This window comes from Mesoplodon mirus, assembly GCF_964341445.2.
Source record: "Mesoplodon mirus genome assembly, chromosome: 5".
Classification (NCBI taxonomy): Eukaryota; Metazoa; Chordata; class Mammalia; order Artiodactyla; family Ziphiidae; genus Mesoplodon; species Mesoplodon mirus.
In genome coordinates, this window is record NC_138980.1 from 56712551 (window position 1) to 56782980 (window position 70430).

The following is a 70430-nucleotide window of genomic DNA, read 5'->3' on the forward strand; positions in this document are numbered from 1 at the left end:
CTTCTGCAGGGGATAAATCTCAGTGTTAAAAAAAAAAAAAAAGGAAGTTCAGAGTGAGATGGAGAGCAGGGAGGAGAGCATTGTGTTAGACATTCAGAGGAGCAGGGAGGAACAGAGGAAGCCGGAGAGAGAGCTCTCAGCAGCCTCAGAGGATGTTTCCAATGTGGAAATCCTCTGAGATAATTGGGAGTTTCTCTGAGGTAAACAATCATGGGTTCATTATGATGTTTCGAGGCTTCCAATACCAATTGAAATAGTCTTCCCATTATTTGTTGTCTTGCATCCTTTTTCTAATTAACTGTGCAGAAAAACTAATTTAGAAATTTCAAGTGAGACCCAGTTTGGCCAATTTAATTGTAAATCATCCCAGGTAATCATAGTCCAGTAAGATCAATACTTGCAGGACTAGGATACATAGTTTTTACACATAAATCCAACAGGAGTTCCAGAAAGGGGCTGCTCTACAGCCTTACCCTTAGAGAGTGAATTTTCCATTTTTCTAAGAGTGATTAGTCACCAGACCAAAATGGGAAACAAAGTCCTGAAAACAGAAGCCAGCACAGAGGATAGCCAAATAGAGTAGAACTTCTGCTAAGGTGGGAGGTTCAGGTACAGAACTTACCACTATGAGCCAGGACCACGTAAGAAACAACAGAGCACAAAGGACTCTTGTAGGTACCTTATTCCCATCATAGTGATGCTGGAGTTAGGGAGGAGGCAGGTCACTCTGTACCCCATTTGTCTGACACCAGGTCAACCAAAGACATGCAGAAGGCTGCAGATAAGAAGAGAGTTTATTTGGTCTTCAGAACTGCAATTTGGGAGACACAGATTCCAGTATAACTGAAAGAGTGCTCCAAGGAAGGGAAAGAATCAGGGCTTATAAAGGCAAAAGCGGTGAGGCTGGGAATTCCCTGGCGGTCCAGTGGTTAGGACTCCACGCTTTCACTGCCAAGGGTGTGGGTTCAATCCCTGGTCAGAGAACTAAGATCCTGCAAGCCATGTGGTACGGCCAAAAAAAAAAGTAACGGAAAATTGTACTTGTATTTGGAAAAAAAAAAAAAAAAAAACAGCCATGAGGCTGGACTCTGACATAAGAAAGTAAATATTTGTCCTTAAGGGATGGCTATTATGAGTTGTTTTAGTTTAAGGGTCTGATGAGTACTTTGAGTACCAGGCTCTGGATGACCATAGATATTCTGGAGAACAATAAGTCAAAAGATCAGATTCTAACTAGGCTAAGACAAACATAAGTCACACTTCCTCAATGGCCTCCAGGCTCCATATTTAGAGAGCTCTCTTAACAATACCAATACCAAGTCCATTTTGATTTTCCTTTCACATTGCTCTGCCCAGAGAGCTAGGTAAAACATTATTTCTGAGTGTATCTGTGAGAATTAGCATTTGATTAGCTAAGAGATTAGCATTTGATTCAGTAGACTGAGTACAGATGCTTGCCCTCACCTATGGGGGGTGGGTATCATCCAGTCCACTGAGGGACCAAATGGAACAAAAGGCAAATGAAGGGCAAATTTCTCTGTCTCTTCTATAGCTGGGACATCTCTCTGTTCCTGCCTTTAGACCTCAGAGCTACGTCCTCTCATCCCCCTGCCCATCCCCATCCCCTCACTACCTTCCTGCCCCCTTACTCTCCCTCTGGCTCACTCCACTCCAGCCACACTGGCCTCCTTGCTGTTCCTTCGATATTCCAGGCTTGCTCCTGCCCTGGAACATTTGTTCCAGCTGTTTCCTCTGCCTAAAACACTCTTCCCACAGATCTCTCATCAGCTCTGCTACCTTCCTCACCTCCTGCATGTCTTTGTTCAAATCTCACCCTCTCATTGAGGCCTCTGCTGAACACCCTACATAATACTGCAACTTCCCCTATCATCCTGGGACACTTCATCTGCTTCTTCTTATTATTGTTCACACCACTTGTCACCTTCTAACATATTGTCATGTTTACTTATTGTGTGTCTATCTTCCCTCTTCTGGAATGCAGATTCCATGAGGGCAGAGATCTTCATTTTGTTTGTGATAAAACTCCTAAAATAGTGCCTGGCATGCAGTAGGTGCTGAATAAATATTTACTAATGAATTGTGAGGATTCAATGTGACATTGCAAGTAAAGCACTTACAACGGTGCCTGGCTCATACAAAATGCTCAATAAATAGCACATACTATTGTGATGCTTGAGGAGACCTCACCTCTATCCTTGTTGGGGCCAGCCTCCTCATATCCTGTCTCAGAAGGTGTTGCTTCTGAAGCCAAGCAGGACCCTGTGGGGCTCCCAGGTACAAGTCCTTTCTGTGTCCCCATTTCTTGTTTGTAGAAAATAGGCTTTATTTAGAAGCAGGTTCAAACAGTTGCTAATCAGGGAAGGGAGGGAATGCAGAAACAAGGGAGGAGCAGTGAAGAAACAGTGCAGCCTTGGGTCAGGGTCCTGGTTCTTCCTGAAGAAATATACATAACAATATCTTTTCTTTTTTTAAAATAAATGTACTTATTTATTTTTGGCTGCGTTGGGTCTTCATTGCTGCACACGGGCTTTCTCTAGCTGCAGAGAGCGGGGGCTGCTCTTTGTTGCAGTGTGTAGGCTTCTCATTGCAGTGGCTTTTCTTGTTGTGGAGCACCAGCTCTAGGCATGCAGGCTCCGTAGTTGTGGCTCACGGGCTCCGTAGTTGTGGCTCATGGGCTCTAGAGCGCAGGCTCAGTAGTTGTGGCGCACAGGCTTAGTTTCTCTGCGGCATGTAGGATCCTCCCAGACCAGGGCTCAAACCCGTGTCCCCTGCATTGGCAGGCGGATTCTTAACCACTGCGCCACCAGGGAAGTCCCTCATAACAATATCTTTGAGTTCTTCTGCAGGAACTAAGGCCCCCACCCAAGAGGAGGATGGTAACTTCAGCCTGAGCACAAGATTCCTGGAACCACCCTGTTACCTCACCACCAGCCAATCAGAAGAAAGTCACACACCTTGTAGCCCTCACCCCAAAATTTGCCTATTAAAAATTTTCCCCCCCAAACAATTGGGGAGTTTGGGGATTTTGAGCATGAGCCACCCGCTTTCCTTGCTTGGCCCTGCAATAAACCTTTCTCTGCTCCAACTCCAATGTTTCAGTGTGTTCGGTGTCACTCTACTTCGGACACATGAACTTGTGTTCGGTAACACGTCTATTGAATACTAACAGCAGATCTCATCTTAAGGTAATTACTTACTTAACTTACTTACTTTATTTATTTATTTATCTATTTTAATTTCTTCTTAGTCTCCTACTAGATTCCATTCATCTTTTGGTCACAACACTACTCTCATTCAAAGGTCTAGGTTAGGCAGTATCCATCTGCTGTGGCCATCATAGCACTTTATAGTTTCCAGATTACAACTGCCTAAACGTTATTGTAACAAAGACCTAACCCTCTGTCTTCCATAAGAGTGGAAGCTCCATGCGGGCAGGTCTAGGCAGCATTTCCCATTTGCTCACTTCGGTCTCCCAGCTCAGTGCCCAGCATGCAGCAGGTACTCAATAAATGTTGGGAGGATATATAGATGAAAGAACATACTAGGTCCCCTTGTTAAAAAGGCTTAGAGTTCTCTAACTAGTGAGAGGTTGAAGACAGCCTTTGGAAAGAGCTTTGATTATCCCTATCTTTTGGTTGAGCAAATTGAAAATCAGGGCATCTAAGAGTCTTGCCTATGAAGACTCAGCAGCCCAGGGTTGCCATCTTTCCATCAAAGCAGAATTTCTAAGGGGTGGGTGGATGGGAAGTACTACTGATTTCACTGCAGCATCACCTCCTCCAGGAAGTCTTTACAAATCCCCTGGGGGACAGTCATTCTCAGTTTCCTCTGGATTCCCAAAGAGGTTATCACTTTTTTATTATTCTATGGTTTTCGCCACAGCCCCGGATTATAACTGCTGGTCTGTCTCCCTTTCTTCTGGACTATGCACTCCCCTGAGCCAAGCTAGAGCAAGCGCCCCTCTGTAGTCACCTGGCCCAGGTTTGAATCCGGCTCCACAACTTACTAGCTGTGTGACCTTCGTTTAAAAACTGGGCTTCTCTGGCCTCTCCTCTGGAAAGTGGCTAAGTAATGTCACAGACCTGAAGGGGCTGTGGAGGGACAGAATCTGATCAGGCAGATTAAGTGCTTGGCCTTAATTTTGTCAAGCCTCAAGGTTCTGTTTCTCAACAAATCTTTGGTGAGCAGTAGGAATTTGGGGACACTGTCTAGAACTGGAGTCGGGAGCTTTGACTTCCAGACCTGAACGGCCGAGTGACCTTGGCCAAATCCTCCTCCCCTCTTCAGGTCGCAAGTCTGGGGTCTGAGCACAAACGGAGTTTTTCCTGGCGAGGCCCCTCCCGGCTGGTTACATTCTAAGATTCCAGGAGCGAATGAACTTGGTGGGGTGGGGGGTAGGGAGGAGGTGGGACGAGCCCGATTGGGCCCCGCGCGCCACGTGTCCGGCTCGGGAGCCGAGGACTGTTCTCCCGGCCCGCCCCTGCGCTGCGGCTGCTGCTGCTAACGGGCTCTGACCCAGCGAGCTCCGCGTCCGCGCGTCCGCCTGCTCGTCTGTCCGTCTGCTACAGGAGGCTTCCGCCGCGCGGTGAGTAGGTTGAGGTAGGAGACGGAATCGCTCCAATGGACCCCCACCCCTTCCGGCGGGCTGCAGGGATGCGGGGGGCGAGCCATAAATGCCCAGTCATCGCTGACCCACGCCTGCCACGGGCCCCGGAGAGGGGCGCGGGAGGTGGGGGCCGCGGGGACCGGGAACCCGAGGGCGCGGGAACCCGAGTGGGTCGCGGGCAGGGCGCGTCTGCGCAGCATAGTGGAGCAAATCCACTGCCGCAGGCGGGGAAGCGGAGGCGGACGGCGGGCGGGCTGCGGGAGGGAAGGGAAAAGAAAGGGGGGGAAGGGAAGGGAGGCGAGGGGAGGGCCGGCTCTGCAGAGGGTGTGGTGGAGGGGCGGGGGGCACCTGGGCCGGGGCCACGCAAGCTGCTGGCCGTGCTTTGCGGGACTAAAGAGACTCTGAAGGCCCGGGGTTGGAGGCAGCTGGACAGGGGACGGACCCGCAGGTAGGGTGTAGCTGAAGCCGAAGACTGAGGGCGTGAAGAGTCCGACCCTGCGCTGCACCTGAAATGGTGGTCGTTGGGGCAGGGCTCTTTGTGTGCAGACTGATGGGGGACCGGCTGTCCACATCTCAGGGCCCCAGTGGACCCTCCCGCCCTCTTGGGGCCACTCCTCGCCTCTAAAGGAGACTCCCAGCTGGGCTCCAGGGGCCTTGTGATGGGCCAGAGGCCCCACCCTTCTTCCTGCTCCCCCTCAGCCCAGTTTCGGCCTTTCCAAAGCTTGGGGGCTTCAGATGACTCCGCAGATGCGAGCATGGGCGTGAAATACCCTGAGTCCGAATCCCAGCTCCACCAGCAACGTGCAGTGTGACCTTGAATCCGTAGCTTTCCCTTTCTGAGCCTCAGTTTCCTTCCCCAAGTCCAGAGCTGATAAACCCAGCCTCTGAGAGGAAACAATGGCTGTGAAAATTGATTTATCTGTCAGCTGCAAGGAATGATTACAGGTTTGGGAAGTCTTGATTACAGGCCTGGGAAGTAGGCCGTGCAAGGGGATGGGGTGGGGGGATCCTTTTGGAGGATCCACCCTTTGCTTCCTCCCTCCCCGTCCTTTAATCTAAACTCTGGGGGTCTTCCCCAACAATTCCAAATTTGGACATACGGCTCCTGGGTTTGTAAAAGAACCCTGGTTTCCGTGGTCTTCCCTTTTCCCTCACTTCCCCTTCCTCCCCTCTACCCAAAGCACACCTTAAATCGCCCACCCCACTGACCTAAATGGGATATCGTGACCTGCTTAGCCCTCCCTTTGGAGGTGAATGACTGCCCGGCTTCAGCTGCCATGGACCCTGCCCCTCTGGCTGGCAGGCTCTGTGCCATGGCAGAGGGCACTGGCCTAGGGGCCAGTGGAAAGCTGGGTCACAGTTCCAGGTGCCTGGGGTCCTAGGGCAAGCCCCTTCTCTGTGCTTTAGTTACCATTCTGTGGCAAAGTCTGCTGAACTGGCTGCCCCTTACAGTGCTGGCGTTCCAGGATTCAATTGTTCTAAGGTTTAGGATTGTGGGAGTAGGGTGGGGCAGAGGCCTCTATCCCCCTATGCAGCTGTGACAATCACTCAGCCATCTTTCTTTGCCTTCCACTCCTTGTTCCCGAGGCGCGGGCTGCTGGGATACAGAAAATATTTGTGGTTTCTGGGTAAGGGTCGCAGCTGTTGCTGGGGCAGACTGTGGATGTGCATGTGCAGAGGAGGGGGCTGTCCCTGGGAAGTCAGGGACCTGGCCTCTTGGGGCTTGTTCCTGGGGGCAGGGTCGGGGAGCTCTGCAGTGTTGGGTAGCCGCCAGCGTCTGGAACATCTGCACTGCAGCACCCAGAGGGAGCCCTGGGCCACCAGGCTCTAGCCACACCCAGTCCCAGCCTCTGCCCTGCCACTAACCACCTGGAGCCCTGGGGACACGCCTACCCCTCTGAGCCTTAGTGCCTGCCTCTCCAGAGGGACAAGAGCTGTGCCCAGGGCACCCAGCTGGTAAAATGGCTTGGAGTTGCCTGGCTTTTCTTCATGGCCATTCTAGAATTTTTCAGGGAGGTCCAGTAGTGTCACCAGCCTCACCCCACCCAGCCCCCCCAAGATGCTTCCTGGGTGGGGACAAAGCACAGGATGTGGTCTCTACCCTGATTTTCGAGCAAGCATGTCCCTCTACCTCCCTCTCAAAAGAGGAGAGGAAGTCTTGGGTGAGGGTGCCTTTATTCATCCTTTTAAACTTCTTGGTTTGGAATCCAGCCATACTCCCTTTCCTCCTGGGGTTGAGAACCCTCCCCACTCACCCCACCCCCAGACTGGCTAAGGAGGAGTGCCTGTCCTTGGGTTCTTGGAGCCTCAGATCCCCTACCTGTAAAATGAGGATGAGGTTGATAGCCCCGTCATGAGATTATAAGATGGGAGATGTGAAAAAGTGCCTTGTAAACTGTAGAGTGCCCTGCCCAGAGAATCAAGTGCTCTGTGGTGTGGTGCCACAGAAGGGTGTGGTGCTTGAGAAAGCAGGTGACCCGAGCCTCAGGTTCCTCATCTGCAAAACAGGTGTCCTTGTAAATAATAGTAAAATAGTCACTTCTATTATTTATTGAACGCTTCTAACTTACCAGGCCTTGGCTGAACCCTATGTTAGATGCTGTTACCTTGCCCATTTTGCAGATGTGGAAACTCAGCCCTCAAAAGTTTAGGGTAGGGCTTCTCTGGTGGCGCAGCGGTTGAGAGTCCGCCTGCCGATGCAGGGGACACGGGTTCGTGCCCTGGTCTGGGAGGATCCCACATGCCGCGGAGCGGCTGGGCCCGTGAGCCATGGCCTCTGAGCCTGCACGTCCGGGGCCTGTGCTCCGCAACGGGAGAGGCCACAGCAGTGGGAGGCCCGCGTACCGCAAAAAAAAAAAAAGTTTAGGGTAGAAAGAATATTAACACTTACATAGGGTGTCCTGTGTGCCAGGGCATCTTCTAAGCACTAGATATGTCTTAATTCTTTTCACGCTCACCACAACTCTTCTGAGGTGAGCATAATTTTTATCCCCCTTTTTACATTTGAGGTTAAGTATGTGCCCAAGGCCACACAGCTCCTAAATAACAGGTCAGGCTCTGATCTCAGGCAATCTGGCTCCTGCCTCTGTACTGGGAGACACTATGCTTTGCTGTCTCTCACAAAAGTGACCTGAGCATTCCAACCCAGGCCAGTCCAACTCCAAACCCAGGGCCCCTGGATCATATCCTGGGGCCTTATCCTGCCTGAGGATCAATAATTCTGGGTCAGGAGAGGGAAAGACTCTGCTCTCTAAGAAACCCTAGTGCTGTGAGCTGGGGGGTGTGCCCGGGCACAGGGCCAGGAATGGCATTTACTCTGGCTTCATTAAAGGCAGGTCCTGGAGGGCGGAGGGGCTGGTCTTCGGTGTCTCCCTGCAGACTGGAGGAGGAGCCATCAGGCAAGGGGAAAGGGAAGGATCTGGATTTTGTAGGCCAGGGGCCTCCAAAGCGGGGTACATACAACCTGGGAGGCACTAAGATGATTTTCTGGGATGCCGGAAGAAACTGTTAGACTTCTTATTATATATGCTTTTAATCTTATGCTGAAAAAAGTATATGTTTGTTTATCATGATGAATGATCATTTTTTTTCTTTTGTTACTGGTGGTGTATAGGATCAAAAAAATTTGCAGATCACTGCACAAAAATTTGTCAGCTTCGTTGGGGTGGGAGATTCGTCTGTCTCATTATCTGTTCTACCCCCAACTCCTGCCAATGGGCATGCAGGAGACGCTCAATAAATAGGTTTTGAAAAGTGAGCCTCTGCTTAATCACTAATTTTCTTTATGAGCTGGGCAAGTTACTTAACCCCTCAAGTTATTTCCTCTCCTGGCTCTATAATGAGTCTGAAAACCAGTAGGCAAGGTGATTCCTTTTTATTCTGTGATTTTTCAAGGGAGTCACTAAAGAAAGCATGAAAACCACTCAGTACCTTTCACTCAACAATCCTTATGAACCACACTTAGTAGTAAGGGTACATTAAGGAAGCATATACAGTAATTTTAAAGAAAAGGTAAAATCATTCCTCAGATATAAAAATGATCATGTGCTAAAGATTTTATTCTACTCAATAATCAGTGACTGGCCCAGGCAGATGTTAGAACCAGCTCAGAAGAGGCTCAGCAGATGCCTTTATATTGAAAGGAATGTACAAATGGAGGCAAACTTGTTTTTCCACCGGAGGTGGGGGAAGGGAAGGGAAGTCCACTGAACCTTTATCAGATAGGACAGAAGGAGCATGTCTCTAAGAATTATCGTGCATTTTTACAGATTTTTTTTTTTCTCACAATACCTTGGAGACAGGCAGCCTCCATCTAATTGAGGAATGATAAATCCACAATGGTTGACCCAAGCCACTCACGAGTAGATGGTTTTAGAGTCACACTGTGGTTCAGAGGTGGGAGAAATCCCTCCTGGCTTCCTAGAAAAGTTAGCAGAATCACCTAGGAAAGTTTTCAAAAATTACCGAAGCCCAGTCTTCATCCCTGGCCTGTTGAATCTCTAGGGGTGGCCTTATGTGTTGGTAAGTTCAAAAAACTCCCCAGGTGGTATTAATAAAGCCAGAATTGAAAAAGCACTGGTTTTGATGCTAGAAGGCTGGTTAGAAAATGCCAGTGGAAGAGATTCCTGGTTTAGGGGGGAGAGGGTGTGGTAGTGGGTGAAGAGGAGGCAAGGCGAGGGCAGACAAATCAGGAAGGGTGTCAGCGGCCGTGAGTGCGGAGCTCAGAGGGCCTGCATCGAAGGGGGGCCGTTGGAGATGAGTGGGCAGAGTCCCTCCGGCACTCCTGGGGCGCAGAGGTCTGGGTGCTTTTTTTTTGCCTGATCTTCCAGGTTATAAAATTTTTCTCAATTTGCCCTTACCCTCCACACCTGATCTCACCCCCTAATACTCAACATCTCCTCTCTCCTCTCAAAAGTACACTCTATTCCACCAAAGCCCACAGGCTGCGTTTTGAGAACAGAAATGCCTTTTCTTATGCCGGTGTTTCTTCTCCCCTCTTTCTTCTGCTTCCTCTGCTTCATTCCATCGAGTCCAAACTTTTTTTTTTTTTTTTTTTTTTGGTTGTGGCAGGCGAAATCTTAGTTCTGGCATGCATGTGGGATCTAGTGTCCTGACCAGGGATCGAACCCGGGCCCCCTGCGTTGGGAGTGCGGAATCTTAACCCCTGTACCACCAGGGAAGTCCCGAGTTCAAACTCTTGATTGTGTACTTCTATCAGCCCTAATATGCATCTTTAACTTTATATATGTATAGCAAACATCAACAATGGAACATGAAAGGACAAGATCAATTTAGAAAGTTGTAATATTCTCATTCTGCACCCCAATGGGTTGTTGTGCCCAGTACCCCACTTCGGAGACCCCTGCTCTAATAACGGTGATTGTGATAACAGAAGCTACCACTTATTAAACATTTACTCTGAACCTGACCATGCTCAGTATTTTACCTGCCTTACTTCATTGAATTTTCACAAAAACCTTATGAGATTATCATTTCTGAGATGAAGAAACCGAGTCAGAGAGAAATGATGTAACTCACCCAAGGTCATGAGCAGTCAGGATTTGAACTCAGGCCATGACTGCAAAGCCCACGTTCTTTATTACAGTGCCACCCTGCCTCCTTTGTAAATGTTTGGGACTTCATATGCATCTTGTAGATGTGGAAATTGAGATTCATATTTAGGTAACTTACAAAATTACTAATTGGTGGGAAGCAGAGCTGTGACTCAGTCCTTTTGCGGGACTTGGACAAGACCTTCTGTCTGGCTCTCGGTTTCCCCAATGCTATAGTTAGGCAGTGGTGGTTGAGCCAGCCCTGGTATTCTCTACCCCAGAGTGTTCCTTCTGGAGCGAGTCCTGATTGCTTGCAGCCTGAAGGACTGAGGCAGGAGGTGGCCACAGCAGCACAAGGCCACCATCAGCTCTATCCTTGAATGGGTTTCTGGCAAATGGGTTTCTGGAATGATCTGCCATGATGAGCCTTCATGGAAATCCAGGTCCAAAGAGATTCAGGGTTCCTGAGAGGAGAGAGGCACTGGTGTAGAGCGGCCATACCTGCCAGTCTTGAGAAGCTATTTCAACCCAGATGGTGAAACTTGCCTATTGGGGGTGGGGTGGGGATAGAGAGGAGTCCTGTGGCCTTGGGGGAGACCTCTCCTAGGACTGATATTCTGAGATTTTGCTGTGAAAATCCCTGGTTGATACCTACAAAAGCCTCTCACATCCACTCTGGGTTTTCCCAAGGAGGGAGTGATATTATCCACGTTGTGCAGATGAAGAAACTGAGGTCTAAAGAGACACCCTGGCTTGTCTGAGGTTACAGAGGGGCAGGCTGGGAACCAGAACCTGGGTCTTTTCCTTCGGCCTCTTCCTAACGTCCCACCGTGTTATTAGCCGGGGGTGGGATGCAGGGATGTCAGCCATTGTCTGGGCCTGGCAAGTCACTTATCCTCCCTGAGATGCCTTTACTTCATCTAGAAAGTGAGGGGCTTGGAAGTAATTGTTAAGGGCCCTCTGGGGTTCTGAAACATTGGATATAAAACATTTATTCAGGCAACCTGAGAAGTGTGGTCTGGGTCGCCCTGGGAGGGATCAGAGCCCCTCGTAAAGCCAGGGTAGATGGCGCCTCTGTGATTAGCTCCAGAGCTTCCCTGAAACCTCAGAGGAGGGGCTGTGGGAGCTTGGCCCCCCTGAACTGCAATCAGAACATCTAGTTCTGGAAGTTTGCTTTCCATGTATACACAAGACGTGCACTCACAAGAGGCACATATAAACTGCTCTCAGAGCTGAGAGTATTTTCCCAAAGACTTGGAGGCCCCTCCTCTGAGCCGTCCAGATGAGCCTGGGCTGCCGCCAGCAGCTGAAGTTTCCAGCAACGAGGCCAAAGGAAAATGCTTCGAGGCTGGAGGTGCAGGTGACGGGCCTCAGCTGACTTCCTGGGCCTCATGCAGTCCCATTTTGTCTGCTGGCCTTGGAGCTCCCTCACCTTTTGCCCATACCATCCCCCAGACCTGGGGAAGCCCAGAGCTGGCTCCTGGCCAGACACTAGGGTAGATGTGGGTTCCTGCTCCCCCTCGGGGGAGTTTCTGTTTCCTGAGGAGAGCTCAAGTTTGTACCAAAGGGCCCCTGGTTGTCAGGGAAACAGCAGGGTTTCCTCAAGCTCTGCTCTCAGCTCGCTGCGGTTACAGGCAGATCACTGCCCTCTGCTCTTCACTCCCAAGCCCATCATCTCACGTCTGTCTGCTGACTGTAGTTTGGGGGACTTGTATTCAGGCAGTGGGGACACATGGGTAAACATGACCAATCCCTGTCCTCAGAATGTCCCCCTAGCACACTGAATGCCACCATTTACTGAGAACACATCTCTGGCCTGGCCTTGACATAAGTTGGGTCTCATCCTCCAACTCTCCAAGGCAGGAAGGGGAAAGCCCCAGTTCTGTACTTAAGATAACCTTGAATTCAGAGATGAGCAATGTGCCCAAGGTCCCATAGCTGGTAAGTGACAAAACGGACTTGAATCCAGGTCTGTCCGTCTGACTCCAAACCTATGTTCTCCCTGCTGTGTCACATGTCTCCTGTGGCCCCAGAGTGAGAGAGGAGGATTATGGGCTGAGATCAGGGGCTGATTTCCCCTCGGTGTTTTTTTTTTTTTTTGGTGGTGTTGGGGTGGGGTAGGGGTGATGGTATGTGAAGAACTGGAAAACATTGAGGTTACGCATCTCCTTTGTTTCTACCCTCTGTTCTGGTTCAGTTCCTTGTAGCTCTTACTGGATATAAGTCTGATAGAGTTTGTTATTTTTACTTTTAAAAAGTAATACGTAGTCATGGTTTAAAAAGATCAAACCGTGAAGTCCTGACTACAATGGACAACACTGGTCCTTCTTTCTCCTCATATCCCAAGAAGATTGTGGCTCTTCCATCTCTGCCCTCCTGCAGCGAGTGCTCAGTAGCCCACCCGCTCCCCCTTCTCTAACCCCTTTCCAAAGCAGCAATGTCCCTTTTTACCTTTCTTTTTAGATAAGATATCTTTGTTTCTTATTCCTTCACTGCAGACCCTGTGTCCTGACACCCCTTTCAGTGAGGTCGTTGTGTCCTGTTTGTTCAGTTCCCCACCCTCACCCATGATCTGTCCCAGCAGAGAAAAACCCAAGTCTTTACAGTGGCCTTAGGCACTGGTCCCTTGATGCCACGTCTTACCAATGTCCCCACCCCACTCCCTGCCGCCCTGTATCAGCCACACTGAGCTCCTTGACCTCACTGCCTTCAGGTAGCCACGTGGTTCATGAGGCCTCTGGCCGCTCCACCTGAGATCACACCCCTTGTCACTCTCTCCCAACCAAGCTTCATCTTTTCTCCTTAGTTTTTGTCATATGTTTGTTATCCTTCCCCATTATAGAGGAAGCTCCAGAAAAGCACATGTTTTTTTGTTTTTGTTTTTATTTTTTGCCGTACGTGGGCCTCTCACTGTTGTGGCCTCTCGCGTTGCGGAGCACAGGCTCCGGACACACAGGCTCACCAGCCATGGCTCACGGGCCCAGCCGCTCCGCGGCATGTGGGATCTTCCCGGACCGGGGCATGAACCCGCATCCCCTGCATCGGCAGGCAGACTCTCAACCACTGCGCTACCAGGGAAGCCCAAGCACGTGTTTTAGAAAGTCTCTTTTATTTACTGGTATATCCTCAGTGCCTAGAGCAGTGCCTAATAGGAGTAGATGCTAAAGAAACCATAGCCCGTCAGGTATTTGCAACAGGTGACCCAGAGCCCCTTGAGGGTGCCCATCTACAGACTGTTAAGCCCTGAATTCTGGAACAGTTCTCGGTGACTTGGAAAGAGAGCATGCATGGTGCAGATGGCATGGACCCTGGGATCTAGACTTTGTTGAATTCAGGGTCTTCTTTTAATTTAAGTATAGTTGATTTACAATGTTGTGTTAGTTTCAGGTGTACAGCAGAGTGATTCAGTTTTTTCAGATTCTTTTCCATTTTATGTTATCACAAGATATTGGATATAATTCCCTGTGCTATGCAGTAGGTCCTTGTTGTTTATTTCATACATAGTGAAGTCAGTTTTAAGCTGTATGATCTTGGGCAAATTATTTAACCTCCCTGAACCCCCATCCTCAGTCTCCTCCTCTATGAAAAAGGGGAATTTGACTCCAGGAAGGATTGCTGTGAGGATTAAGTGGGACAGCATCTGGGAAAGTGCCCTGCGTGGCCTGGAGGAACCGTGCTGGTCAGTGGTCGTGCCCTTTCCCTCTTTCAAGTTCTCCTGGTTCCAAGAGTCTTTCCCATCCTGCTGTGAGCATCTGGACACTGGCTAGTCCATCCATTATCCTCCAAAACCTGAGCCTGGCCCTGAGCTGGGTCTTTGGGTGTGATTTAACCTGAAGGGCTGGAGGCAGCTGGAAAACAGCAGCGGGAGCACACTCTCCCTTGAAAGGAATGAGGCTGAGGAAATTTAGGGAAAAGAATGGAGGGAATCAGAGTGCAGAGGAATCTCATGGCATTTCTTTTTTCTCCACAGTGTTTTCTGCTGCAGAACCTGAGACCATGGCCAAACTACCACAGGTAAGGAGACTTTCCCCTCCTATAGTCATTCCCCTGGGCCTGGGCTTCTCCTGTGCCTGCAGCACAGATCCCTGATGCCTTCAGTTACAAAGGAGCTGGAGAGGTTCTCAGGCTTTGCTTGCTCCTATTATAAGTCACGGCTCTTTCAGATGCAAGTGACCAATGCCAACACACAACATCCTAAGCAGAAAGGAGATGTATTGGCTCACATGACTGAGAAGCCCAGGGCTTCAGGTCTGGCTGGATCCAGGGACCCATGTGATATTGTCAGGATTCTGCCTCCGTGAACTGGGCCTCCTCTGGGTGGCTTCATTCTTGGACACATTCTTCCTTAATTGTTCATACTAGCCACCAGCAGCAGCTCTAGGCTTCCATTCTGCTTCCTGGGCAGCGTGCAGGATAGAACATAATTTATACCAAACGATTCCAGGGAAAGTCTTGGGTTTGGTTTTCATTGGCTGGGCCTGGGTAACTTGGATCCAGGCAGTAGAGCTGGTCCCACCTGAACTGCCTGGCTCAAGGGTGGTTCCCCCAGGAAGGGAGACGGATACTGGATAGGCAAAAGCATTAGAGAGGGTCCTCTCTGCTCTGGAGGTGGATTTGGGTCCTCTCTTTCACATGCATTTGGGATTAAGTTTCCCTGGCTTGGGAGACACCAGTCTTTCATGCTGTCTGAGCGCTTTGCTGGGCTGTGGAATTTGAGTTGTATCAGAGCTTTTACTCCTGTGTGTGGCCAGGATTAGGTTCCGTCCTTGGTCAGAGCTAGGTGTTGCTCTGGGCCATGGTTTGCCTGAGAGTGATCCCTGTTGGCTGGCCTTAGAGAAAAAGACGTGGTCACTGCAACAGTGGGGTTGAAAAGGGAGAATAAAACAAAGGGACCCCTGACTTGGCCCCTTTGGTCCCTCATGTCAATCATAGAGCTATTGGCCACAGACATAATACACGAGCTGTGTGATCTTGGGTGAGTTCTTTACCTTCTCTGCAGCCCCAGTTTCCATTATGAGGTGATTGAGCTCAGTGATAACTAAACTTTGTCCCCACCTTCATGACTTGCCACCCAGTGAACAAGGGCCTTAAGGATGTCTATTCACAATTTTTGAAGAGCACAGTGTGTTATATGATGTAGGATCAGTACTCAAAAAAGTCTTAGCCTTGGCCTCCCTGTCGGCCTCTGAGGAGCACACTTTGTACAAGTGGCCTCTCTGACCAGGAGAGAGTGCTAGTGGTTATAGACAAAGATCCAAGGCATAGTTGTTGTTGCTACCCATTTCCCATGAGTAATCATCCCAGAGTTACTTCCTGAGAGACATTCGAATTGCAGGGTTCTGGATGACCCAAGTGGACAGGTCAGGTCCTGGGAGACCAGGGTGGCCAGGACCAAAATCACACATCTTTGGACTCCTGGATCAGTGCTCCTAGACCCTGCTGTCTGCCTAGCTGACCTGTGCTTTCTTGTCGCCATGGACCAGCAGCCGTAGACATCCTACAAGCAAGAGTCCTAGGATGGCAGAGCCTTAGGGGGTCCCTTATCCTATGGGATGAGTTGGAGCCCCCATGCACAGTGCTAATGCTCTAGTGGGAGCAGTAAAGGAGCTCTGGGGGCACGCAGGTTGAGGAAATAGGAAAAGCTGCCTGGAGAGAGCTACTTGAGGAAGAACAAGGGAGCTGAGAGTGCTTTAGGTCGAGGGGGTGCTGGAACAGAGGGGAAGAGGGGAGAGAACGTAGTGTGTGCAGGGCAGTAAAAGCAATTTGGATGCTTGGAGTGCAAGGGTCGGGGGAAAGAAGAAGGGGGCTGAAGACAATACAGATCTTCCTTGACCTGCAGTGGGGTTACCTCCCAGTAAACCCATGGTTAGTTGAAAACATCATGAGTTGAAAATGCATTTAATCCACCTACGCCACTGAACATCAGAGCTTAGCCTCACCTACCTTAACTGTGCTCAGAGCTCTTATATGAGCCTACTGTTGGGCTAAATTATCTAACGCACAGCCTATTTCATAATAATGTGTTGAATGTCTCATGTAATGTATTGAAGACGGTACTTAAAGTGAAAACCAGAATGGTTGGGTACAGAATAGCCGTCAGTGTATTAGATGACCACCCTCGTGGTCGCGTGGCTGACTGGGAGCTGCGGCTTGCTCTTCTGCCCAGCATCGTGAGAGAGGACCCTACAGCATATCGCAAGCCCAGGAAAAGATCAAAATGTACAATTCGAGGGGCTTCCCCGGTGGCGCAGTGGTTGAGAGTCTGCCGGCCGGTGCAGGGGACACGGGTTCATGCCCCGGTCCAGGAAGGTCCCACGTGCCGCAGAGCAGCTGGGCCCGTGAGCTGTGACCGCTGAGCCTGCGCATCCGGAGCCTGTGCTCCACAACGGGAGAGACCACAACAGTGAGAGGCCCGGGTACCGCAAAAAAAAAAAAAGTACAATTCGAAGTACAGTTTCTACTGAAAGTGTATCACGTTTTGAAAAATCGAAGTTGAATCAGTCGGGTACTGCCGTGCTAGAGAAGAGTGAGAAAGGTCTTCCTTCCACTGAGCTGAAGTTTGTGTCTAATGCTCCCAATTACTAGCACCCCAACTCTGCTCCTGTGCACCCCTTCCCAATACACACATGTGTGCACACACGTGTACACACACACAGACACACACACAAAGAGGCACAGAACAAGCCACTCCCTCTTTTCTCTGGTCCGGGTCGCCCCCCGTTACTTTTACTGTGATCTCTGTGCCAGTTCTCCCTCTTTCCTTCCAGAAGGGGGGACCCTGAGGCCCAAAGTCATAAAGAAATAGTGTGGTATCATAGAAAGGCCCAGAAGCATGGCTCTGTGGCCTCCATTTCACAGGGATGTTCTGGGTTTGACGTGAAGGTGAGCATAAGAACGCTAGGGGACAGGGCGAGGGTGGCAGGTGTTGGTGCCTGCAGCTCCAGGAGCTGCAGAGGGGAGGCCTGGGTCAGGCCTGCTCAAGACGGCTCTCAGGTGGAGTCCTGGCTGGGCAGCCACCTCTCTGACTCATGTGGCTTAGGTTCCCGAGCGGCCTCCGGACTCCTGCTCTAGCAGCAGCCTGGGTGGAGCCTGGGGTGCAGGCTGCTCACCAGCTGGCACTGGGGCCTGCTGAATATTTCAGGGTAGAAAGTCCTTTCTCCTCTTCTCTCCCCTCCCCTCGTGGGTACTTGAGGCCAGGAACCTGTGTGCCAGAGGGGTGGCAGGCAGTCAGGGTGAGGTGGAGAAGTGGGGACAGCTGTGCAGGTGGCACTTGGAGATGCAAATTCACCAGGTTGGTGTGAGAATGACCAATGATGGGAAACCTGGGTGATTTGAAGGACTATCCCTGTGTCTCTAATGTTGCTAGGGTGACCCCTGGCATTTTTTTTTTTTTTTTTTTTTTTTTTTTTTTTTTTTTGCGGTACGCGGGCCTGTCACTGTTGTGGCCTCTCCCGTTGCGGAGCACAGGCTCTGGACGCGCAGGCTCAGCGGCCAGGGCTCACGGGCTCAGGCGCTCCACAGCATGTGGGATCCTCCCGGACCGGGGCACGAACCCGTGTCCCCTGCATCGGCAGGCGGACTCTTAACCACTGCGCCACCAGGGAAGCCCTAAGGGAGCGTTTTGATCGGGGTTTGTGTCAGCAGTTAGACTTCCTGTCCTCCAGCATGGCATGGCCTCATCTTTCAGCTGCAGCCTCTGCCCCAAATGCTGCCTCAACCACTGCACTGGGTGAGGAGGGAAGAGAGGGGAGAGCAGCAGCAGCAGGAGAGAAGGTGTCAGCTTACTGCTGGGACCTCTTCCCTTCTTCCTGGGGGCTCCGCTTCCATCCTTCCTCTCTCCTCCTCCCTCCTGGCCACTTACAATCCCACGATCTTGGCAACTTTGGGCATCCGCAAGAGCCCTGAAGAATCTGGGCTTGCTTTCCTGACTGTTCTTGTATGCTCTTGGCTCCAGGCCTTTGCCATGCTGTTTCTCTGTATGAAGCCTTTTCCTTCCCTCCCACACCCCTTGGGCCAGCTGTTGCTCATCCTTTAGGGCTCAGCTTAGCCTTCCCCTCCAGGAAGTCTTCTTTGATTGCTCAGGGTATGTTCACAGTCCTGTATCCGCCCGTACACCTATCCACCTAGGAAACAAATGGTGCCTAGTTGTGGCAAGCCTTGAGCTAGCAGCTGGGAATACATCAGTGAGCGAGACAGATACGCGTGGAGCTTTCTGAAGGGAGTATCTCTTTTCTGGTCTGGGTATCTAGCGTGTGTTACTCTTTCTTTCTCTGCCCAGCGGTGTGATCAGGTTGCAGGGGATTCACGGGTGGCGGGAAGAGGGCTGTGTCCCTTTCTGGTCATCCTCCCTGCCAGAACTTTAAATAGCAACCCTGCACCCACGCATGCATACCTTGGAGGAGCCAGCAGCGGCTGACATAAACCAACAGAGCATTCAAATGCCAGGCCAGGCTCTGCAGTGCAGGTGCCGGGAGACACAGGAGGTGGTCGGAGGCTCATTTGCTGCCGTGCACTTCTTACTCTCTAGGCACAGTTATGCGAGCCACCCTGCCCCTCCCATGAAGCCTGTCCTGGTTCCCTCATGCAGCTGGAATTGCCCTCCACTGTTTTCCCAAGTTGCTTTGCCTCTGTCATGGGGTATTTATTACGAGCTCTATGCTAATTTGTGTTCTAGTCTCTCTCCTCCACTGGGTCAGAAGCTCATGAAACTCAGGCTCGGGTCTTCTTTCTCCCTAAATCTTCAGCCCTTCGCATCGGACCTGGCACAGGCTAAGTGCCCTGTCACTGCACTGTGTGCTTAGTGCCCTGGGCTCTGGCATCCACGGCTACCCCAGCTCTCACTGCTCTCCGGGGCCCCATGGCTGACCCATATCTGACTTCTCTGTGAACCAGCCCATTGTGCATTCAGCTTCGATGTCTAAGATTCTCTGGCACTGCCTCTCCCCGCCTTTGTCCCAAGGACCCAGCCAGCTTGTCCTCAGATGCCAGTTCATGGCTCAGTTTACTGGGCCCAGAAGAGCAGCACCTCATCTGGGTGTTGATTCTGAGGGTGGCTCTGGGCCCCCCGACCTGGGCCAGGACCCCACCCTCAGAAGCTGGCAGCTGCAAGGTTTCTGGAGCTAGACAGCAAAGGGGAACTGGAGAGAGATGTGGGTTCTGTGTGACCCCAGCAAGTGGCTTCCCTTTGTGGGGCTTGGTTTCTTTGTTTCTGTGATAGAGATCATCTTAAGCGCTTCTACAAGACACTAAAAAAATCACACTCATGGAGGTGAAAAGGCTTTGTACACCGTAAAGTGCCATAGACATATGTGGGGCTCTGGTTACTTTTGCAGGAATCATTCCCACTCCCTGCACTCAGTCTGGCTTTTATCTCTCCCGGGTCCTGGGAAAGTGATGCAGAGCCGGGGGCTTGGCTGAGCTCTCCTCCCGTGGGGAAATGGCACCACCCTTGGGGCAGGCGGTGGCAGGAGGTACAGGGAGAGTCCTCCGTACCCTTGCCCGGGCTTTCTGTAGCCAGCGCTCCATTTTAGGGGCAGGGAATTCAGCCACGCTTCAGGTGAGCGACGATGGTGTCCGGGGTAGGACAGTGCAGGTGGGGATAGAGAGAAGTGGGCAGATTCCATCTCACTGTGTCCTGGGTCTCTTCAGAGAACTGTGAAAATACACCCCTGGGTCTTGCCGTGGCCATTATGGAGGCTGGGTTTGGGGATTTGTAACAAATATCTGATCATTTTAGGGACAGCGGGGACCTTTATCCTGTGACCAGGGCTGGGAACCCCGTTCAGGGCCAGCACCTCACCCTCTGCTCTTCTCTCCACAGGGTGCCAAGTACCGGGGCTCCATTCACGACTTCCCCAACTTTGACCCCAGCCAGGATGCCGAGACTCTGTACAATGCCATGAAGGGCTTCGGTGGGTGCTCGGCCACCAGGAGTGGGACCCTCAGGAAGAGAAGCGGGATTCAACTGGGCTTGAGGGTAGCCCTTTTGGTGGGCGGTGGGGTGGGATGGTGAGATGTACTTGGTCATTCTTTGGTCTCCTCTTTTTATTATTATAATTTTATAATGAACTATTCGAATAAAAAGATCTAAAGAGTAGGAGAAACTTTACCCATAGACCTGCCACCCAACTTGAGAAATAGCACTTGCTTCCTCATATAGTTGAAACCTCCATGGTAGGTCCCCCTCCTGCTAGCATCACTCTGTCTTTTCTCTTGGGGGTAAGCACTACCCTGAATTTGCTGCTTATTATTCTCTTTTCTTTTCCCTATCACTGAAAGAACCCTGTCCTGGGCATTAGGACACCTAGGTTTTTCTAAGCCAGGCTCATTGGGAGACCTTGGGTGAGTTGTTGCTCCTTTCTGGGCCTCAGTTTCCTTATCCATGTGATGAGGAGCTAGATCACGGGCCCTCTGAGCTCAGATACTGCATGTGCTAGGATCTCTCTCAGTGGTGGCTTGTCAGGTCCCCATAGATCCCCCCTCCAACGTCACTGCCTCACGTGAGCAGAAGGCTGATGCTGAGGACTTGCAGGGAGCAACCCTGGCGGGCTTCCTGGAGGCAGGTTGGGGTAGGGTGACGGGTGCCTCCCCTCTTCTAGGCAGTGACAAGGAGGCCATACTGGAGCTGATTACTTCCCGGAGCAACAGGCAGAGGCAGGAGATCTGCCAGAACTACAAGTCCCTCTATGGCAAGGTAACCATGGCAACCAGAGGGCGGGTGGGATGAGGGTGAATGATTTCATTCACCTGTGTGTTCAGGGCCTTTTCTGAGTATTTTACTCTAGGTCAGCCTCTGTGCTGGCACTTCTGCCCTCCTTTTTTCTTTTTCTTTTTTTTTGGCTGCGTTGGGTCTTCGTTGCTGTGCGTGGGCTTTCTCTAGTTGTGGCGAGCAGGGGCTACTCTTCATTGCGGTGCGTGGGCATCTCATTGCAGTGGCTTCTTGTTGCGGAGCAAGGGCTTCAGTAGTTTCGGGCGCATGGGCTCAGTAGTTGTGGCACTTAGTTGCTCCGTGGCAGGTGGGATCTTCCCAGACCAGGGCTCAAACCCGTGTCCCCTGCGTTGGCAGGCAGATTCTTAACCACTGCACCACCAGGGAAGTCCCCTCCTTTTTTCTTCTCTCAGGCAGGGACCATCCAGCCATGGGAACATCTAGAGCACCTGCTTCACGCTGGGCACTGTGTTAGGGGTTAGGGCTACACAGGTGAATAAGACCTGAGGTAACCCTACGGACTCACGGATGATGGGAGAGACACAAAGTGAACAAGTAAACAGGCAATGGCAGGGAAGAGGCACAGTGCTGTGGACTTGAATCCTGCCCTTTGCTAGCTGCGTGCCTCTGGGCAGGTTACCTGAGGTCTCTAAACCCATTTCTGAAGGCTGATGATAGTATTTACCTTCACCAATGAGGATTAAGTGAGATTCCTTAGCTCAGTGCCTGTACAGAGTAAGTGCTCATTAAATGTAATCCTTATCATTATAACTGCTCTTCTATCTCCTCCTCCCTCTGCCCCGCAACCAGGACCTCATTGCAGACTTGAAGTACGAGCTGACAGGGAAGTTTGAACGACTGATTGTGGGTCTCATGAAGCCACCTGCCTATAGCGATGCCAAAGAAATTAAAGACGCCATCTCGGTATGAAGCGTGGGTCTGCGCATGTGTGAGGGTTGGGGGCGTGGTTAATGGGAGATTCAAACCTCTCCAGCAAGCGTTCAGTGAGCCCTGCACCCACCCCGCGTGTGTGCCCTGCTTGGAGGCAGCTTGCTCAAATCCTACCCCAGAGGGGCGCCACGGTCTCCTCCAGATGGACAGAGGTGGGACAGGTGTCGGTGTGAGGCCCACCCTGTGAAATGGGGCCCTTGGCCCACAGGCCCACCCCAGCAACTTACAGTCCCGAGGAAGCAGGACACAGAGAAGCAGAGACAGATTGTGTCCAACACCCAAAGGCCAAGGGCATGTTAAAGGAGGTCATGAGGACAGGCCCTGGGCTCGGGGTGGCTGGAGAGGGCGTCACAGAAGATGAGAGGATCGAGCTGGGCCCAGAGCCTGGAGAGGATTTGGTTGATCAGAGTGGGCTGGAGAGGAAAGGGCAGGAGCGGCTGAGGAGGTGTGTTCAGGATCTGAGGGGCAGCCCAGGCTAGTGGAGATAGAAAGTCGCTCCCCACCAAGCGGGGAGAGACCAAATGCCCTCGAGTGTACTTAGCACTTTACAGTTTATAAAGTGCTATGATCTTTGCCTCAGATGAGCTAGTAAACATGAATTTGTTTCTAACTAATAAACTTAGCCATGTAAGAGGTTATCACCTTCTCATTCTTCCTGTGAGTTCAGTAGAGCAACTCGTATCATCTCCATTTTATAGATGAGAAAAGAGAGGTGCAGAAAGATAAAGTTGTTTTAATGAGCAATCACAAAGCAAGCTGCAGGCAGAGGTGGCACCAGAACCCCTGTCTCAGGGCCGCGGCTCCAGCTTGGTGCCTAAGAGCTGTGTTAGGGGCACCCTGAGTGCTGCGGGTTGCTTTGCTCTGACCACCCCAGGTTCCCACCTCGGGGCTGGTGGCCTCCCATCCCAACCCTTGACTCACATGCCCCTTCCCTTCTCCCAGGGCGTTGGTACCGATGAGAAGTGCCTCATTGAGATCTTGGCTTCGCGGACCAATGAGCAGATCCACCAGCTGGTGGCAGCGTACAAAGATGGTGAGAAGAGCAGGAGGGGCCGTGCAGGGTTTTTCAGATGTGTAATGAAGGTGATCACAAGAGTAGGGACCCTAAGACTCTACCCATTCACCTTTTTTTCCTCCTTCCCTCTGTTCTGTCCATCCATCCAATAGGTACCTGCTCTGTGCTGGGCAGTGTGCTAGGAGGTTCTTAGGATATGGCGGTGGGCATCCATATAGCTCCTGCCTGAGAACTTATAGATTAACGAGGTAATGAGGGATACAGATCATAAACAGGTAAACAAATAAACATGATGATGACTTGTGGTGGTGAAGTGTTATGAAAGAAACAAACAGAGAACAAGCATCCGACTTTAACTGGGGAGGACGTGCTTCAGACAGGTGGTCAGGGAAGCCTGTCTTGGGAGGAAATGAGAAGGATCCAGTTGTACACAGAGTGGGGAAGAAGACCCAGGAGAGGGGATGGCAAGACCAAAGGCCCTCGAGCAGAATAAGCCTGGTATCCAGTGCGAGGCTAGAGCAGTAGAGGGCAGGACAGGATTACACAGGGCCATGTAGGCCAAGAGAGAGAGACAATGTTTATTCCAAGCCCAGTGGGAAACAGGCACCCATGATGAATGTGGGCTTTAAGACAGTCACCCATGTTGCTGTGGATTGGAGAAGCAGAGAGAACAGTCAGAAGGCTGTAGCCACTCTCCAGGTGAGCAACGATGGTGTCTGGGGTAGGACAGCACAGGTGGGGATAGAGACGCTTGGGCAGATTCCATGTCATCACATCATGGGTCAGTACAGAGAACTGTGAAAATACACCCAGGGTCTTGCCATGGCTGTCTGGGTTTGGGACTAGGTTTGGGAATTTGTAACAAATACCTGATCATTTTAGGGGCAGCAGGGACTTTTATCCTGGTTTCCTGGGGTGTCCTGGGGATGGGACTAGAGCTTGTGTTCCTTCCCCGCAGCCTACGAGCGAGACCTGGAGGCTGACATCATTGGGGACACCTCTGGTCACTTCCAGAAGATGCTTGTGGTCCTGCTGCAGGTTGGTCCACCTTGGGGCCCTCCCTGAGCTCTCTGTCAGGGTGCAGGGGGCTGTGAGCACCTTCTCCCTGTTTTCCCAAACAGGGTGGCCCATGAGGGCCTCCTTGGTGGTTCTTCACATGTAAAGTCCTCCTTGGTGTTTTGTGGCCTCCCCCCCACCTCTGCCCATCTTATCCTCAAACTTGAGATGGTTTCTCTCTGGCTCACCTGGGTGTGGAATCTGAGCGTCCAGGGTCTATTCTGTCCCCCGTGGCTTGCACAGGCAGGTGACCTGCATTTCTTTTCACATACCCTGTCTCTCTTGTGCTCCTGTGTCCTCCTTCCTCTCTCCACACATACCCCTTCCGCCTCCTCTCCAGCCTCGTTCCTGCCATGGCTTCCCCAGCCACTGCACCTACCTGAGCTCACCAGCAGGGGCGCCAGCAGGGGCATAGCATCTCTGGAGCTGCCTGCGTGGCACTCCCCCATAGCCAAGCCCTGCTACTCCCTCCCACCCACGGATGACATAAAAAAGAGCATAAAGATGCTGCACACTGGTGTCCATGGCTGAGTTCTGCCTGCCCAAGTTGGGTTTCTTCCTTTGTTCATTTCCCCCCACATACTTTTTTTTTAAAAAAACACTTTGAGTTAGTTGCTAACATTTAAAACTAGGGAGATTTTGGTCCAAAACCAGATCTCTAGATTCTTTTGAATAATCGAAAGCTCTGGCAACAGCAGGCCTGCATTCCGCACGACTTCAGTGGCTGGAGTACACATCCCACCCTTCTGCTTCTCCTCTCCCTGCCCAGCCCCTTGGGAACAGGCATTGAGGTATCTCAAGTCCAGCTCCAAGGACCAAACTTCTAGGAAGGTTTATATATAAAGCCACCTCTTCGTTTCTTTCATTGCCCTCCCTCCCCCCATTTTACAGCAGCTGCTCCCAGTTCTCTTCCTCTTATTACCATAACTATCCTCATTCTGTATTAAGCAGCTGCGGAATTATCAGGAGATGATCTTCAAGAGTGGGAAAGCGTGGCCTTTGCCCCCATTTTCAAAGTGCATGTTCCGGACAGGAGCGTGCCAGCCTGTATCTTGGAGTCAAGGATGTGGCCTCCTCAATATCTAACATCTAGCAGGCGGTTACATAGCACGGATTGTAAGCGTACTGGCTCTGTCGCCTTAGGCTCACTCCCAAAGAGAACCAGGGGGTTTGAGATCCTGAAATGCACAGTTCAGGGGGAACAGGAGATAAACATAGGCTTGACCTCTGCCCACATAACTAGGAGCCCAGTATGGCTGGCCCCTGGCCCCTATGAGTATCCCCCTCTGTCTGATGGGGCATAGGGCGTGGGTGGAGTGACAGGAACACAAATAGGATTTGGTGCCTTCACAGCTTGTGAGCTCAGATCTCAGGCCCCCAGTCTCAAATCCTCATTGGTGAATTCCTTGGGTTAAGAGGGCCTGCCCCTAACAGAATGCAAATATGCAGACTTTTGACCCCTGTGATGTTGGATGGCCTCGTGGGCCATGCCAGGACTTGTGGCAGGAGTCCTATCCTCAGAGGTATTCTGAGTACAAGGCTTCCTCTGGGGTGGAGGCACCTAGGAAGACCTTGGGTATTCTCAGGACTCCCCTGTTTGGTCCAAGCTCCAAGGATGAGGGAGAAGCCAGTGGGAGGGGCCCTATGATTTGCTGCAAAATAGATGCTGTGGTCTTTTTTTTTTCTTTTTTTTTGGCTGCACTGCACGGTGTGTGGGATTTTAGTTCCTCGACCAGGGATTGAACCCAGGCCCTCAGCAGCGAGAGCTCGGATCATAACCACTGGACCACCAGGGAATTCCCAGGTGCTGTGGTCTTGATCCAGTGGCTGCTGTCAGTCTCTTCTCCTGGATACTCTGGGCCACCATGGTTTTCCCAGTCCTTCCTGTCTCCACCACTGGCATCCAGGCTTTGTCCTGGCTCTGGTATTTGAACCACGTGCTCCTTGTCTTTCTGCCCAGGGAACCAGGGAAGAGGATGATGTAGTGAGCGAGGACCTGGTACAGCAGGACGTCCAGGTAAATCGGCACCAGTGGAGGTCCCCGGGCACAGCGAGGCAGCCCTGAGAGAGGGGAGAGGTTGGGCATCCAGGGAAGGGCTGGAGGCAAAGTAATTTGCATCGGATACTAGAAATAACTGACTCACAGCCATCATTTATACAGCACTTTGTTGAAGAAAGGACTTAAGTTAGCTTTCAAAGGTACACAGTACGTAAAGTTGGTGAGATGTATTTTGGAGCTTTTCATCATTTGTTCATTTATTCATTCAGTTAATTAATATTTATTGAACACTTACTATGTGCCAGGCATTCTGCCAAGCACTGGGGAATCCTAAATGAACAAAGTCAGAAAGTACTGGGGAGACAGGCATATATTAATCACACAAACGCCCTCCCTGTGGATATACCATACATTCCAGGTGTTTTGAGCCCCCACTATGTGCCAGTAACACTGCAGCAGTAGATACAGAGAATGTAAGACATAATTCCTGTTCTTGAGGAGCCCGTGTCATAGTGGGAAGCAAGGCATATAAATATTATAATATACACTGGATCAAAGCTATAAAGAAACAGGAAGCCTAGAAGAGAGGGAAGGAAAAAGAACTCTGCCTAGGGACATCAGCAAGTGCTTTGAGAACAAATGGGACATTTAATCTGGGCCCTGAAGTTTGAGTAGGAGTTTCCCAGAAAGAAAGGGAGACAGCTGTACAGGTGTATGCAGATGTCCTGAGGCTACCAATTACTGGCATGTTCAGGGATCTGGCAGCAGTTCTGAGTGGCTTGGCTGGTGAGTTCTGTCTCCTGCGGTTTCCTCTTTTAGTTAAGTCCCACCTCTTCCCCTTCAGGACCTGTACGAGGCAGGGGAACTGAAATGGGGAACAGATGAAGCCCAGTTCATTTACATTTTGGGAAATCGCAGCAAGCAGCACCTTCGGTTGGGTAAGCTCCAGAGAAGACCTACAGCTGCCCCCATCGAGTTATGCCAAGATTTCCTTTCTCTTTTCCTTTCCTGCTAAGGGAGCATGATAGCTGCCTCATGCACAACCCAAACACTAGTCTTGATTTTATTAGACGGTGGTTTGTATAGGCCCTCGTGAGAGGCCTTAACAGGATGTTCAGCCCCTCCATCTCAGTACCAGTCCTGTCTTCATGTTGGAGCAGGAGGTGTACACGGTCCCTCACAGCAGACGCAGCGAGGCTGCATGGTGACTGGTGATGTGCACGACCTCCCTGACCCCTTCCTAGGTGCCAGCCCTACCTTCATGGTGGCACTCTGGTCCTGGCCACTATGCCTCCCCTTCTGAAGTCCCCATTCCTTCCAGTGTTATGGGGGTACTCTTGACACCCCTTTCTCTCTGTCGGACTCAGTGTTTGATGAGTATCTGAAGACCACGGGGAAGCCGATCGAAGCCAGCATCCGAGGGGAGCTGTCCGGGGACTTTGAGAAGCTGATGCTTTCTGTGGGTACGTCCTGACATTGCATTCCCGGGGCCTTTGAGGGATTCAGGGATTCTGACCCAGGAACAGGGGAATTGTATGGTATGGAGGTGGGAAGGAGAAAACCAGGTTGTCTGTTTGCAAGCCAGACATTTCAAGAGTCAGTATGTCTGAGCCTGGGGTAGGTTGTGTGTATGTGTTTCTTGGGGGAGAACTACGGCCCAGCCCTCATCTTGCCCAGAGCTATCCCCCACCAACCCTATTTAAAGTAGTCAGGTTCTAGCCCACTCTGCCAGCAAGGTCCAGAGGTTCAGCTGGTACCTTTCTGTTGAGGAACTACCTTTCCCAGCCCCATCCCAGATGCTTCCCCACCTGACCCAGTTCCCTATGAAACCCCGAAGGACTAGAAAGTAGAAGGGGGTCCTTGCAGTGCACTCCCCACATTACAACAGGCCCATTTTCTGATTTCTCTGTCCCCTGGATTTGTGATAAAAGTGGTGGGTCTGGGGTGCTCTAGGACTGCGGCTTATCAGGAACCAGGTTCTTCCCAGGCTTGAACTTGGTGACCCCCAAGGAACGGAAACAAAAAAGGGCTCGGGCCACCCCTTCGTCCTTCCGAGGCAGCCAGAGTAACTACCTCTTCCTCCCTCTTCCCAGTGAAGTGCATCCGGAGCACCCCAGAGTATTTTTCTGAAAGACTCTTCAAGGCCATGAAGGTGCGTGGTGGGGTTGATGTGAATGAGGTAGGGGGATGGGGACTCTGCACGCCTCCACAGGACTATTGGGAGTCTGGCAAATCCTTGGGGTCCACTGGCCAAAGAGAGTGTTCAAGGCATTGACCACAGGACAGCGTGATGGCACTTTGTCCCAGGTGAGCTCCAGAGCCTGGAGTGCTGCCTGGTCACACACCTGTCCACCCAATACCTGCCCTGTCCTCAAGATTGATCAGAGGGTACAGTGACAGCCTGCACCCGATCCAGCTAGCCAGCTAGGTTGGAAGCCCATGCTTTTTTAAAATTTTTATTGGAGTATAGTTGATTTACAATGTTGTGTTAGTTTCAGGTGTACAGCAAAGTGAATCAGTTATACATACATCTGCTCTTTTTTAGATTCTTTTCCCATATAGGCCATTACAGAGTATTGAGTAGAGTTCCCTGTGCTATACAGTAGGTCCTTATTAGTTATCTATTTTATACATAGTAGTGTGTATATGCCAATCCCGATTGGAAGCCCATGCTTTTTAAATACTATTAAACAAAATGTTTATATACAATGTACGTAAATAAGTGAAAAACAGTTCAGCATTTTCTGCCAAGATTCGTGATGTTCATCCCTGAGACCCGGGTACTGAGGATAGTGCTTCCCAGGACTTTACACACATGACACACAGAAAGTGGTGATATTTCCACAGTGCACCAGGCTGAATGAATCATTTGTTGCCAGAGGCCATAGGCCCAAAGTCCCTGCATGGCCATTCCACAAGGACAAGTGGCCTGTAGCCCATCCTCTGTCTTCCAGCGCCAGAGTGAGCTGGACAGCTGGGCCCCGCAGAGACGTTTGCCTGTATGATGTGTTCATAAGAACGTTCATAGCAGTGTTGTCCATATTATGAAAGAAATAGAAACAACCCAGTGTCCATCAGGAGCAGCATGGACAAATAAATGCATAGTGGTGTATTTACAGAGTTCCAAAATGTGCAAACCTCGGGCTTCCCTGGTGGCGCAGTGGTTGAGAGTCCGCCTGCCGATGCAGGGGACAGAGGTTCGTGCCCTGGTCTGGGAAGATCCCACATGCTGCAGAGCGGCTGGGCCCGTGAGCCATGGCCGCTGAGCCTGCACGTCCGGAGCCTGTGCTCCGCAACGGGAGAGGCCACAGCAGTGAGAGGCCCGCGTACTGGAAAAAAAAAAAAAAGGGCAAACCTAAACCATGTATTGCTTAGAGTTACAAAGTTAGGTAAAATTATGAGGGTATCGAGGATGGGAATGACATGAGGTGGGGGGAGGAAGGAGATAAAAGCAGGAGGGACACACAGAGAGCTTTGGAGGGATTGGCAATTTGCTTCTTTCATTCTTAATTTTAACATTTTATCTCAAAAAGTTGTATTTTCAGTTGAGCTGGGGGCTGTCAGCACTCCAGGCCCTCTCAACTCCCCGTCCGCCAAACCCGCTTGTCTTGCAGGGGCTGGGGACTCGGGACAACACCCTGATCCGCATCATGGTCTCCCGCAGTGAGCTGGACATGCTCGACATCCGGGAGATATTCCGGACGAAATATGAAAAGTCCCTGTACAGCATGATCAAGGTGAGGCATTCACGGGGGTACAGAGAGGGCTGGGGAACTCTCCCAAGGGAAAAGGCACTGTCCTGGAAAGCTGTGCATCTCATGGGGATTCCAGGAGCCTCAGCCTGTGGCACCTTCAGGGAATTTAAGGCAGCTCAACAGAGGAGCAAGTGTCCAGGGTGCTTGTAAGACATGAGGCACCTCTTTAGAGGAAGGCAGGGCGGGGCCATGAAGAGCATGAAGTTGAATCTAGGTTGAGGACTCCATCCCTAGGGCAGTGAGAGGTCAGCCTCCTGAAGGCAGCAGGAGGCACTGAAGAACACAAAGGAGGGTTTATTGGGGACCTGTTGGCCCTGGGCCAGGCGATGACTTTGGGCTGTCCAGCCCATGAGACTGGAGACAGGAGACGGATGCAGAGCTGGTTGGGTTCTCCTTGTTTCGGGTGAGTGGGATAAAGCTTTCTGAGTTCAAGCTGTGCTCCCCAAAGTGTGCTTCTTTTTTTTTCTTTATAAATTTATTTATTGATTTTTGGCTGCGTTGGGTCTTTGTTACTGCATGCAGGCTTTCTCTAGTTGCAGTGAGCGGGGCCTCCTCTTTGTTGCGGTGCTTGGGCTTCTCATTGTGGTGGCTTCTCTTGTTGCAGAGCACGGGCTCTAGGCATGCGGGCTTCAGTGGTTGTGGCTCACGGGCCCTAGAGCGCAGGCTCAGTAGTTGTGGCGCATGGGCTCAGTTGCTCCGCGGTATGTGGGGTCTTCCCGGACCAGGGATCGAACCCGTGTCTTCTGCATTGGCAGGTGGATTCTCAACCACTATGCCACCAGGGAAGCCCCCCAAAGTGTATTTCTAAATAGAAATTGTATAAGCATTGTGTGCAAAAATGTCCCATGGAAAACGTTTGGGAAAAAGTAGAATAAGCAAAGATAAGTCAGCTTCTTTACCTCAGAACTTCTCACAGCCTTCACTATAGTATGTCCATTATGAGGCTCCAAGAGGGATGTAGAATATGCCGTGTCTATCAAATGTACATTTGTTTGTTTGGTTTTGGCACTCCCAATGTTTTTGCTCAGGGAGCCCTATTTTATGGACTGTTTCATGTGGGAGAGTGCGGCTGGGGATTATCTGGTGGCAGGGGTGTGCTGAGGGCAGCTGTCTGGGGAAGGCGTCTCTTCTTAATTCCACGTTCACTAAAGGCATATCGGTAGCTTGGAATTGTCCATTGGAGGTATTTACACAATGGAAATTGGCAAACGCTACAAATCAGGGCTTTTTTTTCTTTTTTTCCCAGAGAGCCAGTTGTTAATACTTACCAGTACACCACTTTTTGGTCTCAGCCACCTCCAGACAGGAGGAGAGTCAGGGCTGCTGTGAATACGTGGTCAGCCTCCCCCTGTTTGGGGGAGAACCTCCCCTCCTTGTCTGAGAGGATCCCAGGGCTGAGTGAGAGGTAACCTTTCTCTGTCTTTCTCCCCAGAATGACACCTCTGGCGAGTACAAGAAGACTCTGCTGAAGCTGTGTGGGGGAGATGATGAGTAAGTGACCTCCTGGCCGAGGGCTGGAGGGCGTGGCTTCAGGCTTGGTTGGTCAGGATTCTCTTGGCCTCATCTGGATGGATGGGTGGATGGATGGATGCATGGATGGATGGATGATGGATTGGATGGGCTTGGGGTTTCCCCGAAGGTCAGAGCACCACACAGGTGAAAGTCTGCGTGTCCATGTTTGTGCACATGAGTGTGGTCTCCCATACATGGAGACATCTACTCCTGTGAACTTGGAAATCAGTCTGGGGGTGTGGACCAGGAATCAGAATATGAGGGTCTAGTCCCTGCTACCTTCTTCACAGGTGCTTCTCGGTTTCATCATCTGTTAAATGGAAAAAATACAGATGCCTGCTCTGACTACTTGTTTATTCAGCATCTCTGTATTAAGTACTCTCCATGTGCAGGCATTGAGGGGAAGCACAGTGATGATGCCTCCGGACTAGAAAAGCACACAGACCAGGGTGTACGTACATGATGGGGAAGTATATGAGCCTCTGAGAGCCCTCAGAGGGTGCACTATCCCAGACAGGGCGGGGAGGCTCCTGGAGATAATGAGGCTGAGATGCAAGGAGGAAGGTGAAGAGGTGAAGACAGGGCCTGGAGGGAGAGTGTTTGGGGTGGAGAGAGGGCCTAGAGAGGAGAAGGCACAGCCTGGTTCATTTATGTAACTGAGGTCGCACTTTTGTAGCATGCTGGAGAGAGATGAGGCTGAGAGGTGGGCAGGGTCTGGGGCCTCTTCCTGGCACATGAACCTCACCTAAGGGTAGCAGAGAGCCAGCCATTGGAGGCGTTAAATTGGGGCATGACTTGACCAGATTTGGGTGCTAGGAAAGGAACTATAGGTACTCTGATTTCCCTTCTCTGGGGCTTACAATGATCCAGTTAAGTAGGGAATACGAGAGCCTCCTGTTTACCTTTGTTAAGTGCCTTAGGGGCTGATTCAGTTCAGCAGATACTTACCTGGCAACTAATAAACCGGGGTGCTTGGCAGAAGGAGAGGTAGAGATGGCGTGGACCTAAGCTGGTCATGGACATGTCTGAGAGGGGAGACTTGGATAGAAGTCACTCAAATTATAAAGAGGAAAGGGGAGGTTGAGGGACTAGAGAAATCATCTCCTGCGTGGGGCCTGGCGCCGGGAAGGCTGCTGCTCAGAGTCAGCATGGTGGTGGGGGGTGGTCTCAAGAGAGGGTAGAAGGTTCTCAGAAGTGGAGGGAGGGCTGTGGTGAATGGGTGAGGCCCAGGCTGCAGAGAAGGGAAAGCCAGATGGATTTACTTGAAGTGTGTGTGCATGAGAGAGAGAGAGAGAGAGAGAGAGAGAGAGAGAGAGTGTGTGTGAGTGTGTGTGTGTGTGTGTGTGTGTGTGTGTGTGTGTGTGTTGCCCACGATGACCTTCCCTCCTGTCCTCTCCCTAACACCCTCCATTCCAGTGCTGCCGGCAAGTTCTTCCCGGAGGCAGCGCAGGTGGCCTATCAGATGTGGGAACTTAGTGCAGTGGCCCGAGTAGAGGTCAGACCCTCCCCCACTCCTGCTTGACCTCTTGACCGCAGCTTCTACTTTCTGCTCGCACCTTCCTGCTGCTCTGGTTGGCACCCAGCTGCCCCCTGGTGGCCAACCCGACACGTTTGAGTCTCGCGTCTTGAAGCTTCCTGTTCTCCGCGGAGTGATGGATGGGTGGGTGGGCACTCTGGTGTTGGCATCTGATTCCTGCGTTCACCTCTCACATGCTGGGAGGTGTTCTGCCCAACTAACTACTAACAGACCTTGCCAAATGGAGACCTGGTTGGTTCAGTAGCGGGGCCTATCCCATCCTGGGCCCGACAGTTGGGTTTTGGAGGCATGAAAGCTGAGAACAGCTGGGCACCCCTGGGTGCACTGGGGGATTCTTGGTCATCCTGACCATCCTCAGACCCAGGGTCCACACAGGGCAAGAAGGAAAGGTTTCACAGAAGTACTCAGGGCAAATGCATCCAGGGACTGGTAGCACTTGGCCCCTACGAAAATATTTGGAACCTAGGACTCCATTACTCACTCGCTAGCTACCTTTGGCGGGTCCCCACCTCTCTCTGTCTCCACCTCTCAGACGAGGCTGTTAGACATGGCAGTCTGGATGCCCTCCAAGGGCTCTTGTGCTCTGATGTTATAGGACAGCGTTTCCCAAATTATAAGGCAAGAGCTGTCATTGCAGATGATGTTAAGTCATATGAGAAATGAATTGAGTTTTTCTTCTGGGGAGGGGGACTTCCATGGCATTAAATAACACTGACTCCACATAGTGAGAAAGCTGCTCCACTTCACTTTCATCAACCTTATTGTTAATGTCAAAGAAGGAGTCTCAGTTTGGTGCCACATCTTTGCCATAGTCGCTAATTTCCCCTTTTCACAAAGAGCTGAGAGAGCTAACTTCAGGTTCACAGCTTTTGGCAAGCAACGGTGTCTTGTTAAATTTGGTGGTATTTGAAAATTTTTTTTTTTTTTGCTGTACTTGGGCCTCTCACTGTTGTGGCCTCTCCCGTTGTGGAGCACAGGCTCCGGACGCGCAGGCTCAGTGGCCATGGCTCACGGGCCCAGCTGCTCCGTGGCATGTGGGATCCTCCCGGACCGGGGCACGAACCCGTGTCCCCTGCATCGGCAGGCGGACTCTCAACCACTGCGCCACCAGGGAAGCCTGTGTTTTGTTTTTATGACATTTATTTTCATGGGTTATTATCAGTTTATGGCACGTGACACCAACTTTCTATTCATGATAGTGATATAAAATCATTTTCATTCATTAATTCACTGAGCAAATTTTTTTTGAGAGCTTACCCCTGTGTCAGGCACTGCTGCAGGCTCTGGGGGTATATCAAAGAACGAAATGGACCAAAATCCTTGCCCTTTAGGAATATTTAAGTGCACTTCAAAATGAATGCATTTAAATAAAACAGAAGCTGAATTAAGTTAAAATATTAAGAAATAACATGGGGTGTACACAAATATAGAAAACATTGTGAAGGTCATTCAGGAGTGACTGAAATTTGGGCAACTCTGTTCTGGTATTTCAGGACATTTCAGTTGCCTTTTCAGGGAGAGCATTTCTCTAAGAGGCAAGAAGACCTTGGCAACAGAGCAGGGTTCCGATGGACTGGGTTCCAGTGCAGCTGGGCCAGAGCTGACTCCTGGGGCAGGAGCCCAGCCTCTCTTCCCCTGACAACACTTGACCTGCTCCCAGGCCTGGGTCTGTCGCTCTCCTCCCTCTCTCAGCTCTAGGGCAGGGGTCTGTCTGCTGTGCCTTCACCCCCGCCTCTTTCCCCCCAAGCTGCTTGGTTTGGGGCTCATGGGGAAAGCCTCCCCTCCCTCGCATGCTCCTCTTTTGGCCTGGCCCCCGGGGGGCCTCCAGGCACCTGCTGAGTCACTTTCTGCTTCTTGCAGATGAAAGGAACTGTGCACCCAGCTGGTGACTTTAACCCTGACGCAGATGCCAAAGCCCTGCGGAAAGCCATGAAGGGACTTGGTAAGGGGCACGTGAAAGGGACCAGGTTGGCCTCTGGAGCAGCAGGGGTGGCAGGTCTGGCAATGGGCCTGGCAGGGGCAAGAGCTGAGGCCTCAGACTGGGGTCTGCAGGATGACGAGCACTTTATTTGCTTTGAGTCTCCATCACCCTGGAGCCTCCAGCTCCCTAGGTCTAGGGAGGAGGGGAGTGAGGGCGTTTGTAAGGAACATTCCCAGAGACCAAGGTGCTCCCAGGCCCTGGTATAGAAAAAAGTACTAGGTGATAAGGCTGGGTTTTTGCTCTGGCTTTGCTGCTGACTCACTGTGTGACTTTGGGCAAGTCCTGTAACCCACCTGGGGGTCTCAGTATCTCCATGCATAAAATAAGGGATGTAGACCCTGTAACCCAAGAGGCCAGTTCTGGCGTGGGAACACCCCCTGCTGGTTACCCATATCCAGGCCTCCATTTGGCTTAGGTGAGAAGAACCACCTGTGGGTGGGTGGCCTGTCCTCAGGAGGGCCAGCGGGGACAGAGCATCTGGGTTTGGCTTTCATTGCCCTTTCTCCCCCACCTGTCTAACAGCACCTCCCAGGGGACCTTGGGCTAAGTCTTTTACCTCTGGGCCTCATTTTCATTTGTCTCATGGGAATAATAATATCTACCAAGCATATCTAGGACTGTAAGATGACAGGGGTAAAAATGTTCTTGAAAGATAGAGTCCTTAAAAATTTAATAAATAAATAAATAAAGACAGAGTCCTGTGCCAGGTCTGAGGTTGATGGCATTGATCTGAGGGGCAGGAAATGGTACCCTGATGCCTTCCAGAGTCAACCTGCTGTGGTTAGAGGGACTTTGGGTCCAGCTTTCAGGGCGTTACAGAGAAAGGACACAGGGTCCCCAAAAGGACTTAGGTTGTCAGGTTGGAAGGATCCCTTAGTAACCCGTCCAGCTCTTCGTGAAACAGAAGGGGAGGGGACTTGTCCAAGGGGATAGCCATTGCCAGAGCTGGGACTAGAACTCAGAAGCCCTGGCTCTCAACCCAGTGCTCTCTGCTCTCCCAGGGGTCTTTTTTTCCTCAACTAGTGACACAGCAGAAAGAAGTGCAGAAGAAATCCAGGGGAAGTTAGTGGCTTGGGCCAGAAGCAAGGCTGCTGCAGGGACTTGGGGGCATAAGACTGCCTATCCTGGCCTCTACCCTGACAGAGGTGGATGGGGCCCATCACTGGGGGAGATGGGGGAGATGGGCCAAGGCCTTCCTCTGAACTGTGGCTTTGGGGACTCAGGAACTGATGAGGACACCATCATTGACATCATCACGCACCGCAGCAACGCCCAACGGCAGCAGATCCGCCAGACCTTCAAGTCTCACTTCGGCCGGGTAAGGGCCTCAGCCTGGGCCCTTGGCCCCCCCTCCATGCTCCTCCTTGGAGGGAGCTCGGCCTGTCACAGCCAGCTCTGCACCTGGGTCTTCATGGCAGTGGGACCCCTTGTGGCCACGTGTTCTTGGAGTGTCTCCAGCACTGGATTTGGGCTGCCTGCACACACACCTCTCCCTCCCACTGCACCCCGGGTTCCTTGTGGTCAGCAACACGTGTGTGACTGGCTCCACTTAGAGCTTCGATCAGGGATATGAGTTGTGTTAGTGGCATCTAGTTTTGGCTGACCAGTTTCCCCAGGAATGAAATGGCACTGCCCCCTTTCCTTCCCTGTCTCCTGCCTCCAAGGAGAACAAGCAGGTCTTCCTCCAGCTTGGTTTTTGTCCCCCACCCTCTTTGGCTTCCTCAAAACAGTGAACCCAACATCAGCCAAGACAGACACAGGCTCCCATGATCCCTGCATCTACGTGGAGCCCCCATTTCCTCCTTCCATGTCTCCTTCCTGTCCCAAGTCACATGTGGGCAAGTGCTGATGTTGGCATGACCTTGGCTCTGCCCTCTGTAGGACTTGATGGCTGACCTGAAGTCTGAGCTCTCTGGAGACCTGGCGAGGCTGATTCTGGGGCTCATGATGCCACCGGCCCATTATGATGCCAAGCAGTTGAAGAAAGCCATGGAGGTAAGGTGTGGGCACCAAGGGAGTGGGGTCCAGTCTCTGTGGGTGCTCGGGGGGACACAGGCACTCTTCCCAAGCCCAGGTGTGTTGGGTGTAACTCCTTGGTAGACCCCCTCCCACACCTATCCTGGGCTCAGTGTCTTAGCTCAGTTCCCTGTCTCATCAACCCACAAGGCAAGGCTTCTCTTTTGTCCCCATTTTACAGATGAGGAAGCTGAGGCTCAGAGCTTAAGTTACTTGGTTAAAGTCATAGCACTAGGAAGTAGCAGAGCTGGAATTCAGATCAAGTCTGTCTGATTAGAGTGCCTGATTGACAACCACATGAAACCACTAGAGTTTCGGCTCCTTAAGGACTAAGAGGAGAACAGACATTCCCTGGGCAAAGCAAATTGAGATTATTGTCCTTTTAAAATTCCTGGACAAAAAAATGAATGACTTAAAAACATGGAATTAGGAGAAGGATGGGGCTAGACCATGGATCTCAGAACACTCTGAGGATAAGGCTGTCCTCATCACACACCAGCTTTTAATAAAGAGACTGTTGAAGCTTTCCTTCAGGTCAGAGAACCCAGAGACCAGTTGACCACTGGGCAGTAACCTCCCAGGACAGAGACACGTCTTACCTTATTTTATAGCCGTTGCCCCAGCAGCTTGCACAGTGACTGGCACATAATGGGTGTTTAACAGATATTTGAATGCAACAGTCAACCAGTCTTGTCTGCCTCCCTTCCCTCCCCCAAAGTGGGGACCTTAGAATAATGGGTTCCTCAGCTGCCTCAGTCCATGTATCATTCATCAAATCCAAATGTAAACAAATGTAGCTTGTTGTTTTCCTTAAAGCACTGAACTTTTTTTTTTCTTCTGACAAATATGTGTTCACCATGAAAGCTTGGGAAAACATACACAGAGCAAAAAAGAAGAAAATAAAAATCATCTGTGATCCCTCACCCACCCGGAGACCACAATCACTGTTACACTGTGGTGCACGTCCTCTGTCCTTTTTATGTACTTAGATATAAATATTTATATTCAGATATATATGCATATAAGCATTTTTATACACACACCCCCATATCCTGTATATTCTTTTCTTTTTAAAATTTTTGGTCCAAAGCACTTCTCATAGGAGGTTCTGGAAATCTTTACAAGCTAGTGTGGTCCCTTGATCGTGCCAAGGTCTGGTCTGGGGGCCACATCTGAGGGTAAAAAGAAAATTAGGGAAGGCTTGGTCTGAGCGTTGACCTCCTGCATGGTTTCTTGGAGCAGGGGTCTCTTTGACCTGGGCCCCTCGGGCCTCTGCACAGGGGTCAGGGCTGTGGTTCAGATCCTCTTTGCCTTGACCTTCTAGGGAGCCGGCACAGATGAAAAGGCTCTCATCGAAATCCTGGCCACTCGGACCAACGCCGAAATCCGGGCCATCAATGAGGCCTATAAGGAGGGTGAGTGCGGGAGGCCTGGGGCCAGTGCCGCTGGGAGGTGCGGGGGGGGAGAGCAGGTCCCCCAGCTCCTGGCCTCACCCTACAGCCCTGCCCCATCTCCCTCCTCTCAGGCCACGAGGCTTTGATAAGCCCGTTGGGTGTGCCCAGCCCTGTGTCTGGGGAAAGGGTGCCCCAGACGGAGTCCCAGCAGGACAGAGGTCTGGAGGTAGAAGAGGGTTTGGCTGGGAGTGGGAGAGAGAGCACCCAGGCCACTGGAGAAAGAGGGTGGCTTCATGGGCGTTTGGCCTGTGCAGTCACACAGGGCCCCGCATTCAGAAAGCCCCGTGCCTGGTTACATGCTTTGCTGTCACCGTCTTGAAATTTTTAATAAATTTTTAACAAATGATCCCATATTATCCTGAAGAACCTTGCATGTCAGTCAAAAACGTTTTAAGCGTTTTCTCTTCTGAGCAGCTTTAAAATGGTAGAATCTTTGAGCAGGGAAGTGACATGATCAGAGCTGTGCTTTTGGGTCCAGCAACTGCCATGCAGAAGCGAAGGTAGGAAAGAGAGTGAAGACAGAGGGGCTGTTGTATGGGAGAGGGGAGAGGCACTGAGCCCTCAGCAGAGACAGGAGCAGAGGGAGATGATGGACGGATGGGCACATCACTGTCAAAATCAACAGGAGGGTAGCTGGATGCCCCCAAGAGCCAACTACAAACTCCTTCATCTCCACCACCCCGCCAGCACTGCTCTGACTTCAGTCTGCCCTTCTAGGACCCCTTCCCCATCCCATGTCCTTCTTGGCCAGCAGGTGCCCACACCTCCTTTCTCTGTCTCAGACTATCACAAGTCCCTGGAAGATGCTCTGAGCTCAGACACGTCCGGCCATTTCAAGAGGATCCTCATCTCTCTGGCCACGGTGTGTGAATTCACGGCCCCAGGCCAGCTTGGCCCTCTGGGGCCCTGGGAGTGGGGGAAGGGTTGCTGCAGGGAAGGGCAGGGAGTTAGGAGTCCACTCCTGATGAGGAGAGGATGTCTTCCCCCACTGCCTCCTCAGAGTCTTACCACTGAGGCAGTTACTACTTGTGCAATGCCTTCTCCATTGTTCACTTTTCAAAGCTGGCTTGGTGCCCCCTTCTCCAGGCAGCCTTCCCTGATTGCCCTCAACCTGGCTTTTTGGGCCCCCAGCTGACAGGACAAAGCCACGTAGGTGACCTTTCCCTGTGTCATCATCCAAGAGCTTCTGTTACCATCTCTTGAATTCTTGCAACCCAGGCGCCAGCCCCTGATGCACAGTTATGGCAAGCCCAGTGTGTCTGAGTCAGGCATTGGGCTAAGTGCCCTCCCAATGTTTGTGTTAATGCTTACGACTGCCTGCCTTACGAAGGCAGGTTTACTGTCCCCATGTTACACATGAGGGAGAGGGTTCAGAGAGGTGAGTGGCTGAGCAAAGTCCTGTGGCTACTGAGGGACAGAGAGGGTGGATGTTTGGAGGCTGAACTTTCTTACTGGTCCTGCTGCAGGGGAACCGTGAGGAGGGAGGAGAAGATCGGGACCGGGCGCGGGAAGATGCCCAGGTGAGACTCCCCACCCCATGCCCTGCCCAGTGACTCCAGCTGACATCTGTCCATGCCAGGCCCCGGCTGTCTGGGAGTGGGGAAGGCATCTGGCAGGACATGGCTGGTGTGACCGGCTACACTTAGACTCTTGGCCTCTGCACCTCTCCACCCTTAGATGTGAGACTAGGACACTTTTCCAGAACTTTCAGAGAGAGGCTTGGGAGGGTGGTGCTGATGCTACTGACATTTCCTGTGTGAAGAGTATAGCACGAGCCCTAGACCCTCAGAGCTAGAAGGAACCTATGGATTGCCCAGGTCAGGCCCCTCATGTTACAGTTGGAAAATGGAGGCCCTGAGAGTGTGAATGGCTTCTGAAAGTCACACAGCAAATCAGGGGCCCAGGTGGAATTGACCCAGAGGGCGCTGGTCTGGGAGCTTGCTGGGAAGGGGGCCTGAGTGCTAAAGGTCTCAGTTTATTATCTATAAAATGTGACCAAGTCAAAGGGAATGTCCTGGGAGACCTAGAAAGGAAGTTCATTGAGGGCTGGGGTCTTTGTTTTGCTCACTGATGTATCCAAAGTGGCACATGGTTGGTACTCAGTATATATGTGTTGTTGAGTGAATAGGGGGGCAGGGGGTTCTCTAGGGTCTTCTGGCTGCTCTGCTGCTACCCTGCTTCTAAGGCTGATGAGCTTGAGGTCTGGAGATGGCTTCTCATGGAGGCTGGACAACTCCAAATCCATTGTCCCTCTGGGTCCCCATGGATGGGGAGTCCCTGTTGAGGCCATCTGCACTGTCCCCACTCACCTGTGCCTTGTTCCCGGCATCCTCTGGCCCGGCCCAGGTCCAGGGGTCGGGCATAGATACCACAGCCAGTGTTTCCAGCCCCCTTCTTTTACAGTGGGTAGGTTGAAAAGAGCCCTGATAGACTGGGAGTCAGGGCAGCAGCCCTGTTCTGAATTCTACCAACAGAGGTGTGAAATGTTACAGCACCATCTGAGCTGAAGAATCTGTAGGTGTAACCCGACAACTACAAAACTATTACAGTGTGTACTGAGTATGATGCTGAGGCTATTTCATACTTTGATATGACCCCATTTTCTTACTGGAGGAAAAATGAAGCCCCTTACCTATCCAAGGATACAGTTTCTAAGTGGCCACGGTGTGATTTTAAGCCAGGCCTGCCTGACTCCAAAACCTGCACTTAATGCCATTTAATATCCTCCAGGACCCAGTTTAGTAATTTCCCTGCAGCTTCCAAACCAGGTAGCTGCTGGTGTCTAGTTGTCCTGCCCCTTGTTTGGAATACAGTTGTCAGAAGCTACAGGGTTCCATTCAGATAAGGTATTCCAAATGTGTTATAGATATGTTTATGGGGGCTAGCCTGGGAACCCAGTCTAGGGAAGCCCCCCTCTAGACTGGCTTGCTGAGACCACATTTCATCCCTGCATTCAGCAAGTATTTATTAAGTACTGCTGTGAGCAGCCCCATTGTGCCGTTAAGGGTCTTTGAACCTGGCTTCCTCCTGAAAGCTCAACCCAAATCCATCCATCACCCCGAAATTCATCCTCTGGGGAATTCTGCTTGGTGCGTGGTCCGCCTAGGAGGCTATGCTTCTAGTTGCTGCCAGCAGGGGGCAATGGTGGGCCTTGCTGACAGCCACTTTTCAGGAGAGAAGCCGGGAGAGAGAACCTGGGTGGAGTCAACCAAGGGAGCCAGAGCCAGACCCCGCCCAACTCAGCTGCTTCTCCAGATCACAGTTGCTAGACCCTGATCTTAGTGTGAACTCATTTCCTTATAGCTAGAAATATTTTGTTTCTCAAGTAATACATATTCTTTTGTAGAAACTTTAGAAAATAAACAAGCAAAACCAAAAACAAAACCCCATAACCTACTACTAATAATAGCTATTGTTAATATTTTAGAATATATTATTCTAGTTGTCTTTTTATGTATTTATAAAAATGGATTCCCGATTTATAACAGTTAAAAATGAGTATTCTGTGAATACGGTAACATATCATTTTTTAAAAATCAATAGCATCATTTAATGGCTAAATACTTAAGCATCTACCAAACTTCTTTTAAAAAGCCCTCTCCCTGGTAACCAACTCTCATCACATTCATAATTTTTTTCCTTAGAATAGATTTCTCGAGGTGAATTGGGAATGCTGGAGGAAAATGTATACAAAAATTGAAGGCATTTCATATGCAGAGCCAAGGTCCCCCAGAAAAATAATGACATTAGTGCTTGACGGTGTGTGCTTGCTGGTTTTACACCTCCTCCTTCCCAGGCTCTCACTCTGAGCATCGAGAACAACCTCAAAATCTGGGTCTGTTATGATCAGGTGACATATGGCCAGTGTTTACCTGTTGCCCCAGTGTATTGCAAATAGCTTGCCCTTTACTCTCAGTGTTCCAGTGTGAGCAGTAAATCATGTAAATGATCTAATTATTATAGATCCAGAGTGAAATGAAGAATTGTGGCCATTTTTAGATAATTCAATCTCCAGGTTATTTTTTAATATAACAGCTTTATTGAAATATAATTTGCATACTATCTATTGACCCATTTAAAGAATACAATTTGGTGGTTGCTAGTGTCTTCACAGACTTGTGCAACCATCACCACAGTAATTTTAGAACATTTCATCACCCTAAAAAGAAACCCTGTACATATTGCAGTTCCTCTCATTTCCTCCCAACCCCCCAGCCCTAGGCAACCACTAATCTACTTTCTGTCTATATAAGATTTACCTATTCTGGACATTTCATATAAATGGAATCCTACAATAATTGGCCTTTTGTGGCTACTTTCTTTCATTTTATTATAGTATTTTCACAGTTTGTCCATATCATAGTATATATCAGTACTTTATTCCTTTCCATTGCCAAATAATATTTCATTGTATGGATATATTACTTTTTTTTTAACCTCCATTCATCAGCTAATAGACATTAGGGTTGTTTCTACTTTTTAGCTATTATGAATAATGCTACCATAAACATTTGTGTACAAGTTTTTATGTGCACATATGTTTTCATTTCTCTTGGGTGTATGTCTACGAGTAGAATTGCTGGGTCATGTGATAACTCTAACTTTCGGAGATTAATTTTGGCATGAAGTAGCTCAGCTAATAAGGAAAAGCTTTTGTGTTGAATATATGGAAAATTATTGTAGTTACCCACTGCATTTTTCATATTACAAATATGATGGTCTTAAAGTGCTTTGAAAAAACAAATATATCTGGGGGTTCTTCTCATCCAAATAAGTAAAGAATCTTTGACAGTTTAGATTCCATTTTGTTTAATTTTTTAAACATCTCCCTCTTTTTAATAGCAATACTAGACTTTTTAGCATAACTTTTAAAAAAAACCTGTGGTAAAATACACATAACACATTGTACAATTTACCATCTTAACCTTTCTGAAGTGTACAGTTCATTGGCATTAAGTACATTCACACTGTTGTGCAGCCATCTCCACCATGCATCCACTGATCTCTTCATCTTGCAAAACTGAAACTCTGTACCCATTAAACAGCAACTACCTACTCCCCCTCCCCCCAGCCCCCGGCAACCACCATTCTGCTTTTTGTCTCCATGAAGTTGACTACTCTAGGGACCTCATATATTTGAAATCATACAGTATTTGTCCGTTTGTAACTGGCTTATTTCACTTAGCATAACGTCCTCAAGGTGCAACCAGGTTGTTTTTAATATGGAAAAGTGTAAATAAAAACCAGAAGCATCCCATAATCCTAGTAGCTCTGATAACTCCTATTTGACTTAAAAAAAAAATTAACGTATTTGCATGTTGAGGAAATGTAAACATAAAATTTCAGGAAAAATAAAACAAAATGCAAAAGCTCTTCCCCCCAGTCCTTCTCCTTGAAGGTATCCACTGTCAACAGTATCTTGACTACCCCTCTAGCACGACTTCCCAGTAAATATGTAAGAGTGAGCATACATTTATCTTTTCTCATCTAGATAAAGGAACACTTATACACAGCATGCTGTACTTTACTTTTCTGCTTAATTTAAATGTAAACTCTCTCCTTATCAGCCCTGTAGACCAGTTTGATTCTTTTTACTAGCTGCATGGATTTCCATTACTAAATGAACCATTGCCTATTTAACAAGTGATCTAGTGATGGTTTCCAGTTTTTCTCTATTACAGTGAACAATATCTCCAAAGACTTCTGCTGGTTTATTTGTAAGAGAAATTCCTAGCAACGTGTAGTTGCTTGATCAAGCGGTGTGTGCATTTTGAATTTTGATAGACATTACAAATTTATTTAATGAAAGGGTTTCTAAAGCCTAAGGCTATTGAGATGTTTATAAAGAGGATGATTTCAGTCTGCCCAATAGAATAAAGTAGTTGGCAGAGTTTCGGAAAAAAAAGAAAAGGCAAAACTCAGTCTGAGGTACACAGGACTGGCTATATTCTGTTCCCAGGCCCTGCGAGTCACAGCTATTTGCCTAACAAAATAGTGTCCTAACCTCAGAATTTTGTGTTCAGCATAACGTGATGATGAAAATTCACCCTTGTAAGATGACTTGAACAGCTGGCATCTTCCCACCTGATCGGCTGCACGTCCCCTCCAGGCCTCAGCTTTCCTGTCTCCTATCTGTAACATGAGGGGGTAAATGACAGGTCTCCTAAGGACCCTTCAACTCCAAATGTGGTAAAAGGTGTAGGAAACAGGGCACGTCTCATGTCGAACTTCTCGGTGGCTCTGAGGAGTCGCCCTAGGTTGCCAGGCGTGAGGGGTAGAGTGTCCCATCCTGTGCCCTCTTACCCCTCCCGTAAACACTTTCATCGTGAATTCCCAGACCTGTCCTCATTTTGAGCTCCAGCCCAGCCCAAAGGTCAGGGGAAGGTGCCTCCTCCCAGCCCCTTCCCTGCCCCCCACTGTGGGACCTCTGCCACCCTGAGCCAGGCTTTCTCACCTGCACCCCAGGGCCCTCTCTCCGGGCCTCCGCTGACTCTTGCCTTCCCCCCTCTCTCTCCTGTCTCCTCCTTGCTCTCAGGTGGCTGCTGAGATCTTGGTGAGTGCCCTGTTCTTCACGTGGATTTTAAAGGACTGAGTCTGGCTGTGCCTCTGGGTGGAGCTGAGGGGCAGAGTCAGGCAGTGATTTGGGGGTGTGCCCCCCAGGTTCTCTCTCTCCCCTTCAGGGCCTCCAAAGAACCCCGGTGGGTGACATATGGGCCAGGCAAATGTTTCCCAAAACTTCACCACTCACCATCCGCCTGATTTGTGCTACATACCACTAGATGTGAATAATTTTCTTTAAATGGACTCTTTTTATTTTAACCCGAAATGAGTTATTTTAAAGGAAATTTCATATCGATGTAAATAGAACTGATAGCTGGCTAGAAGATCACTGTGGAAGCCTACTTATGTGGTGTGTAAAAATATGTTTGCCTGTTTACCCCACTTGGGGAAACACTGGCTAGGCCATTTTTCCTTGCACACGTGCACAGACACACTTCCCCAGAGGGGCTTTCAGAGGGGTTTAAAGATGGAAGGAGAACTCTGAGTCTCCATGCCCAGTGCCTGTTTGCCCCTCCCCTGGGCCCAGTCCCGTGACCCTGAGGCCAGGGTGGAAGTGCTCTGTGCTCAGCTCCTCTGGGTGAGTCCACGGGGTCTCTGGGAACTGGAGCGGGGATGTGGAGTCCGAGGAAGAAGGAAGGGGCCAACGTCAGCCTCCTTGGGTGGCTGAGTTAGCCCAGCTTCTAACTGCCCTCGGCCCAGGCAGACATGAAAGTGAATAACAAACGAGGCTTTCTCGTGTCTTCCCTCTCAAATTCTCGCCTCGACCCGGGCTCTGCAGGAAATAGCAGACACGTCCAGTGGAGACAAATCTTCCCTGGAGACACGTTTCATGATGATCCTCTGCACGCGTAGCTATCAGCACCTCCGGAGAGGTGAGGCCTGACTCCCTCCCCGTCCCAAGTCAGCAGGAAGATCCCCTAGTCTTGACAATAGGAGCCAGTTGCCTACCCACCCACTCCTTACCCCAGCAAGGGAGTGTGGTGGCCGATGGGGACCGGGAGCCAGGTCTAGTCCTGGCTCTGCTGCTAACGGCATCATTCAGCCTCAGACCAACTCTCTTCACCTCCTTTGGGAAGCATGTGGGATGCCTGGGATAAGAGATGGCAGGTGGCTTTTCCCTCCAAGGCCAACTCCAGTGGATTGGTAGTGGCTGCCTAGAATGCTGTGTTGAGAAGGATTCGAAGGTTCTGTGTCATGATTCTTTGGTGATGTCTGCCAGGAGCAAGGCGGTGAGGGGTGATAATGACACAAGGACCATGTACACACACAGGCGGCCACGTGCACAGGGCACACCCATATGTGGTGGCCCTGACATTAGGTGATGATGAAGTGCCCTTACCACTAAGACGTGGACATTTTGACATGCATATGCCTGGCACTTGCCAGTAAAAGTGCTTTAGCACAGTGACTAAAAGAACGGACTTGGGAGCTGGAATGCCTTCATTCAGATCTCCCACTTATCAGTTGTGTGACCCTGGGCAAGTGACTAAATATCTATGCCTTAATTCCCTTACCTATAAATTTAGGATTTTAATTCTACCTCACATGACTGTTGTAAGGGTACAAAAAATAAATACACAAAAAGCACTTAGCACCTGGTAACTTCCTTAGTGTTATCATTGTGATTACTTACGTTAGTCTCTATCCCGACTTCCCTGGTGGTCCAGTGGTAAAGACTCCACGCTTCCACTGCAGGGGACACGGGTTCGATCCCTGGTCAGGGAACTGAGATCCCGCATGCCTCAGCACAGCAAACAAGCAAACAAACAAACAAAACAAAACAAACCTCTATCCAGGAGGAAGGGGAGGCCCAGAAAGCGGGAGGGTTTCACCCCGGGTCAACTTGGTCAGCTTGTGGCAGAGCTGTGAATAAGACGCATGCTCCTTCTACTACCCATGCCTGGGTTCCTGGAACTTGTCCAAAGCTCTGGGGCAGTGTCTGACTTGATAGAGATTTGACTCTGAGCTCAAGGCAGCCCTGAGGTCAGAACATCCCTTCCACAACAATCCTGACCAATGCATTTAGGCCTGGGCTGCAACCATACCTGCTGCTGCTGCTGGGTTGGTTGGGGAGGGGTGATCTTCCCCCTTTCCTCTGAGTCAAAGCTCACCTCCCACCTCCGGGGCTTCTCTTGGGGCCAGTCTTCCAGGAGTTCGTCAAGATGACCAACTATGACGTGGAGCACACCATCAAGAAGGAGATGTCCGGGGATGTCAGAGATGTGTTTGTGGCCATTGGTAACTGGTGGGGACCAAGGGAGCGGGCTGGGGGGCACAGGGAACATGGCCAGATTCACTGGATGAGTGTGGCCTCTATAGTTTCCTAAGCTACTAGTACTGGAAAATAAGCACTGCCATTTTTTGGGCTCTGCCTATGTGTGATTGGCAGGATAACACAATGGCAGGCTGGGTAGGGAGTGCAGTGTCGTGTAGGACTTGGGCGTGTGTACACACACACACACACACACACACACACACACACACACACACACACACACACACACACACACACACACACACACACACACACACACACACACACACACACACACACACACACACACACACACACACACACACACACACCCCCTCCCCCCAGCACCTGGATCTCTTTGGTTACTCTCTTATTGTGTAAGTTCTTGCCTTTGAAAATGTCTTTCCCCTTTTGGATCTCAATTTCTCCATGTGTATAAGCGGATGAGTAGATATGAGCTAAGGTCGAACTTGTTTTTATTAGTATTAGCGATTAGCAATATCTTATTTATGACTACCAAATGCATTGTATTGATGCACATTTTTTTTCGTCTTACCTGGAGGTGTCAGTGGAAGGTTTTCACATAATTGCCGTCAGTTACAGGGTGCATCTTGATTTCAGGGACTTCAGGTTCGAGGACAAGGTGTTTTAGAACAGATGGAGCAGAGGTGTTATTGTTGTGATGTTATTATTTAACTTTCAGTGGGTCTTTACCACCTGGGAACAATACCTAGGAGGCAGAGGAGCCTAGTGAATCCAGGTAGAGTCCCAGCGGTGCCACTTACTATCTGTACAGTTATATCCACGGGCAAGTCACAGGAACCCTGTGCCTCAGTTTTCCTCCTCTGTAAAGTGGGTGTGATACTAGTACACAGATTTAAATGAGTTAATTATACAACACTTAAAAACATTGCATGGCCTCCCTGGTGGCGCAGTGGTTGAGAGTCCGCCTGCCAATGCAGGGGACACGGGTTTGTGCCCCGGTCCGGGAAGATCCCACATGCAGCGGAGTGGCTGGGCCCGTGAGCCATGGCCGCTGAGCCTGCGCGTCCAGAGCCTGTGCTCCGCAACGGGAGAGGCCACAACAGTGAGAGGCCCGCGAACCGCAAAAAAAAAAACAAAAAACATTGCCCCCTGGCACATAGAATGCACTGGCTGAATGTTAGCTTCTCTTATTATTTCCTGCCAGGCACTGTGTGAAGCCAGTTGCACACAGCTTTGGTTGAATCCTTACGAGGTGCTTTTATCGGCTTATTTTACAAAGTGAGACCCTGAGGTTCGGAAAGGTTACATATCAGTAGTGGAGGCCGGAGTCACACCAGAGGCCGCGCGAGCCCAAAGCTCACGCTCGGATTAATCACCAGAGTAATTGGTCTATGGAGACACGTCTAGACCTCGCTTTCCTCGTGTTTCTCCCTCTGTCCTCTCTCCCACCTAGACCATGTGTATGCGCGTGCGCACGAGTGTGCATACCGACACACCACTCCACCTCATTCCATCCCACGGCAGGCCCCGGGGTCCTCTGAGGCAGGTGGCGGGCTTCAGGTGTTGGGGAAGGTTTTCAGGGTCGGTTGCAGAGGATGGAAGTTCCTGCCCAGTCTGCTCCTTAACCACACTGAGCCCCAGCCTCCGAGTCAGGGCAGGCTCCTTGGGGGAGGTGATGGGACTGGGGATGTGGATTCGGGAGGTAAAGTAGTGGAAGGCAGACAGCAGACTTCTCCTTACCAGGAGGACAGAGGCACAAAAGAATTCACAGAATGTTCAGAGAATGGGGAACAGAGGCAATGAGAGAGCAGAGGCAGGCAGGAGCTTTGATTTTCAGGCCAAGGAGACTAGGGTTTGTTTGGGAGGTGGTAGGGAGCTACATAAGGACCTGGGAAGGTCGGTATGTAATGTGATCTTTCCCACGGTTCCTGAGCCTGCTGCAGGGGACGGTACAGGCCTGTCTCCTGCGTGACTGTGCCCTTGGGATGCACAGCTCCAGCCTCTCGCCCCCTGCCTTCCTGATAGAGACACTTTTATATCCAGAGTCATTCTGGCTTTCTGGTCCTGGCATCTGAGTCCTCCTCCTTAAGCTATCTGAGACACCCTCCTGCCCCCGTGAGCTCTGGAGCCTTGAAATCCAGCAGCTGCTGAGCACTAGAGACCCCCAGGCCTTGCGAAAGTGTGGGAGGTTGTTAGGCAGGCAGTATCTGGGGTAGGGATGGGTGGGCAGCAGGGGCTGCCAATGGGGCAAGAGTGGGCAACACTCAGCCCTAGGGATTGGCACCGTGCCCTAAATTATACTGGCAGACGTGCTTTGGCACAGTATTTCAATCAGTAGTTCTCAAACATTAGGCTGCACCAGGATGGAGTGACCAACCATCTGGGTTTGTGCTAAAACCAGGAATGTCCCAGGAAAAGTGGGATGAGTTGGTCACCCACCTTCTGAGTTGCAGATTCAGCACATCTCGGATGGGGCATGAGAATGTGCATTTCTACCAAGCTCCCAGATGATGCTGATGCCTTCCAGGAACTATACTTTGAGAACTTCTGCTCGAAATATTTCTTGAATCTGGGTCTCTAGGGTAGAGCCCAAAACCTGAGTTTTAAACAAGTTCTTCTTTGATTCTGATGCCCTTACAAGTTTGAGGCCCTGTACCTTGGGTTCACGAGTGGTTTCTTCCCTTTGAGTCCTCTACTAGCCTTAGTTAGCTGGAAGCACCTTAGCAGGAAGCGAGTTGCAACCCAGTGAGAGCCAGGTCTAGGGATGAGACAGAGGAGACGGTATCAGGAAGAGGGAGTGAAAGCGTCAGGCCCTGGATATGACCCTGGCTTTGGCAACGATCCTGGGCCCAGGTTGCGGATAGAGGAGATGCTACTTCTCTATCAGCAGTAGCAGCCCATGGTCTGGGCACATCTCCTCTGACCAAGTTCCCTGCGTCTCTTTCCTCCTCCTACCAGTTCAAAGTGTCAAGAATAAGCCTCTCTTCTTTGCCGACAAACTTTACAAATCTATGAAGGTAAGAAGACTTACTTGTCTGTTCCTTTCCCTTCGAGCACTTCTGCCCCCACAAACACAGATATGCGCCATCCCCTGGATCAGGAATTCTGTTTGTTTCCACCCATTTGATATGTATCAGCATCTGCCTCATGCCTGGTTCTAGGAGAGTAGTTCTCAACCAGGGTTTACGTTGCCCCCCGGGAAACATGTGACAATGTCCAGACTCATTTTGGTTGTCACAACTTGGGGAGTGTGGCTTTTTGCATCTGGTGGGTAGAGAGCAGGGATGCTGCTAAACATCCTACAACGTACAGGACAGATCCCTGCAACAAAAAATGATCTGGTCCCAGGCACCAAGATTGAGAAACTTATTCTGGGGACTCAGGGCTGAAAAGGACAGTCTCTGCCCCTTGGAGCTCACATTCTAGCAGATGATGCAGTGTCTCCTATGGCCAACGATCACGAAAGGAAGCAAGTGCTCAGCTCTGGGACTAGCCCTGGCTTCCTGAAAACCCAAGCCACTCTGGCCACCCTCTCAGCCCCGCAAGTGGAGTCTCAGCTGCTGACAGAGCCTGCTCAGGCAGTTTGGTAGGAGTGGGCCTGAGAGTCCCATGTTGGTGGGACAGCCTGCTGTCCACAAACATGACAGCCATCTCTTGAGCCCCCACCATATGCCGGCTCTGATTCCTCAACTGGTGTTCAGAGCTCCTTGGGGAGCAGAGGTGGGCCTTGGCTGCCCATGTATTCCGTGTCCTGTGTCTGCTCCTTGGGCCCTGTATTAGTTTCCCAGAGCTGCTGTCCCAAATTAAGTGACAACAGAAATGTATTCTTTCACGATTCTAGAGGCCAGAAGTCCAAAATGAAGGTGTTGGTAGGACTGGTTCCTTTTGGAGGCCCTGAGGGAGAAACTCTCCCATGCCTTTCTCCTAGCTTCGGGTGGGCATCTGGAATCCTGGTGTTTCCTGACTTAAGCATGAGTCTCTCCAGTCTCTGCCTTTATCTGTGTGTATGTCCATGTGTCCTCTTCCTGTAAGGACACCAGTCATTGGATCTAGGGCTCACCCAAATGCGGTATAACCTCAACTAATTACATGTGCTAAGACCCTATATCCATATTAGATCACCTTGTTAGGTTCTAGGTGGACATGAATTTGGGGGGCACACTATTCAACTCATACAGGCTGTTCTTGCCTCTGTCTGGCCAGTCCTGGCACAGGGGAGTTTGAGTCAGGACTGTTTGTGGAAGACAGAGGCAGGATGTCCCATGCTGGTTTTGGAGGAAAAAGGGAGAGAGGCAGAGGGACACCCATGAGTTCCTGCCTGACCTAACCCTGTTTCTCCTCCTGCCCTGTGTTTCTCCCTGTCGCCTGGCTCCACCAGGGTGCTGGCACAGAGGAGAAGACCCTCACCAGGATCATGGTCTCCCGGAGTGAGATCGACCTGCTCAACATCCGGCGGGAGTTCATTGAGAAATATGACAAGTCTCTCCACCAAGCCATTGAGGTGAGTTGCGGGGTGAGAGGTCAGTGGGGGAGCGGTGAGTGTCAGATGCTTGAACATAGATTAGAAGTCCTTTTTATTCCCAAAATGTTACCTCGTAGAACAGCCAAGACATTGCTAAATGAGAGGAGACCTGCCTCACTCTTGATACCAAAATAGATTTCAGATGGATGGATCAAAGGCTTATAAAGATTTCCAAATAAAACAAGAGCCTTGGGGCTTCCCTGGTGGCGCAGTGGTTGAGAGTCCGCCTGCCGATGCAGGGGACACGGGTTCGTGCCCCAGTCTGGGAAGATCCCACATGCCGCAGAGTGGCTGGGCCCGTGAGCCATGGCCGCTGAGCCTGCACGTCTGGAGCCTGTGCTCCGCAATGGGAGAGGCCACAACAGTGAGAGGCCACAACAGTGAGAGGCCTGCGTACCGCAAAAAAAACCCCAAAAAACAAGAGCTTTTTTTTTTTGGCTTTTTAAAAGCAGTTTTATTGAAGTGTAATTTAAGTATCATAAATTTTATGATATTTACTCGTTTAAGGGCATCAGTAGTTTTTAGTAAAGTTAACGAGTTGTACAGCCTTCACCACAATCCAGTGTTAGAACATTTTCATCACCCCACTGATGTCCCTTGTACCTGTTTACCTATTTCCACCCCCAGCCCTAGGCAACCTACAAGTGACTTTCTGTCTCTATGGATTTGCCTTTTCTGATTATTTCATGTAAGTGGAATCATGTAATATGTGATGTTTTGCATCTGACTTTTTTCATTTATGAAGCCCATTTCTTTGATTTTGGGGACTGACCAAAATCTTAAAGTTTGATGCTATACTTGGTTGACAAGACCATGAGGAAGCTCACAGGCAGTCCCATACAGACTTGGTGTAAATGTAACTTGGTAGCACATCTTCATTATTTTTTTCTTCCAGTTTTATTGAGATATAGTTGACATATAGCATTATATAAGTTTAAGGTGTACAGCATGATGATTTGACTTAGATACATCATGAAGTGCTTATCACAATAGCTTTAGTGAACATCCATCATCTTGTATAGATGCAAAATTAAAGAAATAGTAAATTTTTTTGTGTGTGTGATGAGAACTCTTAGGATTTACTCTCTTAACTTTTATATATAACATACAGCAGTGTTAATTATATTTATCATGTTGTACATTACATTCCTAATACTTAGTTGTCTTATAGTTTGTACCTTTTGACTGCCTTCATCCAGTTGCCCCTCCCCCATCCCCTACCTCTGGTAAACACAAATCTGATCTCTGTTTCTATGAGTTTGTATGTTTGTTTGTTTGTTTTTGAAGTATAATTGACCTACAACACCCAGTTAGTTCCTGTTATACAACATAGTGATTTTTTTCTATGCATTTCAAAATGATCACCATGATAAGTCTAGTTACAATGTGTCACCATACAAAGATATTAGTTATTGACTTTACTCCCCACACTGTACATTTCATACACATGAGCCATTTATTTTGCAACTGGAAGTTTGTGCCTCTAATCTCCCTCACCTTTTTCTTTCCTCCCCCTACCAGCTCTCCTCTGGCCACCACCTATTTGCTCTCTGTATCTATGACTCTGTTTCTTTTTTTGTTATGTTTGTTCATTTATTTTGTTTGTTAGATTCTGAGTATAAGTGAAACCATACAGTACTTTCTCTTTCTTACTTATTTCACTTAGCATATGTTCTAAGTGAACATATGGCAAATATTTCTTTTTTTATGGCTGAGTAATATTCCATTGTATGTATATACCACATCTTCTTTATCCATTCATCAATTGATGGGCACTTGGGTTGCTTCCATATCTTAGCTATTGTAAATAATGCTGCTATGAACATAGGAATGCATATATCTTTTCTAATTAATATTTTTGTTTTCTTTGGATAAATACCCAGGATTGAAATTGCTGAGTCATATGGCAGTTCTATTTTTAATTTTTTTTTCACATGACAATTAAAAATATGGTGACTTTATTTCTATCTTCTTACAGTCCCCAGTATCACACCTGGTAAGAATCTTCATATTTATAACACAAAAATATCTCAAGAAAGCATGTTACAAGACAGTATATATAAGCAACAGTTTGGCAGAATTCTAGTTCATATCCCCCCCAAAAAAATTTTTTTTTAATTCAAAAATGACAGTTAACTTTATCTAACATATGTTATACTTACTACTTAAAATACCATGCTCTAGTTAAATAATTCATCAATAACACTGTATACAAATAAAATATTACACAAAATGTATTTAAGAAAATGTTTTGGTATTTGATCTGAACAATAAATAAAAACACAGGCACTTCTACACTGAGACAGGAAAGCAGTCACTACTCAGGATAATAATTTTGTATAAGCAACACATAACCATATGGCAAGAATAGAATTCTGCAGTTTTAAACTGACAAACCACTGATAAAAAGGTCTGCCACGGGCCTCCCTGGTGGCGCGGTGGTTGAGAGTCTGCCTGCCGATGCAGGGGATGCGGGTTCGTGCCCCGGTCCGGGAGGATCCCACATGCCGCGGAGCGGCTGGGCCCGTGAGCCATGGCCGCTGAGCCTGCGTGTCCGGAGCCTGTGCTCCACGACGGGAGAGGCCACAGCAGTGAGAGGCCCGCATACCGCAAAAAAAAAAAAAAAAAAAAAAAAAAGTCTGCCACTTTAATCTTTTCACTTAAAGTTCAAAAGTTACATACGCTTTCCTGGTTCACAATGAAAAATCATAAACACAGTATGGTTGCCAGGGTCAATTCAATCTTCAGTTTGAAGATTATGGAATCATTCTCATTATTTTCAAATACTGAAAAAGAGAGAACTATCACAACACCACACAGCAAACCAAATACAAGATAGTTAAGCTTTCTCCTTATTATGACCATAAGACCATAACAAGATAGACTGGATGAATGTCACACAGTGATTCCCATTTTGCAAAATTGATTGATTAGATTAACATAAGGAAATGTTGCGGCGGCAGGAAATTTTGAAAGAGGTCAATTTTTCTAGGCAATTTTAAAAATTCATCCAAATTTCATGAAAATGTTATTCCATTTCACAGAAAGCACTGAGTCATATATAACAGTGTCTTTGTAGCCAATAGGTTTATGAATACCTAAATCACAGATAGTTCACTCATTATAATGGGAAATAGGGTTATCATTGTATGAGAGCAAAACAAAAATAAAACAAAAATAACACGATCAAATTCCAGAAACATGATTTCAGATGACAAGGGGGACAAGTTAGAAAACAATGACCACTAGCCAGCCAGCAGGAAGGGTCAGAACCATTCGTCCTGTCATATCCTACATAAAATTAGGATCTTCTGCTTTCCCTCTTCAGAAAATACTACACTGAAAGGTTTAGAGACCCTCATATGGATACTACTCATAAAGGCAATTTTGATGGTTTTACATAGAAATTACCTCTAATGTGAGAGAACATAACATGGGAACTATTCGAGATACATCTTTCTATGCAAAATTCAGTTTGTACATAATTTAGCAACTTAAATAAGCATTTTGCAACCGAGACCAAATATCAATCATCTCTTGAGGTTTTCTGCTAGGTACCAACATCAAACCTACATAGGAACAAATGTTATTCCTGTTTTCCTCTTCTATATCAAATGTCCTGAAGCCTTTGTGTTTCTCTGGAAACAGGCCAAGTTTCTGAAGGCACATTCCAGTATAAACATCATCGAGGGGGTAGAGAAGGACCTGGTCAGTTATATTGTGTAGCCTCAGAGCCAGGTGGCTGGAGTAGAGGAATCCACCTCCCCCTGCATATAAGGCGGGTAGACGCCAGTGTAAAGAACTTCCGGGACGTAGTACTTCAGTTTCTTATCCTGACGAGGTCCAGCATTGGGAATCACATCAACTATAAACAAATCTTTGGCTTTGTTCTTCGATAAGCTATTCAAGTGATTCAGGATGTGACGGGTGTTCACAAAAACATCATCGTCACCCTTGAACATGAACTCAGCATTTGGGCAGGGAGTGCTCACCCACCTGAGAAAGAGTACTTCTTTCAGAGATAAATTGAACAAGGTGTCTCTGTAGTTCCACATAAGAATGTCTTGGTGCTTCTCACTCTCAAATTTCAGCACATCTCAAAGGTCAGGATGGTTGTCCTCTGCAGGGGTCTGGCCCAGTAAGAAGACTCGCACCACTGTTTGGTTCCCCACATTGGTTTCTTTGCCCCAAGATTCCCAAATCGCTTGCCTTCTGTCGAAATGTGAAGTAAGGGACTTAATCGCCAGCAATAAGAAGGGCTGCTTTGCACACTTATCTGGTTGATCTATAAGCAGTGAATAATTTCAACATCTCAAATACAACAGAAAGTCTTTAAATCTGTCTGGCAAACTGTCGAAACCTGAAACTACTGATATGACCCTCAGGTCAGGTTCGCCATAATTCAGATGGCTTATGTTGGAAAATCCTTACGCTTCCCCTGTCTGGTTGGCTAACATGTTCAAAATGGGATTGTACCTCCTGTTCAGCTTTTCTTGTTCCCTGTTCCAATATGCCTTGGGAGGGTCAGATATCTTCCAGAACTTTTCTTTGGGTATTATTACTTCCCCTTTTCCATTTTTTTCTTGGCTACTGCTTTTGGAGACTGCCACAGTCAAATAAATGAAGACATTTACCATCATCAGGATTCCCAACAACTTTATTCTTCGACTTCCAACACTCATTTCTCATATCTTGTCCGGGAACAGCTCTTGCTCAGCGGGGCTGGAGCGGACCATCACAGCTGCATCCGCGTCCAGGCAGCTCCACGGGGCTCAGCCCTGGGACTGCCGCCGCTGCTCTGGCTCCATGCGTTGCACCCGCGATGGGCGGCTGGGTGGTGTCTGAGGCGGGACTGCTTGGCCTCGGCTTGGCCTCGACTTGGCCCCGGCTCAGCTCACCTCCGGCGTTTGTTCTATTTTTAATTTTTTGAGGAATCTCCATACTGTTCTCCATAGTGGCTGCACCAATTTACATTCCCACCAACAGTGCAAGAGGGTTCTCTTTTCTCCACATCCTCACCACTTGTTATTTGTTGTCTTTTTGATAATAGCCATTCTGACAGGTATGAGGTGATGTCTCCTTGTGATGTAAATTGGTAGCACATCTTTAAAGGGTAGTTTGGCAGTTTCAAAATTTTAAATGCATATACTTTGGACTTGATAATTCTACCTGTAGGAATTTATCCTACGGACATAGCCACATGTGTTCTCAAAGACGTGTACGGGAATATTTATGCCAGCATTCTTTTATAGCAGCAAAAGATTGGAAGCCCTTCATACAGAACTGGTTAAATAAATTACAGTGCATCCATATGATAGAGTACAGTACAGCCATGAAAAAGCATGAGGAGACTCTATGTGCTGATTTGGGATCTTCTCTAAGTCAAAAATTATGGCCCAGAATAGTATGAATGCTCTGCAGAAAAGGGACATTATACATATATACATATTTGTATATGCATATGGAAAAGCATTGCTAGAAAATCACACAAGTAAATACAACAGTGGCTACCTCTTGATTTAGGAAGTTAGGGGTTGAGGTAGGAGGGAGACTTTTATTGTATAATCCTTTGATTTGAATTGTTTACAACAATGATTTTTTTTAAGAGGAAATTTCCTCTTTTTTTTATATAACTTCATTTATTTATTTACTTTTGGCTGTGTTGGGTCTTCGTTGCTGCCCTTGGGCTTTCTCTAATTGTGGCAAATGGGGACTATTCTTTGTTTTGGTGTGGTGGCTTCTCTTGTTGTGGAGCACGGGCTCCAGGCACACAAGCTTCAGCAGTTGTGGCACATGGGCTCAGTAGTTGTGGCTCGCGGACTCTAGAGCGCAGGCTCAGTCGTTGTGGCCACGGGCTTAGTTGCTCCGCGGCATGTGGGATCTTCCCGGACCAGGGCTCGAACCCGTGTCCCATGCATTGGCAGGTGGATTCTTAACCACTGTGCCACCAGAGAACTCCTGATATATTATTTTTAATCATATATCAAAAATTACAGAAACAAAAAATATAAAAATGACAGGAGCCCTCTAAAAAGAGGGAGAAAGTCTGCTCCCTCCCCCCCATAGCCCTGTCCTATGCCAGACAATACAACATAAATCCAATGATGTTCACATAAATTCTTGCAAGGGCCTGTTACCCAGTAAGTGCTCAATAATGTTTGTTCAAATAAGGAATCCCGTAACACAGGGGTCCCCAATCCTGGGCTGCGGATCGGTACTGGTCCGCGGGCTCTTAGGAACCGGGCCGCACAGCAGGAGGTGAGTGGCGGTCTAGCAAGTGAAGCTTCACCTGTCCTCCCCATCACTTGCATTCCTGTTGAACCATCCCCCTCCCCTCACCCCCCACCGTGGTTCGCTGGGGGGCGGGGGGAGGGAATTGTCTTCCATGAAACCGGTCCCTGGTGCCAAAAAGTTTGGGGACCACTGCCTTAACACTTGTGTTAATGGTCGTGGGGGGAGGGTTAGCAGGGTGCAAGGCAGCCATGAGAGGAGACAAGACTAGAGGCAGGAACGCTTCACAGAGGAGGGGGCATCTGATGGCAGACAGGATTTGGGGGCAGTGTGGAGGGTGTGCTGGGTGGAGCAATGGTAGGTATGTAGGTAGTAAGATGACCAAGATGCTCCCGGAAGGAAGCGGGGAGGTGAAGCCACAGAGCTTCATGAGGGTCGGACCACACAAGGCCTTGAAGCCAGGCCTAGAGCTTGGACATTTTCCTGAGGATGATGGGGAGCCACGGAAGGGACAGGGTCACATTTACATACTAGGGAGACATCCAGGCTGCCAGCAGCTGGGAGGAGGGGGCCTTGAGGTCATCAAGATTGTTTCACTCACTCTGCTCTCCCTCTGTCCCTGCCAGGGTGACACCTCCGGTCACTTCCTGAAGGCCTTGCTGGCTGTCTGTGGAGGCAAGGACTAGGACCGCCGGCGTTGGCGGGCACCTCTGCTAAGAGGTGGTCATCCCCCGCCACAACCCAGCCTGATGCTCCAGCTTCAGAGACTAAAGAAGGGACAGGGGTGGGGGGAGGGGCCAGGGTGGGCTCTTGTCTTCAACTGGGGTTTAGGAAAAGCTCCCACTCCCACTAGCCAGTAAGGGCGCGGCACGGTCACTCCTACTCACGTCTGAGTGGCTGAAGAACCGTAGCCATTGATCCCGTCCACCTCCAGTCCCCATCTTCCTCCTCCTGCCTTCCCAGCTTCCGTCCCTTGTCACAGTCCCTGCCCTGGTTTGGGCTTTGTCGAAGCCAAAAACATTCTGAGGCTCTGAATGTGAAGCGAGTGATGTGTGTGCTTTGCATGGTGGGGTGTGGTGACAGGTGCCAGTTCTGGGGGTGGGGGGAAGGAAGAAGTATCTTCGGGCCAACTGACAATCCTCCCACCGTTTCACCACCACCTCTGTCCTGGTTATTGTGCTAGACCACTGAACCAGGAGTGCAAATACCTGTGTTTAAATTTGTATCCGCCACACACTTGCCTTATGACCTTGCACCAGTCTCTTTCCCTCCCTGCGTCTCCATGTTCTTGGCTACAAAATGAGAGAGTTCAACAAAAAGATCTTGGCTTTCTAACACTGACATTCTAGGATGTGTCTCCAAATCATTCCCTTTCCATTTCTTCTCTCTTTAAATAAAAAGAGACCTACAGACACATAAATATATTTCCAAGAGGGATCTGTGGTTTTGACCTAGAACCTGCAGCCCAGATTGTTGCCATTAGAGCTGAGGTGTTATCCTGCCCAGGAGTGACTTTATCTTCCCATCCCTTCCTGGGAATCCCGAATGAGGGTCTGAGCTCAGGTCAGCCTGGGAAGGCTGGCGCAGCCGGGTCTGGGTCTTGGGTCCGCTCTCCTCCCTCTGCTACCTGGATGTTTCTCTGTGCACGCTTCATCCATGACATCCGAGCCCAGACTTCCTCTTTTGAACTCTTCAGGGGCACCAGATGTGATCGTGATCTGGGGAGGCCTGTGGAAAGCTTCCACTTTGTGAAGATCAGTGATCAACGGGAGGTCAGCTGCACTTTCTCCATCTCCCTTCCCCCAGCTCTGCTTCTGCTCTGGGACTCAGATCTAAAGTTATCCAGCGACCACAGATCTAAAGTTACCCAGTGACCATGGCATGTGGGTGCCTACTGGCTGGAGGGCTCTGCTCCCTGGCCCGGCTGACCTGCCCTCTCCTGCAGTTCAGCGTGTGTTTGTTGTAGCTGCTGAGCAGGGAATGGCGTGGGAATGTTGGGAAATGTGCTGCGTCTGGTCTTTTTTTTTTCTTTTTATTTATTTTTTTGGCTGCATTGTGCATGGCATGTGGGATCTTAGTTCCCCGACCAGGGATCAAACCCGTGCCCCCTGGCAGTGGAAGCACAGTCTTAACCACTAGACCACCAGGGAAGTCCTGAGTCTGGTCTTGTGTGACCTTGGAGCAGCCCCTGCCCTCACTGGGCCTCAGTGACTCCATTTGTGCAGTAAGGGGTTGGACCTAACAGTCTCGAAGAGCCCTTTCTTCATCTCTGACGTAATGAGTCTGAAAGGCAGTTTACCTTGTGTCTTCCCCACTTCCTTCTCTCCACCAGACTGTGAGCCCAAATCCCATGAGGGTCAGCTGAGAGCTTGTTTGACTCTTTGCCCAACTTAATTTAACTGTTACCGAAGATAAATTAACACAGTGGTTAATTTAACCACTTTAACACAGGAGCTATGGAGTGTTAATTTAACACAGGAGCTATGGAGTCAGACCTTTGCCACTAACTGGCCATGATCCTGTTATCTCTCTGAGCCTCAGTTTCCTCATTTGTAAGACAGGTCCCAGTCCTACCTATGGCACAGCCTCTGTGGAGTAAATTAAATGATTCGTAGAAGTTTGGGGCCGTCTGGCTCGCAGTCAGCTGCCAGCACCACCTGCCCTGAGCCAGGCCCCATTGTAGAAGCCGGCAGGTGGTTCCCAAGATGTTTCCTTGAGCTTTGTTTTCAAAAAGTCATCAGTCGCGCATCACAGAGGCATCAGAAGACAAATATGGAAGCGCTTTAAAAGTATGCACCGAGGGGGTCTTTGGTGCTCCCATGGTTAAGACTCCGTGCTCCCAATGCAGGGGGCACGGGGTTTGATCCCTGGTCGGGAAACTGAGATCCCCTCATGCCACACAGCGCAGCCAAAAAAAAAAAAAAAAAAAACCTCCGAGGGAAAAATAGGCTGGGGATGGAAAGGAAAGACTGAGGCTGATGGAATCTGAGGCCATGGGAAGACGTCATGAGGCTGAGGGGAATACACAAGTGGAGAAGCCAGGAATTTCTAGAATTCCTGGAAAGCAGGAAGAAGGATAGCTCAAACGGAGCCCTGGCCGTGTACCAGACACCACACTAATCCCTCAACATGCAGTTTTCACGTAAGTTAACTTGAATTTTCAGCTAAGGTATGTTGCATTCTGGGATAGGTCAGCAGTAGGAGGGAGACCCTCAGCGTTTTGAGGGGAGGTAGATGAGATTAGAAATGGGAGTTTGCATGCAATGAGAGGACCTTGTAAGTCAGGATTTTATCTCATAACCCAGGGGGAGCCTTTGGAAGTTCTTGGCCGGGGAAGGTAAGCCTCTGTGAATTTAAGGAAAGCCTACGAAGGGAGGGTGGCCAGTTGGGAGGCTACTACAGCAGTTGTGCTAAGTTCCAGGTACCTGCAGAGCAAACCCCTCTTTTTTCTTGGAGCTGTGGCAGAGGAGGGAGTAAGCACTATTCTGAATCAAGGCACCTCATCCATCCATCCACCCATCCACCCACTCATGCACCTTATGCGTACTGAATGCCTCCTCTGTGCCGTGCCATGTGCAAGATGCTAAAGATAGCAAAACTTAGACCGTTGTGGTCCTAATCCTTAAAAGATGATGTTCAAGTGTCCCTCCCATCCAGCCGTCTCCAGAACTGTACTAAACAGCACTGGAGGTTGTTTCTGTGGCCAAAGTTCAACGGAGAGAAGTGGTGGGGACTAAATTAAAACTAAAAGGAAAGAGAAAGCAGAAGCCCAGACCGCTGCTGTCTCAAAGTGGGAGCACAGGAGGATGGACGTGATGCTCTAGTGTGGAAGGGACCCTCAGAAATTCTCACCTCCCTCTCAGCCAGACAGACAACTGTCACTTCACAGAGAGGAAGCAGCAGGCCTAGGGTCAGAAAGAACTAGAACCGTGCAGTCCTGGCCCCGGTCCAGTGCTTCTGTCAACACCCTGCACGTCCTTCCACTTTCTTCAGTCTTCCCCTCTGAGAGGGCTTCAGCCCAGAGTCGGCTCCCCTCCTGCCCTGAGCCGTGCCTTTTCTCTCGGGGCAAACGCTTCTCGGCAGCTCTGGACTGGGATGCGCCCACCTTGGTCTTTGGGACGAGGAGGAAATGTCTGAAGGAAGTGGCTGGTTGGGAGGAGGTTGCCCTTTTAAGCTGAGCAGAGAGCGACTATTTGGGAATCACTGCCATCATGTTTCCTGCTGTTGGAGAACATGGTGGGAACTGTTGGCTATTTACAGCACCCTGATAGCTTGCTGTGCCCGGCTTTGCTGAGAGCCGCGAGCCACCATCGCCAGAGTGATCCCACTGGAGTGATCCCCCTCCTCAATAATCCTCTGCCGCTGTGCACGGGTGAGCACCTCATTCTACTAACGAGGAAATTCAGGGTCCAAGTGGTGACGCAAATTGCCTGAAGACAGCACGTCATGGATTGACTGAGCTGGAAATGGTCTTAGAGATCATCCAAACCAACCCTCTTATTTCCCAAGTTTGGAAATCGAGGCCCAGAGAGCAGACTGTGGCCGTGCTGTGAGCAAGGGCTGGTCCTGCAACTAGCATCCGGGTCTCCTGACTCCGGCTCTGCCCTCTCGGGTGACACATCCTTCTCTTCCTCCTGATGGCAGAGCTGAGAACAGGAGGGAGAAGCGTCAAGTTGCGCAGTCCAAATTTCAGAACCCAGAGCGGTAAATCACCGCTCTAATGGGCCTCCCCGCTCCCCTCAGACCTCAGGTTTCCCAGGGCAGACTTCCCCACTTCAGAGCTGCAGTTAGGCAAATAGGAAATTCTAGTTCTGTCACTGAGCCTAGTTAGATCTATGGAGGGAGGGAGGTAGGCAGACCAGCCTGGATTTGAATGCCAGCCAACCACTGAGAAGTAGATAAGTTGCTTGGCCTCACTATGCCTTGATGTCCTTATGTGTAAAATGGGAACAACCAAGGTTTCTATCTCACAGCATTGTTGTGAAGATGAACTAAGGCAATGCATGTCTATCTCTGGGGACACTGTCCAGGACACAGCAAAGACTCAAATATCAACTCTTTGTTATTAATAAATAGGCTGGATTCCATTTCAGAGCAGAGAAAGAGAGGAGTCTCTTTCAAGAGCCTCTGATGATTAACTGAGTCACTACAACTGTTTTCCTTACCTTCAGAGACCTAAGTCGGGAAAGATTATAAGAAAAATTCAACCAGACACGCAGTAGGAAGGGGTACCAAGTGCAGAGGCCACAGATTAACCACAGAGAGGCCTGAAAAATCTCCCTGGAAAGAGGGCATGTGAGAAGCACCTCAAAAGATGGGTAGAGAAGCTCTCAATAGTAAAAGATATTGCAGAAGGGAGAGAGTCGCAGGCAGGGACAACTTGAGTAAAGGTACAGAGGTGGGAATTGGGGGCGGTGGGGGTCCTGGGCCCCACACCCAGCGTGAAGACACCATTTGGGAAGGTCACAGAGAGTCCGGGCTGGACTGTGGCCCTTACCCTGTGGGCCCTGGCCAGCCCCTGAATGTGCTGGGGATGGGAGTAGTATGATCAGAGACATCCTTTAGAAAGCCATCTCTGGGGCCCTGCATGAAGGAGGAGACCAGTCCATCGGCCAGGAGACCATCGGACAGGCTTGCATTTATTCCCCTGATATGGAGGGACGAGGACCCGAGCCAGGGTAGGGGGAAGCAGAGATGGAGAAAAGAAAGACACAAGAGGGAACAAGAAACCAAGGAAACTGCCTGACCTGCCGTGGGGAACAAGAGAGGGAGGCTGAGGTGAAGCCAGGTGTCATCACCTGGGAACCCAGAGGCAGCAGGAAGTGCTTTAAAGGCAGGAAGAGGCCAAAGCCCCTGGTGCGGGCCATCCCATCGCCCTCCGCTCAGCTAGGTGAGGACTGAGGAGGCCCTCAACCAGAGCTATCTGGGAACGGGCCCTTCCCCCAGGCCCAGGTGTCTAGCAGTTAACAGATTCTGTGGGATGGTCCCACCCCTTCCTCTAGCCCCACCATCTGCCTTCAGCGCTGCCAGCTGTAGCCAGAACTCCCTAGTGGCTACCCCACTGAGATGGCCATGGACCTTGACCTGGAGATAGCCATGGGTGGGGATGGGAGGGCCTGATAGGAGAGCAGGGAGGGCCGGGGATGACACAGAGACCCAAGCCCGTGCTGGGCCAGCGATCTCCATCTCCACTTTCCCCACATCGGGTATCCACTCAAAGCCCATAAGTACTACTTACCGCGCGCGCGCGTGCACACACACACACACACACACACACACACACACTTCCAAATCACCACCAGACACAGCCACAGGGACACACACTCTGTATACCCAGAATCAGAAACACACAGTCTTGACCATAGAGAGAAAAATGATTAGGCCTCCAAAGCACGGTTGGTCACAAATAGAAAGACAGACATTGCTGCCCGCAGATGCACTGCTGGCCACACAGGAAGGGCCTCACACAAGCAACCAAACTTGCTTTTCACACACACTCGCTAGGGCACGTGTGAGCTCATGCTTTTCTTGGCACACAGCCTTGCTGTGCAGCACACAACTCCAGGAACCTGTGACCTGCCTGTTCCTGTGTATGTTCTTCGTTCTGTTCTTCGATAGGAGGAGAAACAACCAGGCTGTCTGGCAGGCAGACTTTGGGCCTAACTACCCTGCCTTGAGCTCTGGGGAGGCAAGACCAGCTCCCTGGAGGAGTTGGGGGGTCAGCCTTGCAATGGAGCAGAATCCCCGGGAAAGGATTCCTGGAGGAAGTGAGCCTCAAGGTGAGTGAAATGTAAAGATGCAGGAGGGAGAGAGAGATTTTCCTTCAAAAGCCTCCAGCCCGTTCTCCACTTCTCTTGGAGTGTTCTAGAAGAAGCGGGCGGTGAAAGGGCTAACAGCGCCAGCTGTCACCCCCAACCTCCTACCCTTGAACCTGGGAAAACTTGAGGACTTGGATTTATCCACAGGAAGTCAGGGTCACTACATCCCTGATGCCTTTTCGCTGCTTCCAGAATAAAACTCCCCAGGTGAGTGAGATGGAAACCTAAAATGAAACTGCCAGACTTCTCAGACTTGGGCCCCATTACTGTCACCTTAGTCAGCAGCTGCAGCACCAGACCCATCATCATCATCATGGCCTCTCCCCTCAGGGTCAGAATGTGCTGTGCTTTCTCATGGGCAAATGTACCTTCCCCTTACTGGGTCTCAGGCTCCCAACCTTCCTATTTAAGAGGATGTTTCAGGAACAAAATGAGATTAAGCACATAAAGACCCTAGCACAGTGCCTGGTACGTGGGAAGTTCAGGCCCTATTACCTGCCTTCCCAATTCCCTGCCTCTCCCAGGGTCCCCTCTCTCCCCTGCCTCTCTCCCATCCTGGGGTCCAGGTTAATTGGAGTGCAATATTTGCATAGACATGAGACCTCACCCGGGGAAATTCCCCCTGGTGACCAGGCTTCCTTTCTGAGGTCAGGCCACATCATCAGACACTGCTCCTTCCTCTCCAGCTCCCCCCAGTCTCCCACTGGCTTTCGTCCCTGTCATCTGGTCGATGTAGATCCAGGCTCACAGATTTAGTCCCGTCCTTTGATCCTGGGTGCTGTCCAAGAGGGTGTGAGGGTAGAGGGTGGGCTGGGAATCTGGAACAAAAGCAGAAGTGATACGTGCTTGAGGGACAAAGGGCAGCAGGCAGGAGGTGTTCTAAAAGCCTGGATTGTAAAGCTAACTCGACCTTGGGCACATGCCTCCCCCTCCCTGGGCCTTAGGTTCTCCTTCCGTCTGGCCAGGGGGTTGGTCTGGATAATCTCAAAGCTTTGTTCCAGAGCTGATATGCTAAGAAACCACTTCCTTCAGCAGCTCAGTCTTGCAACATTTGTCTTTGGATCTTTTTCCTTTGACTCTTGCTACATACCGCCTGCCCTGTTTCTGTTTCCTTGGAAAGAACAATTTTGCAAAATGCATCCCTGAGTTCCATTTTTCAGGTGTTGACAGAATTATATGTACCTCCTCTCCTCGTAGTGACTTGGTTTGAGTTTTAATTTTTCCTTTCACATCCACCATGTATGATGTCCTGTGACCCACAGAAGAGGGATAGAGCTCTCCAGATGCTAAGATCTGTTCTCCTCCTGATCTCTGACCCTGGTACTGAGAAGCTACCTTCCCTGGTACAAAAAAAGGAAACAGTGAGGTCCTGCGACCATCTGCATCAGAACCAAATGTTAGAAAAGAGCTTTGAGAGCAGTGGTCACAACTTTGAATCACCTGGGGAGCTTTTCATTTATTTATTTATTTTTAAATTTAATTAATTTATTTTATTTTTATTTATTTTTGGCTGCATTGGGTCTTCGATGCTGTGCGCGGGCTTTCTCTAGTTGCGGTGAGCCGGGGCTAATCTTCATTGCAGCACGCAGTCTTATTGCGGTGGCTTCTCTTGCTGCAGAGCACGGACTCCAGGCGCGCGGGCTTCAATAGTTGGGCACGTGGGCTCAGTAGTTGTGGTTCGCGGGCTCTAGAGCTCAGGCTCGGTAGCTGTGGTGCACGGGCATAGTTGCTCCACGGCATGTGGGATCTTCCTGAACCAGGGCTCAAACCCGCGTCCCCTGCATTGGCAAGCAGATTCTTAACCACTGCGCCACCAGGGAAGCCCGGGGGAGCTTTTTAAATACCAATCCCAGGCCACACACCCCTGAGATTCTGCTGTAATTACTCTGGGGTGGGGCCTGGGCATCTGTATTTTTACAAGGCTCCCCAGGTGATTCTGATGTGCTGCCTGGATTGAGAAACACTGATCTAAGGGCCCCCCCCGCCACAAGACCAAATGGATCAGATGATTTTGACAGACACTAAAGCTGACAAACCCCTCACCTATAATATTCTTTATGAAATCATCCTAATGGGCACACCTCTACACACACTGCTATTCCCTGGTTATAGATGGGCAAAGAGAATTGACCGCTTTTCACAAATGAGGAAGGTGAGAGACAGAGAGAGGAAATTTCTACTGAGGTCACATAGTGAGTCAGCAACAGCAATGGGCCTAGCACCTAGTGGATGCTTGTGGACTCAAAGCATTTTTGCAAAAGTGACAGATCTGATGTTTGGGTGACCCAGAGAAGTGGTAGCATACTTGGTACTTCCTGCTAGTTCATGACGGTGAGTTCTTGGCTGCCTGTATCTGAGCAGGTAATTCTCACTTTGGAGTTGGAAGACCCAGCTTAGGGAGCTTGGGCTTCTCAAACTGCTAAGTACTAAGACCACCCCCGAAAGGTTATTTAAAGTGCCATCTCTAGGGTCCTATCCCCGAGAGAGTCTGATACCTCAGGTCTATGGTAGAATCCAGAAATCTGCCCAGAGTCCTGGTCTAGGTTCAAATAGCACTGGGGGAGCTTTCAACAGAATTGATGAATCAGGAAGCCCACAGAGTCAAATCTATTCATTCGCTAAATAAATATTGATTGACTATTATGAGACGAGCTCAATGCTATTCCCACAACATCAGCAACGAGACCAGAGACGTCAGGGTGGGAGAGGAAATTAAGGGTGGGGTGGGCGGCGGGGTGTCTGGATAATTAAGTAGCAAAGGAGTGGGCCTGTGAGAGCTTCCCCCTGTATATCCAAATCTCACCCATCTTTTGAAGTTCAGCAAAGGTCTCATCTCCCCCAGGTAAGCTCTGGAGACATTAATTACCTGAGTTTGAACTCCAGCTATGCCACTTAGTAGCTGTTGGCTTAAACCACTATAAGCCTCAGTTTCCTCATTTGTAAAACCGCAGTACCAATCTCATAGGGTTCTGATGAGGAATGCATAAAAGAACGCATTGAAGAGCACTTAGTACCATGCCTGGTACATGTTAATCTTAAGTATCAGATATTACTGTTATTATTTCCTGACCGTCTTGGCCTGCTCTGATTTCTCCTTCCTTTGAACTTTTAGACTTCCTTACAGTGTCAGAAGGGAAGGTCGCTTCGTGATCATCTAGTCTGATTCCTTCATGTTATGGAAGGTGAAGCTGAGGACCAGAGAGGGGAAGGAACTTGCCCAGGGCCACACAGCAGAGCCAGGACTCAAACTCAAGTCTTCCGATACCCAGTCCAAGGGCCTCTTCTTCCTTGATGTCTAACCCTTGGCCTGAACAGGGAAGGCAATTTCAGGAAATCCATGGCTGGAAGAAGGAAGAAGGGGAAGAGAAGGTGGGAGAAGCTGATTGTTCTCAGCATTTGAGCAGGGAAAGCCCAGAGCTAATCTTCCCACTGGGTGCGAAAACCAAGTGTTCTAACTGGAGATTGCAGCTCATGTGGGTCCAGCTACTTGAGCCTCCTTAGCCCTTTAAGGTCCCTCCACCATTTAGGACTCCAGGAGCAGGAACCAGTCTAAGCTGAGTTTTGTGAATTCACAGAGGATCTATGATGATTGTGGCCTCTGGAGAGAAACTACTGTGTATAGGGGAAATATCACAATCCCGGAACATCAGGGCTGAATTACACATTGTACTAATGAGGAATCTGAAACTCCGTTTCCTCTAGGAAGGGACATTCCTCAATTTCACAGAAGGCTCTGGCTGACTCAGGGGGCTTCACAAAGGGAGCCAGGAGCAAGATCTCTCTCCCTGATGCTGAGTCCTGCCATCATCCCAAATGCCAGTTTCTGAGCTGTTGGGGACATGAGTAAGGGAGGCCTTGCAATTTGGTATCAGAGGACAGAGATGGGAGCATCTGACAACGTCGGTGTGAGAAGGTATATTTTTACTCCCCGCAGAGAAAAGAGTTTACATGCAGGGAAGCATATCACCCTTTGCGCCTGGTCTAGCTCAGGGACTGGTGTCATTAGTCCTGTAGGACTTTCTGCATGGTTTGGTATGGTAGCTGCTTGCCGCATGTGGCTATTGAAACATTTAAAAAGCAGCCTGTGCAACCGGGGGACTGAGTGTGGTGTGGGAGAGAGCACTGGACTAGGAGTCAGGAAGTCCCTTGATTAACTCATTTGGAAAGTCACTTCCCCTGTCTGTTCTTTACTTCCACATCTGTAAAGTGAGACTGTTGGGCCAGGAGGTGTCTCTAGCATTCCCCGGGCAATCCCAATCTGAAGGGCACAGAATCAGTTGAGGATCAGAGTCAGTGGGCTCTCCCACTCCGTCACCCCCTGTCCCCCTACCCCCCAATGCCCTGCTCAGGACTGATGTGGCCTCTTGATATCTGGCCCTGGGTATTTCTCCAGACCCACCTCTGTTACTTCCCCTTTGCTTGCTTCAAGCTCCATGGTCCACTCAGAGTTAACAATTTCCAGTTCCCTGAATGTACTCTCTCTTCTCTTTGCATATTCTATTCCCTTTGCTGAGAACACCCTTCCTTATGCTCTTGCTTGGCTACTTTCGGGTCTCAGCCAAAGTGTCCCTTCCTTTAGGAAGACTTCCCAGATCCCAAATCCTGACCAGACGCTCCCTTGTCTGGCTCCTGTAGCTCCTTGTATTCCTCCTGTCAAAATACAACTCTACCACACTTGACTGTAGTTACCTATTGATTTGCCTGCAGCCCCCAGAGCAATGCTATCCAATAGAACTTTCTGTGGTGGTGGAAATATTCTATACATGTGCAGTCTAAGGTGGTAGCCACACGTGGCTCTTGAGCACTTGCAATGTGGCTAGTGCTACTGGGGAACTGAATTATTAAGTTTATTAATTTCAACTAATTTATATTTAAATAGCCATGTACTGCTAATGGCTACTGTACTGGACAGCGCAGCCCAGAGCCTGTGAGCTCTGAGTGGGCAGAAAGTGGGTCTGACTTGTCCATTCCTAGTTCTTCAGTGGTCTATAATGTTGTGCAAGAATGACAAAACTCCAGAACCAGGAATGATGGAGAAAGAGCAGCTCATCCAGATGGTCCCCATCCATCTCCTCCTTAGGCATCTTTTCAGCAGATAATGAACTGAGACCTTACGTTTGTAAAGTAGTCAATAGTTTACAAAGAATGTCTGTAAACTATCATTTTATTTTAATTACCATCGCAGGAGGCGGGCAAAGCAGGACTCATTATCCCCATTTTACAGCAGGAGATCACTGAGGCTCAGGATGGGGAAGTGAGCCTTAGGAGTTAGTGCAGAGCTGGGCTGCTCATTGGTGGGTAGGTCTCTAAGGCCCCACTCAACATCCCAATGAGATCCGGCACAGAGGGAAGGAGTGGGCTTTTTCCTACCCTGTGGAGAAGAAACTAAGTGGAAACAGATGGGAGAGGAATGGGGAGGGGGGATGGGCAAGAGGATGTGCGCTGGGCGGTTGGTGATTTCGGCCAGGACCCTGGGCGCTGGAATCCCCCCACCTTAGGCAAAGGAAGAGATAGAGGTCCTCGGGGAGAACCGACGGTGGGGCAGGGTCGGCCGGCCGGGTTGCCTCAGCCCCTGGGCCAGTTCCCAGTCCAGCCACAGGATCATCAGGCTTCCGGGCAGGCTCTTACCCAGAGCCCCCTCCCTGCCCTGGAATTCACAGCAAGCGACAGCCCGTCTGGGAAGTGACAGGTGGGGAACTGACAAAGAAGGGCGCTGTGCCCTGCCAGGGGGCGGGATGGGCCTCAGTCGAGTCTGCGGGGCTGCCTGCGTCTCTCCGTCGTGGGGAATTCCCCTCCTGCCTAAAAGTCAGCCTGGCCCAGCTCTCCTTCCTGCAGAAGCGCAGTGAGCTGAGGAGCCTTCTCGGGTGGCAGCCCCGCTGCACAGACCCCGTCCTCC

General features: G+C 49.8%; 1 protein-coding gene and 1 pseudogene across 3 annotated transcripts; one reads left to right on the forward strand and one right to left on the reverse strand.

Moving 5' to 3' along the window:
- Positions 1-4471: 4471 nt before the first annotated feature.
- ANXA6 (annexin A6) lies at positions 4472-58751 on the forward strand. Of its 2 annotated transcripts, XM_082621404.1 has the most exons (26): positions 4472-4606; positions 14150-14193; positions 20000-20090; positions 20778-20872; positions 21698-21811; positions 22781-22871; positions 23812-23891; positions 25870-25926; positions 26753-26846; positions 27276-27371; positions 28002-28060; positions 29523-29645; positions 31096-31154; positions 32592-32670; positions 34573-34654; positions 35917-36011; positions 36575-36688; positions 38034-38124; positions 38946-39025; positions 39630-39683; positions 44699-44716; positions 45503-45596; positions 46867-46962; positions 49922-49980; positions 51342-51464; positions 58343-58751. In XM_082621404.1, the coding sequence occupies exons 2-26, from the start codon at positions 14176-14178 to the stop codon at positions 58400-58402; spliced, it is 2022 nt and encodes a 673-aa protein (XP_082477530.1). In that variant the 5' UTR covers positions 4472-4606; positions 14150-14175; the 3' UTR covers positions 58403-58751. The 2 variants fall into 2 exon arrangements, with proteins under 2 accessions (XP_082477530.1, XP_082477531.1); XM_082621405.1 differs by lacking the exon at positions 44699-44716.
- Positions 52598-57218, reverse strand: LOC309804201 (N-acetyllactosaminide beta-1,3-N-acetylglucosaminyltransferase 2-like; annotated as a pseudogene). The gene has a single exon. The product of its transcript is annotated as an N-acetyllactosaminide beta-1,3-N-acetylglucosaminyltransferase 2-like (transcript).
- Positions 58752-70430: the final 11679 nt, after the last annotated feature.

Coding starts and splice junctions, on each gene's coding strand:
- ANXA6 (XM_082621404.1), top strand. Junction 20,873..21,697: donor ACAAGTCCCTCTATGGCAAG/GTAACCATGGCA, acceptor CCCCGCAACCAG/GACCTCATTGCAGACTTGAA. Junction 31,155..32,591: donor CTGTGTGGGGGAGATGATGA/GTAAGTGACCTC, acceptor CCTCCATTCCAG/TGCTGCCGGCAAGTTCTTCC.